The 70,644-nt window shown below is 52.5% G+C and overlaps 1 protein-coding gene across 1 annotated transcript; it reads left to right on the forward strand.

Moving 5' to 3' along the window:
- Positions 1 to 19,705: 19,705 nt before the first annotated feature.
- Positions 19,706 to 38,146, forward strand: Ngfr (nerve growth factor receptor). The gene is made up of 6 exons (XM_052756764.1): positions 19,706 to 19,889; positions 26,133 to 26,274; positions 29,513 to 29,872; positions 33,356 to 33,608; positions 35,226 to 35,386; positions 35,985 to 38,146. Exons 1-6 carry the CDS (start codon positions 19,818 to 19,820, stop codon positions 36,287 to 36,289), a joined length of 1,293 nt encoding a protein of 430 aa, XP_052612724.1. The 5' UTR covers positions 19,706 to 19,817; the 3' UTR covers positions 36,290 to 38,146.
- The last annotated feature ends 32,498 nt before the right edge of the window (positions 38,147 to 70,644 follow it).

The following is a 70,644-nucleotide window of genomic DNA, read 5'->3' on the forward strand; positions in this document are numbered from 1 at the left end:
CTTAAGGCCATCCTGCATATCAGATAAATTACATTATGATTCATAACAGTAGCAAAATTACAGTTATGAAGTAGCAACGCAGATAATTTTATGGTTGGGCTCACCACACACGAGGAACTGTGTTAAACTGTGGAAGCTTGAGGAAGGTTGAGGACCACTGCTCTAACCATGTCACTGTCAAGGATCCCCCTGTCTCACCCACAGTGACAGCCCTCTGCAATCTCTTTTTTTTTTTTCAGTACTGAAATCGAACCCAGGCCCTCATGAATGCTAGATGAGTACTCTACCACTGTGCCACATCCCCAATCCTGTTATTACTATGTACATAATTGTTTTTGAGTCAGGGCCTCACTCTGTAGCCTGGACTACCCTGAACTCTCTGTGTAGACGAGGCTGGCCTTGAACTCACAGAGATCTGCCTGCTTCTGCCTCCAGAGTGCGGGGGATTAAAGGAGTGCTCCCACACCAGCCCTCTCACTACTTTTTATTCTGAGACAAGGTCTCACTAAGTTGTCCCTGTTAACCTTGAATTCACTATGTAGCCCAGGCTAGCCTTGGATTTCCAGTCCAATCTCAGTTTACCGATTAGCTGGGGTTACAGGCCAGAGTTACTGGGCTCAGTTTCTCTGAAATCTCTTCCGTGGTCTCCCACCAGCTCAGCCTAGCTAAGCAGCTCCAAGATCCTGACCCCACAGATACAATGCCAGAGGATGAACGGTTGAAATTCTTTAGCCTTCTAAATCTGGGTGCAATTTGTTCTCCAGTAATAGGTAACTAATAGACCCCAACCGTCCCTAATCCCTTTGACTTGGAGCACCTCAGCAGCTGTCCTACTGAATATGGGCCGTGGGTCCCCTGTCCCATCTTGTCACCCCACTCCATCCTATAGCCGGTCCTCATAGCTCTCCTCACCTGCGAAAGCTCTTCACATGTACCTTAACTTCATTCCCCAGGACCCCCTGGAGGGTCTGAGCTGCCCCAGCCTGTCTCATGGAATATGACTCTGGAAAACTTTAGTTTCAGCAGAAATTCTTCCAAAGCCCCAAGCACACAGTAGTCAGTAAATATTTATAAGTGGGGCATGTAGCTCAGTGGGCAGAATGCTTGTCTAGTATCCACAAAGCCCTGGGTTTGATTGCCCAGTACTGCATAAACCAGATACGGTGGCTCATGCTTATAACCCCAGTCTTCAGGAGATAAAAGAAGGAGGATTAGAAGCTCAAGGTCAACCTCTGCTACATAGTGAGTTCAAGACCAATCTGGTGTGCATGAGAATCTGTCTCAAAATAAGTAAACAAGGTACCCACCACCAGACCTGACGATCTAACTTTGATCCCGGGACCCATAGGGTAGAAGGCGAGAACTGATTCCCGTGGGCTGTCCTCGGACCTCCATGTACAGCCTGTGACGTGTGCACAGCCACACACACAATAAATAGAATGTGAAACGATTCATAAATAAACAAGCAAGTCTTATTTCTCCAAAGCTGTTTGCACCTTTACTAAAGTCTTGTGAGACGCCACGTAGTGAACGCCATGCCACACGCCAGGGACTGTGCCAAGCGGGCGCTTATTTAAATACCTTTCTGAAGTGGTTATTTTCTAGAAAACTGAGGTAGAGACTGGAAGCCAGCGCCTTCCCACTCGAGGATCCACACTGGCTCACTTTTCCGCCCACACCTCATCCATCACCATGACCGTCTATTTAGTATTCCCCAGGACTGGATCCAGAGCCCCCTACCCCCACCCTGCCCGGCCATCACCCTCAGCTCAGCCCACCAAGGCTCCTTTTTATTCCTTGTATCTGGCAGGTGTTCACTGCCTTACCTGAAGCCAACCCCTTCACCAACCTTCATGCAAATCCCCTGCCTCACACCCCCCTGCAGCCCAGCCCAACCCCAGGCTTCCCAGGGAACCCCTGCCTCTCTGTTCCTGGTCTAGGCTGGGTGCAGACTCTGCACCTGTCCCGACTATCTATCTGCTTCGACCTCAAGGCTTTGCCGAGGCCAGAGACTAAGTAAACTGCTCTCAGGTCACATGTAGCCCCAACAGCCAGGTATGACTGGGCTTCAATCACTTGATTTCTCTGAGTCTTCGTTTCCTTCTTCCTCCAATAGACGTTAAACCTCATTTTCTGGGCTGAGGATGTAGCTCAGTTGGTAGAGTATTACCTACCATGCAAAAAGCCCTGGGTTCAACCCCCCAGGACCACATAAACTGGGCCTTCTGGTGTTCATCTGTAAGCCTAGCACTTGGAAGGTGTAGGCAGGAAGATCAGGGATTCAAGGTTATCCTCGGCTAGATAATGAGTTTGAGGCCAGCCTGAGCTACATGAGATCCTCCCGGTTTGAGACAAGGACCCAGTGAGACAAGCACTTTATACACTGCATGTTTTGTATGGATACAGTGTTGGCTGACAGGCCCTTCTCACAGCTGCCCCTCCTCACTACACACTCTCATGCCCCTGCTGTGACACACAGGCTACACCAGTGCTCCCTAAACACCTCGTGACCTTGTTCATGCTGCCCAACCTTATCTAGAAGGTTTTCTCCTTTCCGTTCTGCTTGCCTGGCTCCTGTTCACCCATCAAAGCACACTCTGAGGGTCACCTGCTCCGTGAAGCTCTAGGCCTCTTCTCCCAGCAGAACTGTCTCTGCTTTCTGCACGGGTGCCTTTCCCACGGTCTCACTCTCCCGATGTCTACATAGAACGCCTGCCTCCCGCCCTGGGCTGTCTTATCCACCTCTGTATGCACGTATATAACAGGTACCCAAGAAACGCACATGGCTTTCCATCCTCGATATTCTCATCCTTGACAATTGGCTGATTCTCCTTGTTGTCCCCAAGCAGGTTTTGGAGGTTCACTCCCTACCCCCACTCAAAAAACCTCTCCATCAATTACCTGCCCTCTGCAAAAAAAAAAAAAAAAAAAAAAAAAAGGAATCAAAATGAGGCATGACTGTGGTCTGGCACTCGGCCCCTCTCCCAGGGTCTGGGAAAGACAAGAAAGGCGTGTGGGGGGGATGCAGGCGGGGGAGGCTCCAGCACCCTGCCCCACCCCCACCCCCAGGAAATTGGCTTTGGCTCCACTGTGGTGGTGGTGGGAGGTGTCAGTGTTCGGGTTTTCTGGCATTTCATTTGTGCCTTGGAAGTTGGCTTGGGCTGTCAGGGGATCCGGGGAGGGGGCCTGGATGGTGGCAGGGGGTGTCTCTATGAGTAGTCCCTGACATCTCATTGGCTTTCTCCCTTCGCCCAGGGCAAGATCAAACATCAAAAGCACGGGCTGGTGCCTGGGTTGATGGAGCCTGGCAAGCCTCTTCCAGATGTGTGCAGCTGTTTCTCCCGGTTCCCATCCAGAGGCTTGGACTTGGAAACCCCTGTCAGCCATTCTGTGGGTCCCAGACACCCAGGTTTAGGACTGAGGGGGTTGGCATCCTCTTCTCCCATCCACAGTCACAGCTCTCCACTGATGGAGGCCCTCACATCCTCTCAGCCTCTCCTTTGTCCAAGGTTTCTTTTAAGACATCACCAGCTGGGAAGTCCTTCTCGCTGCACGTTCTACATCCTTCCTGCTGTAATAACAATTCTCCGGGGACTGCAGAAAGGTAGAAGAGAGACTCTCGGGCAGAGAGGAAGGAAAGAGAAATGCTTGGGACCATTTGACCTGGGAAATGTGGGAAGATAATGAAATACATGGTGCTCGAGTTAATGTGCAAATGGGAGCGCTCCACTTCCAGGCACTCGGCTGGCAGAGACCTCTCCGCCTCTTCGCCGCCCGAGTCCCTCTTCCCAAATGCTATAAGCTCCTAATAAGGATGTAATACAGTTGAATGTATTACAAATTGGATTGTTTATAGAAATTTACCCAGCTGCAGACAAGGGCTGGGAGGACCGACCCCGTGGGAAGATGGGAGAGCTGGAGATTGAAGGGGGGGGCGAAGAAGGAGGGTTGGGGTGAGAGAGAGAGGGAGAGAAGAGGGGAGGGGTGTCAGGACAGGAAATAGGAGGAAGGTGTTTGGAGGAGGGGAGGGGTAAGAAGAAGCAAGGGTAGACAGAAGGAAAAGGGAGAGGGGAGAGAGCATGCTGGTGGATGTAGGAAGGATGCTCTGAGAGAGGCATGGGACTATACTGCCCAGATAGGGTGGCCAGATGCAGGGGCCTGGCCTCCATGGCTTAGGGAGTGGGGACCACAGATCAAGGAGATGGTTGGAGAGGTAGCTGGAATTACTGCCACTGGGGAAGAGAGGGGCAGCCTTCCTGTGTGGCCTCAGGCTGGCTGTGGGCATGGAAGGGGATGGCTCTCCTGCATACCCTGGGGCTTATACCTTTTCAGGCTGCATCCTGCATAGTGAAGTAGGAAGCATGGCTCTGCCCTCCCATTGCCCAGGAGCAGTGTGTGAGCTGGAGCCTGGGGTCAGCCTTCAAGGGCCCTCAGTCTACAGTCTGTGGTCTATGGATGGGATCAGGAAGGAAACAGATGGTGCTGCTGAGCCACCTCCACAGGGTGGCAATGATGGCACGGGAACCAGTATCCTCCTCCTCCTCACCACACCCTTGAAGACTACCTCATGGGAGGATTTTGATGTTTACCTCCAAGATGGCAGGACTCTCCCAGGCCTGGCTCTTAATCCACAGAAGTCCTCTCTTTCCCCAGGAGCCCCACTCCTCAAGTTAGAGAGAGAGAGAGAGAGAGAGAGAGAGAGAGAGAGAGAGAGAGAGAGAGATGAAGAATGGCTCATTAGTCCCAAAGGGAGAGGTTACAGTGTCCTCATTCCCAGGCACAGGCAGGGGACAGTGGCAGAGTGACATCTGGCACAAGGAGCCTGGAGGAAGACAAGAGTCAAGAGTAGTCTCTGAGGATGAGCAGAGACCACCATGCCTGCTGCGCCAACACAAGGGATGATTCTGCAGGAAGGCTCATTGAATTGATCAAAGCAGTGGGCTATTTTTGCTGGTGGAGCTCTAGATGGATCTAGAATCTTCTAGGACCCTCTTCTCAACCATGAGGTCTACATCATATTATCTTCTTCTTGGATGTCTACTCCCTTACTCCAGCATGCACAAACATACATACAGACATTCATTCACTCAGTAAACACACGAAATTGGCACATGCCAGGCATTGGCTTAGGCACAGAGATTCACCAACATAGTGCCCATCACCAGAGAGCTCATGGCCTAAGGCAGTGGTTCTCAACCTGTGGGTCTAGACCCCTGAGGGGGGTTAAACTAAAGCCATCAAAAAGCACAGATGTTTACATTACAATTCATAACAGTAGCAAATTATAGTTATGAAGTAGCATAAGAATAATTTTATGGTTGGAGGTCACCACAACTTGAAGAACTGTATTAAAGGGTCACAGCATGAAGAAGGTTGAGCATCATTGGTCTAAAGGCAGAAGCAGGCGATGCCAAGACAAATAGGAACAGTCCCCAAGCCTGGTGTGTAGTAGACAGCCCGTGCCTGTATCAAATGAATGTGTGAACAGAGTTCTGGAGGCAGCCTGGGGGAACTCATCAAGTGGTCCCAGAGGACAAGCAAGGTTCAGGAGCCCGAGCTCCTTGAGGGCAGGAGTGTGCCTCTGTGGACCTCAGGCACCCAGTGCTGGGCCCAGCAGGGAGCAGGAGGAGCAAAGTGCCAGTGTGGCCAGTGAATACCGTGGTAGTTAAGAGCTATGGACTGTCAGTAGCAGAAAGGCAGAGAGAGAGAGAGAGAGAGAGAGAGAGAGAGAGGAGAGAGAGAGAGAGAGAGAGAGAGAGAGAGAGAGAGAGAGAGAGAGAGAGAGAGAGAGAGAGAGAGAGAGAGAGAGGGAGCGCTTATGGTTCAGTGTAACTGAAGCTTCCTGGGCAGAGTTAAGGTCACGGTCCAGGCAAAGCTAAAGTGCAGATGATAAATCCCACTCTTGGCTCTGCTTCCTCTCAGGTCGGCCGGCCGTGTTCATCGTGTTCATCATGCTGTCCCTAAGGAGGCTTACGGCATTCCAACTCTGCACCCTCAGCAGGAAGAAAGCCCAGCAGACTCCAAATGGGTGGACTTAATGGTATGTCTATCCCCTGACCATCCGATGGCAACACTTGGGCCACTCCTGGAGTGGGCAGAAAGGTAGAGGTAGAGTGGTAAGTATGTGGTCTCCATAAAAAAGTTAGGTTTCCCATAGGCCAAAAAGTGTCAGTGTGGTACCCGGCAACAGATTATATGAATGAGAACACACGAACTGAACCTGGAAGAAGTTCATGTTATATGCATGTGTACATACACACAGAGAGTCTGATTTCACGCTGTTTTATTGTTATTCCTGGCTGCCCATCCATGGCTGTCCCCATCTGTGTGTCTGGATCATCCTGGAAGGCCCAGAGGGCAGGGATAGTGTCTGCCACACTCCATCTGGGCACTGCCCATGCCTGTCCATTTAGACATTTAGTCAAGGCTGTTTGGGCTCTCTGTGGCTGCCTTCTCCTGCAAGTTTTTCCAGGCGGATCCCAGGCCACTGTGCAGTTCTGAGGGAGCGTGGAAGTGGGAGGAGCTGGGAACGTGAGGAGGAGCTGACAAGGGGCTCCACCCACCACCCCTCCCCTCGCTGGCACGAAGAAAGTCCTTTAAAGTCACTTGTCAACTGTAAACATTGCTATCTGACACTAAAAGAAGAACACGACCTCTTCCTCCCGGTCCTTGAACATGCGGCATGATGAGTTTAGACAGAGACGGCCATTCCACTTTCCCCAGCCTATCCTCTCCCTGGCTTCTCAGCGACGTTTTGTCATGGCTGTGTAGAGGGCCCCCTTCTTTTCTTCCCCCTCCCCACCCTCTACCAGGGCCAGTTAAGCTATTCCTAATCTAGCCCTTCCTGTATCCATTCGTTCATTCTCTGTATCACTGAGCACTCTGTCCCAGGCAGGAAAAGTGTCCTAAGGAACAGACAGAGACACTCTTGGGGGATTCAGCACCCAAGCAGAAAAGGAAGGGAAGCAGTAACCATGTCTGCGTGTTGCTGTCTGAGGTCCCAGGATTCCAGCAATGGAGAATTTCCTGGAGGACGTGACACCTCCCTAGTGTTTCTAGGGGCAGACAGGAGGGAGGAGGTGATCCGGAAGAGGGACAGGGTGAGTGGTGGGGCTGGAGAGTAGACTCCTGTGAACAGCCTTGGCTTCCGGTCACTTCTTTAGCTGAGTTATGTTTCACCTGGGCCTCGACATCATCCATTCTTACACAAGATGGCTTCAGCTCATTCATTCCTGTCTACTGCCCTCAGTGGCACAAAGCTGGATGCCCAGGGATCTTCGGAGACGATGGGGAGGGGGCAGTCATCAGCCCTTTTTTTCAGAGCAGAAAGAAGGGGTGAGAGAGGAAGAGTTGGTTTTCTTTAGTAGCAAAATTGGGTGCCTCTCCCCGAGACTGAGTTGGGTTGAGACTGAGGTCTACACCATTGGCCCCAGTGCTTGGGTGGCTTCATGCTACCGTTACTGGCCTGCTGGAGGAGACAGAGGGTCTCCAAGGAAATCAGGGATGGGACAAGGACCTCAAAAGGCAGAGGAAGGAGAGAAAAGCTGGGGGGGAAATGCCGTGTTTCCGAAACTGCCTGGCTGCAGTAATGAGAAGCAGAGAAGGGCTAATGGAGATCAGATTGCCCAGGGGCTGCCTCCAGGCAGCCCCTGCCTCAGCCCCATCCTGCTGAACTTCTCTCAGCTAAGCCCACGACAGGACACACATGGGAAATGGCCACCCTCCCCACCTGGGTCATCTGCAGCTGAGAAGGCAAGGTAGACTGGAGGCTGGAGTTGGAGTTGGCCCCCGGGGTCTACAGGGAGTCAGTCTCTCAGACCCTCAGAAATCTGTCCGTGCAGGAATACGGTGGCCTGAAAGGAGCTAGAATGGGTACTCACTGATACTGACCCCAGAGGGATTCCCTACTTGATGGACACCTACTCTGCCCTAGGGGACAAAGCCTTGTCTTGGGGAGCTCCCAGCTAGTGAGTGACCTACCCAGGTGACCAAACGAAGGTTCTCCTGGCTCCTGCTTGGGGCACAGTGAGGGCTGAGACAGAGGTGACAGTGCTGCTGTCAGGGGGACAGCGGGATGCCATGGCATGGCCCCCAGCTCTTGATGATAGCGATGACAACCACGTGCGTGCATTCGTGCGTACATGCGTACGTGCGTACGTGCGTGTGTGCGTGTGTGTGTTATGCAGGTGTGTGCATACTCACGTGTGTGTGTGTTATGCAGGTGTGTGTGCATGCTCACCTGTGTGTGTGCGTGTGTGTATTATGTAGGTGTGTGTGCATGCTCACGTGTGTGTGTGTGTGTGTGTGTGTGTGTGTGTGTTATGCAGGTGTGTGTGCATGCTCACCTGTGTGTGTGCGTGTGTGTGTTATGCAGGTGTGTGTGCATGCTCACGTGTGTGTGTGTGTGTGTGTGTGTGCATGTGGAGGCCTGAAGTTGACAGGAGATATCAGATGTCTTCCTCCGTCGCTTCCCACTTCATTGAGCCCCGGTCTTTCACCAGTCCCAGCCAGTCTGGCTAACCAGCCCGCCTGGGATCCCTGGTCTCTGTCTCCTGAGGGGAGCTGCCATCTGCCCTGCTTCAGGCAGTCTGAGATAGAAACCCCAGTCCTCACGCATGTAGGACCAAGTACTTATCTGCTGAGCCATTTCCCCAGGTAACCTCCTCCTCCCCTCCTCTTCCTCTTCCTCCTGCTCCTCTTCTTCCTCCTCCTCTTCCTCCTTCTCCTCTTCCTCCTCCTCCTCCTCCCCTCCTCTTCCTCTTCCTCCTCCTCCTCCTTCTCCTCTTCCTCCTCTTCCTCCTCCTCCTCCCCTCCTCTTCCTCTTCCTCCTGCTCCTCTTCTTCCTCCTCCTCCTCCCCTCCTCTTCCTCTTCCTCCTCCTCCTCCTTCTCCTCTTCCTCCTCCTCCTCCTCCTCCCTTCCTCTTCCTCATCTTCCTCCTCCTCCTCCTCTTCCTCCTCCCTTCCTCTTCCTCCTCCTCCTCCTCCTCCTCCTCCTCCCTTCCTCTTCCTCATCTTCCTCCTCCTCCTCCTCCTCCTCCTCCTCCTCTTCCTCCTCTTCCTCCTCCTCCTCGTCCCCATTTCAGATTGGCCCTGAACTTGCTCTGTAGCCTCATTCACAGCTAGTCTCTCAAAGGACACCCACAACCATGGAGGTCCTGGAGGGGAAGTAGCGAGATAGAATTCAGGGTAGACTGTTCTAGGGCGGCCACTGGGCCGGGTGGCAAGGTGAGACTAGAAACACCCCTCCCCCTTCCCTGTCACTCTTCTTTCCCTGATGCCCCTTCCACCCCCCCTCCCCACATTTAACCTAGAGCTTGCTTTCTCTATCCCCCTCCCCCTCCTCTATCGATCAGTCTCCCCAGCTCCAGCCAGCACGAAGGCCTTGGACGGTACTCACAGTCTTGCTTTAAAATTTATTGCCCAGTAAACGAGGCGGCAGATGGAAGTCTCAGCCACCCCACCCCCACCCCCCACGTCTCCTCATCCCAGCAAAAGCCAATCTCCATGAGAATGTCGTCCATCAAATGCACCAATATGTGGTTATTTATAGGCTCCCCCCCTTCCAAGAAAGCAAGCTGATTTTTCCTCCCCCCCCCCCACTTCTCTGGGCTCTTGGCTCTCAGGAGCAGTGAGGGGGATGGCTTATCGGAGGTCGATATTTTAAAAAGCTGCACAATGAGGTTCCTGTCCCTCGGATTCTAGGGTAGGGGGCGTAGAAGTGTCTTGATTGGAAATGAATTAATTAGAAGCGAGGCTCTTCGAGTCTCCGAGTTGGGTTATTTATAGTGTTCGGTTAATTTTGATAATTAACACTGGGGAGGAATAGCGAGTTCCGGGCACCACGGTGCCCGCCAATAGAGACCCACTTCCCGCTTCACCACTACTGTGCCAGGCGCTGCTCTGTGTGGAGCCTGGCAAAATCGGCTGCTGCCTGCTGAGGAGTCCCTGGGTTCTCCAAAAGTGGAACAACCAAATGAGGGAAGGCCGAGGGCGGGGGCCACTTGGGGACTCGGGCTATCAGAGGTCCCTGTCTCAGGTGACTGACTGGTCCACCTCCTACCAGGCCAATGCAGGTGCAGGGAAGGGAGGCTGCAGGTCAGATCTAAACATAGGTCCTTCCCCTTCCTCCAAGACAGAGAGCTGGAACAATGCAGGCGACAGGAACCAGTCAAGGCCAGGGAAGGACCACCAGCTACTCTCTCTAGGGGAAGCAGGAGGTTTTGACTTGGGTCAGAAAGGGCCTTCCAAGGGGGAGAGAGTATCTCATCACCTGCCAGGGACAGGACTTGAAGAGTCTGTCCCGGTGTGTCTGACTGGCTCCGTCTCTGCCCATTGCTCCTTCATCCTCAGGCTGTCCACAAACGGATTCCTCACACTTCTAGATGGGGTTCCCTTTCCTACACCCCCTGTTCCATGTTCAAGTTTCCAATGGTTCCCCCTCTGCTAGGAACACCTAAGCTCCCTCCCTGCTCAGGGTCCAGCTGCCTCTTCTGAGCTCTGCTGAGTTGGTGGCCTTGCTCTCTTGGTGGCCCCTAAGTTTGGCTGGGGGAACTGCCGAATGTAGCAGGCCAAGATTGACATGGAAAGATGCCAGGCTGGATTCTGAAGGGTCTGAGCACCCCTCTATGGAGTGTGGTCCCTTCCCCAGAGGGGATAGGAACTGCTTTCTTGCCTGGGAGCTAGGTGATGAGTGGAACTCAGGAACACCATCTTGACTCACCAAAGCAGGGACAAGGGCAGGCTCCCCATCCCAAGAGGGGCCACGTGGGACCACCCGGTGCAGGACCAGGAAACGGTGGGAGGCCTCTGCCTTGCATAGCGCCGAGGCGATCAGAACATGGAGAGCAACTTCAAACGCTATCATCCTGTCTTCTACTCTCCCAGGGAAGCTCCACTTCAGGGCCTGCCAAGGGTTGAAGCCAGACCGGAAACAGGATCTGTGACCAAGGGCCGCAGGCGATGCTGTTCCAGCGGCCTGTGCCAGCTCCCTGCCCCCGCCTTCCCTCCTCCCCCTGCGGATGTTCTCAGGTGTCCCTACAACATCCCTTCCCACCTCTCCTTTCTCCCTCTTCTCATGGAGCTTCAGGTCCCCAAGAGAAAGAGGGAGGAGACGACAATGTGGGGCCTTCACCCCCCTGCTGGCTTCTGCCTTCCCCCTCCCGATTAACAAAGCCACTATGACTGCACACCAACTCCTTGCCATAGCTTCACCCACCTGCCTAGCAGGGCCCCCTCCCAGGCACCTGCCTCTCCCACACTGGCGTCCTAAATCTCCCGAGGGTCGCTGCCTCCCACTGCTTCTCCAGACACTTGTGTTCCCTCAGCTGCCATCTGCATGCTGGCATCCTGGGCCACCCCCTGTGCCTGTGTGGGGAGTTCGCCACTCATCCCCTTTCTTTCCTGAATTCTCTGTCAGACTCCAGTGTCTAGTCCCCTTCCCCACACTGGCAACTCCCCAGGAGTGCAGGTATATAAATAAAATTTCTTCTCTTTCCTACTCCAGCTTGTACAGGCTCCAGGATGTTGACTTACTCAGCTACCACCTGTGTTATTTCAATGTCTCATGTCCAGTGGTCTCCAGGCTGTACTTGCTGTGCAGGGCCTGGGGACACATGACAGCTCTAGGCTAGTCCCCTGACCTCATGCCATGGAGGGCCAGCCTCAGACACCTGAGTGTTTTTCTTTCACTTCTCAGCCCAGTGGCCTTTGGGGAGCTGCTCCTTCGTCTCCCAGCTTCCTCTGAACTGAAAGCACATTTTTAATTAAAGTGGAAAAGGAGCTGAAAATCTGTTCGCATTTAATCATGTTGACGACCTTTTTGCTTAAGAGTTTCCAGCTGAGTGGGGGAGCCCCGGGGATGGGCTGTGAAGGCATTTCTGAGCTGAGCCTAGGTCTGGAGGGGAGGGCTAGGGAGGAACACACTTGCTCAGCCAGGTGGCTGGGCTCTGAGTGTCAACTCAGCACTTCCTCATCTGCTGGCTCCTCCAGGCCCCCCCCCCCACTTCCGGGGCACCTAGCAGACTGGACAAGAACCTGGCTTCATGGTGCAGGAGCAAAGACAGTGTGGGAAGGGCTTCTGCTTGTTACAAGTAGAAAAGTAGGCCTGGAGGGGTGCGGCTGTGACCTCTAGGTCACACAGGGAACTGGGCGAGGGCTCCTCACAGACTGCTAAACCTCTCCCTTCTCTGTAACCGGCCCACTGAAAGATTTGGAACATGCCATGGATGTCACTGGGCCTCAGTTTCCCAGCTGTACCTCTGGGCTGGCTCTTCACTTGCCCAAAATCTGTCTACCAGCTTAAAATGTATAACTGAACACCATGTCCCCATCCCAGGTATACACTGTTGTTTGGTGGAGGGAAACTCCTGAGATGGGAAGATCTCCAAGGCTATAGCTGTGGCCCTGCCCAGTAGAGGGGGCAGCAGCAGCAGCAGGAAGTTCCTCTCCACTGTCTGGACCGTCTAGGTGCTCCCAAGGACCTGGAGACTGTGTCTCTCCGCAGAATAAGAGACCCGTGACTCCTCCGAGCCAGGCTGCCTTCTCCTCTTCTCAGGAAGGTGGTCGGTTGCTGCATGCGGAGAGAGATTCTCCGGGAAGATCTGGTGCCTCTGGTTTTCTGTCCTCAAAGGCCCCCTCCCTTCGCCCCCTTCTTGGGATCTGTGGATCTGAACAGAGCCCACCTCCTAATGGAAGGAGCTGAGAGGAAATCCTTCTACAACAGCCTCCTTCCTGGCCATCAGAGGGAGTCCTCTCTCTGTAGGCAACAGGCACAGCAGACATGACTTTGTCCAGACTCTACATCAGTGCCCTTTGCCCTCTGCTGCTGGAAACCAACCCAGACAATTGCACTTGACCCCACTTCCCAGACTATCCCAGGCCGAGCAAAGCGGAGTGAAGATAAGCTTGGGCCTGGCACGTCTCCTCCTCCACTAATTCCCGTGGGAAATTCCCTGAAGCCAGAGGCCCGTCACAGCTCTGGGTCTTATCTGCAGCAGGAAGGACCCTGGGCCCAGTCCCCAGTGTTGAAATGTCATCTTACCCCTCATCCGGTTTCTAGCTAGAAGCCACCATCAATAGCGGCATCAAATACGAGACTAATTGACATCTTTCCGGCCCCCCTGACTTTGAAAGCACATTCGCCCACACTGTTCCCTTGACTACTCATTCTGATCCTATACCTCCCATTACAGATGCGGGCACTGAAACTCAGAGCAAGGAAAGGATGGGCTCGCCACTACACATCAAGTCCAGACTGGCACTTGGGCCTTTGATGGTTCATTGTCTTTTTCTACATACTGACTCCATGATGTTCTAGCTATGGAATAGCTTGACTCCATTGTCCTTTAGACCATCTTGCCTGGCCTTGGACATAGGGTAGCCAGAGAAAACCGAATCCAACAGGCCATTGTGGCACACACCTGTCATCGCAGCTCGTGGGCCGTAACAGTGTGTAGGGGGGAGATCAGGAGTTCAATGTCATCTTGGCTACAAACTGAGTTTAACCCTGCTTAAAAACAAAACAAAGCAAACAAAGAACCGAGTCTAGGCTGGAGTTCAGTTGGGTAAGTACCTGCCTAGCATGCCCAAAGCCCTGGGTTCCACCTTCCAATACCCTGTAAATTGGACATGATGCCTCAGGCCTATAGTCTTAGCCCTTGAGAGATAGAGGATCAGTTACGGAACAAGTTCAGGGCCAGCCTAAGACTCGTGAGACACTGTCTCAACAAAGGGCTGGAGCGGTTAAGAGCACTTGCTGGTTTTGTTTTTGCAAAGGACTTGGGTTCGTTTTCCAGTACCTATATGGCAGCTCACAACTGTCTTTAACTCCAGTTCCAGGGGACTCTGTACCCTCTTCTGACCTCTTTAGGCACCAGGCATGCACGTACACATACATATATGCAAACACTCAGGCATATAAGAATTTTTTTTTAAATAGGAAAATAAATGTGAAAAAACAGCTACAAGAAAAATCCAGTTTCTAATTGTGGGGCAGCTCGGAGGCCCCTGGGAGCCCAAAGGATCATGGTGGGAAGTTGAGAGGAACCTCCTAGAGGAAGGTTGTGCTCAGAGAGGAGAGAGCCTGGACCACTGAAGTCAGGGAGGAACCGGCTACTCTGAGCCCCTGAGCTCCAACATTTGTCCCACATGCCTTTACTGTAGAGCCCGGACACCCTTCATCCCCCTCACGATAGGGCCTTTCGCCATGACACGGAGTCTGAGGAAAACATGTTCCTCTTACCTGTGTCTGAATGAACTGATCAAGTCTTGTGGCTCCTTGGCCGATGTATGGGGACGGCCCAGATCTTCACAGGAAAAGTGATCTGTCTGGAAGCCTTTGCCCGATGCAACCCAACCATCCTGTTAAAGGAAGAGAGCTTCAGGTGGTGCTCCTGGGGCAGACCTTGTATCAGGCTCACAGGTAGGAAAAGCGGGTGAACGTGGGTTCTATGTGGTTCCAACAGAGCAGAGCTCAGGCGGGGAGACAGCCTTAGTCTCCATACCTGGATGGACAGTGGAGAAGAGAGGGCATTGTGAAAAAGGTCCATTATGATGCTCAAGTTAGTCTAACTGGACTCCAAAATCGCTGCCTCTTCCCACTTCCCTTACGACCGACTCAGCTCCAGAATCAAGACTCAATCACCCCAAACCAATCTCTGGGCCCCACTGTCCCCTCATCCAATAGGCTCCACCTTTATGTCTCAGAGTCAGTATAGAGACAATCAGGCTTCAAAGCCACCAAGCCAACTCCTTGTGGGGGAGCAAGTTTCACTTACCTTGGCTGGCTGCCTGCCAGGGGCAGATGGGATACAGCTGGAAAGACCTAGCATTTCCTCTTTCCTCTCCCCTGGACCACCTCCTGCCACCCCATCTCTGGTTGGACATGGGACTGAGGAGTTAGAAGTAATTCTCTTGGGGCAAGAAAGGTGGGAGTTGGCAGAGTTCAGCCCTCCTCTCTGGCATGGAATGCCATCCCACTTAGCCTCTAAGCCTGTCTTGGGCTGTGTACACCAAGAAGGAGCCAGGGACCTAGAGACAGGACTCAGTCCCTCTGAGATAGAGGTCCTTCCTCCCCAGCGCCCCCAGCAGCTGTCTAGAGGGTAAAGGCTGAGGAGCTGGGATGGAGGGGAGGTGTAACCTGGGATCAGGATGTTAATGGGGAGGGGTGTGAATGTGTGGTGCTCCCAGTGGAGCAGAACCTGGGAGCTATGATGCCACTACTTCCTCCTGAGGCAAGTGTTCACCTCCTCAATCACTCTACCTGTAAAGTGATTCCAGCACGGCCTTCCCGAGATAGCAATGGGAACACGGGAGATAGTCGTGTGCATCTCCTGGCCTACAGAAAGGTTCTAGGAGCGGGCATTCTCATTGTCTGCTAGGAAGGGGTTTGCAGCGTCAGGCTGGCTCACGTTACAGCCAGGAATATGGGCACGTGGAGCTGTCAGTGCCCATAAAGGTGCTGAGTCCTTTGCAACTGCAAAGGTATGAAGGCCCTTGGAGAGGTCTAGGTGAGTGGACAAACAGAATGGGAAGAGAGGGAGAGGACTTCCCAACCCCTCCACTTCCAGCTCCATGCTGAGCTGCGCTTATTATTATTATTTACCCTTTTACATTGGAGTTGCTGTAGTCCAGGAAGCCAGAGAGAGAGAGAGAGAGAGAGAGAGAGAGAGAGAGAGAGAGAGAGAGATCTTCTCTATGTGCAGCTTTATTACAGGAGACAGTTCTAGAAGATCCTTCAGGAAAATTATTGCCCCCTGGTGCTGCCAAGCTGGCCCTCCCTATGCCCATCTCTCAGTGACTAGGGAAAAGAGGGCTGAGAAGAAAGCACATCTTGTCAAGTCTGGGAGAGGACCACTAAGTTGTTGGAAACTACTCAGTTTGGGGCCAGGAGTCGCAGTCACAAAGGAGTTTGGCTCAGGCAGGCAATGGCTCTAAGGGGTAAGTAGAGGTGGTTGTGGTGATAATGCTCATGACGGCACTAGAGTTTGTAGAGGTGGTTATGATGATGGTTAGGGTCATGGTCATGATGAGTGTGGGTGGTGGTAGTCGTGGAGTACTGGACTTGGTAAAATTGTCTGCGACGGATGATGGTGACAATGGCTTATTGGTTACTTTTCTAATTACTGTGACAAAATACCCAGTAAAGCAAATTAAGAAGGATCATGATCAAGGCAGCTTCTGGAAGGAAGGGTTTATTGGGGGCTTACAGTTCCAGAGGGCTAGGAGTCCAAGATGATCTTGGTGGGGAGCATGGCAGCAGGCAGTTGGGCATGGCAAGAAGCCAGAGCAGTAGCTGAGAGCTCACATTTCAGATACACAAACAGGAAGCAGGGAGGACGCACGGATGCCCAAAGGCTTCTGAAGTCCTTAGCCCATCCTGGTGACACACCTCCTCTAACAAGGTCACACCTCTTAAACCTTCCCAAACAGCCACCAACTGAGGACCAAGTATTAAAACATCTGAGACTTGTGGGGACATCTCTTTCAAACCAGCACAGCACAGAAGCAGGAGCACAGGGCATGGGGGCGGGGGGGGGGGGGGGGCGGTCACATTGCATCAGCAGCCAGGAATGCAGGTGCTTCACCCTGCTTTCCTTTGAATTCAGTGTGGGACACCTGCCCGTGAGATGCTATCGCCTTTATGGGTGCTTCCTGCCTTCCTAGGTTAAAACTTTCTGGGAAAAACCATAAAAACACCCAGGGTGGTGCTCCGGTGCCTCTAAATCTAGTCAAGTTGACAATAAAGGTTATCGCCATAGTCAGGGTCATGATGATTTGGGGAGGTGTGAGGTGAGAAGATCATGGCATGCTAGGATTCACCGAGAGAGCTGTTATGGTATGAACGGTGGCGGTGATGGAGATGGTGGTGATTATGACAATGGTGGTCATAGTGATGTACTGGTTTGGGGGCAGGTATTTGTGGTCATGGGGATATGGGGATCTCAGCAAAGGAACATTCTGATCACAGCTGTACTAAAGCATCACATTACAAAATAACCCTCACATTAAATAACTAATACTCTATCTAGACCAGTGGTTCTCAACCTTCCTAATGCTTTGACCCTTTAATATAATTCCTTATGTTGTGGTGACCCCCCCAACCACAAAATTACTTTTGTTACTTCTTAACTGTAATTTTGCTACTCTTTCTGAATCATAATGTAAATATCTGATATTTCTGATAGACTTAAGTGACCCCTGTGAAAGGGTTGTTCCCCCCCCCCACACACACACAAAGGGTCGAGATCCACAGGTTGAGAACCGCTGATCTAGTCCGGCAGTTCCACGGTAGGTCTTGTCCTCTGCTGAATCTCCAGTACCCAGGAGTGTGGGTGGGCAGTAGCAAGTGCTCCATAGCGAGTGTTCCAAAGCGAGCACTCCACAAACACACACTGAGTGAACAAGAGAGGACTGGGCCCCTCCTGTGATGAACACCACTCTGTTTGATTCTTGTTATCTTCCTTCAAAGCCCCATCTTAGAGATGAGAAAGTGAAGGCCGGGAGAGAGGGTGTAGCCTTTCTAAGGTAATGCTGGCGGAGGCAATGGAGCAGGAGGCAGCCCTTCTCACCCAGTTCTACCTGACTCCCAACACCACACTCCTTCTGCACCCTTCCCAGCCGCTCTCCTTGCCGGCAGGCACTCAGCAATACATCCCAGGCCTGCGCTTCAGCTTAATCATAGAAATACTGCTAATAATAGTAACGATTGCTGTTTGTAATTGTTGGAGTAAGGCTTAAATGATCAAGACCATGGAAATTATTAATAACCCAGGCCCAGGCATGGTGGTATGGGTCATATTAAATTGTGTTGAGATGGATAACCTTGGCAATAATAGTAACTGGGATCATAAATTAATAACGGGAGTATTTAAATTAATGCCACACTGTCAATAGGCTGGTAGTAAGCAGCTCAATGCTTCTAGAAGTACTAATGCTTCTCTTTCCTGCCTCCCATGAATTCAGTGGAGAGCAAGGCAGATCTGTAAAAGCCTTGGGGGAGGGGACATCTTAGAAGTGATCTCTGTCCAGGAGGAAGGGGCGAGTCCTCAGGGACTTCTGAGGTCCTGCTTGCCGCCTAGACTCTTACATCTAGCCATGGTGGTTCATGAACGTGAATGTTCAAAGCCACAATGATGCCTACCCATCTTTCCTGGGGACTGTCTGCTGAACTTCATTGGTTATGCAGGATTGTTTTGTTTTCCTCTGCAGTGAATGAATTAAGTTTAAAGTGACCTAGGAAATGTTTATAAATGCTCTTGGTCTGTCCCTTGTTTCTATTATTTGGGACCATATTTTCGAAGAGGAAACTGGAGTACAGACACGGCTAACATCTGGTGCTGGGATAGGCTTTGCAGACTTGTCCCCTCTACAGCTCTGAACCAGGGCCTTGGCTGTCTGGGAACCCGAAAAGGGCGGGGTGATGTTTCTCTTGAAAGACTGACTGCACATTCTCTGGTGTACAAATGATTTGATGGGCCAGGTTTCCAGACATGACAAGTTTGATCCTCAGAACGCCTACACAGTACAAGGATGAAATGAGTCTGTGAATGTGGAGTCCATTTAACCACGTTCCCACTGAATCCCCTCTACAGAGCATTACTGAACACCTACGGTAGCAGAGGAGACACTACTGTTCCCATCTTAGGAAGCTCAGAAGCTCAGGTAACTGTGTTTGTGCATGGTTTGTACACTCAGGAATGTATGCGCTTTTGAGTGCTCAATACCGGTGAGGGCTTGTTTGAGTGTGATTGTGCACTGCACACTTGTGAATGTGTGGGGGTGTGTATGTGAATGTCACATCATGTGTGCGTAGATGTATGTCTGATCTGTATTAGGGACCCTTGTAGGATGAGTAGGATTATACAAATGCCTGAGGATGGTATGGGCAAATGTGAGTGTATGAGCACATGTGCAGGTGAACTTGTGGGTGCATCTGTGTACTCCTGGGTTTTATGGGCACACCTGTGACTCCTTCAAGCTCATGGTTTTGAAAGACTGGAGATAAAGTTCAGTGATAGGATGCCTGGTTGGCATGTGTGAGGTCCTAGGTGTGTTGGAAGAATTCCCGTGAGTGTGTGTGTGTGTGTGTGTGTGTGTGTGTGTGTGTGTGTGTGTGTGAGAGAGAGAGAGAGAGAGAGAGAGAGAGAGAGAGAGAGAGAGAGAGAGAGAGAGAGATAGATCCCGAATTATGATACTGGGATGGATTCCACCTTGAATGTCCCAATAAACACCTTGCTCCACAAGTGGGAAGCAGTAGAGGGGACCGGATGGAATAAGGTGTAGACCTAATCTAAAAAGGAGGGCAGCAGCATTCTCGGAATGAGGGATGGGTAGGGAACTAGGAAGAGAGAGGCCGAAGAAGATGTTTTAGAGAGTGAGCTCTGAGGCAGGCCTCATCAGTAGGAGAGCAATGGCCCCCCGCTGGATCCACAGCATCCCATATTAATGCTCCGCATAACCGGCAGCGCACTGAGTACGTGGGACAGACAGCCCGCAGAGAAGCTGCAGCCGGGCACACGGGCGCGGTCTCCCGCACGCCTCCCTTGGCTGCTCCGGACTCCCCACCCCGAAACGGCCGGGCGGCCGGGCGGGCGCGGTTCCGGAGGGGTGGGGGGAAGCTGGGCGGGCTGGGCGGGGAGGAGGCGGGGCTGCTGCACTGCCTTTACCCAGCTGCTCCCGCCCGCCGGCATCTAGAGCGAGTGGAGCCTCCGCCAGCTCCGGCGGGCAGCAGGCGCTGGAGCGCAGCGCAGCTCAGCGCAGCCCATCGGCCCGCAGAGCGGACTGAGCTAGAAGCCGAGCGCTGTGGCCGGAGGCGAGCGATGAGGGCAGGTGCTGCCTGCAGCGCCATGGACCGGTCACGCCTGCTGCTGCTGCTGCTTCTGCTTCTAGGGGTAAGTGGTAGCGGGAGGGACGCCTGTTAACCTTTTCCAGGAGCCGAACCCCAAGGGGATCCGAGTGCCACCACCCAGGAAACAGAATAGGACGTCTAGGTCCCAGATGCTGGGAACGGGTGGCGGAGGAGCTGCGATGCCATGGCCCACAGGGGCGCTTCTAAGCTTTTGGGACTTTCAGAGCGCAGAGGCGACCCGGTCCCAGGATAGAGATGCGGACAGGACTGTGACACCGATGCTGGTCTTTGGTGCTGCTGTTGCTGCAGCTGGTCTTTGGGTACTGCGGTGGGGACGGTGTAGGGTACTGGGAGGGGTTTCTCGGAAGGAGGTTTGGGAATTACGGGAGCCTGGGTTCTTTTGACGACGGCATGTGAATTCTGGGATCTCGAGAGGACTTTTCCCTTTAGCATCTTAGTCCTTGGGGAGTTGTAGGACAGAACCGAGGAGAGAAAGGAGGGGGATGAGAGCGGCGCTAGAGATGTGAGGGGCTAGCGATGGAACAATGGGGGAGGCGGCTGGAGGGACTGGAGGCAGAGGGGACCGGGCATGGACAATGGGGACCGGCCAGACAATGAGGGGGGAGGGGCGTCGAAGGGAGCGATTCGGGAGTGGCAGAGAGGTTGAAGAGCGAGAAGTGGGCTTCAAGGAGGGCAGAAAAGAAACTGCCACAAAAGAGGTAGAGAGATGGAAAGCGGTGCGTATCCTAAAGTGCTCGGGGCCCCGCCTGCCTACTCAAGGACAGTGGGATGAGGACAGCCCGGACACAGACGTTTCCCGCGTGGGTTCCAGCGCTTTCTCGCGGCCTCGCCCAGTCCGGGAATTGCATCTGGGCATCCCAGGCTGGGAAGCGAGCGCCCACTTCACTGGGACAAATCCGGGAGAGACAGAGCCAGCATCCCCCTACCCCATCTGACGCCTGCCGGGTCTAGGGATGCGGAGCGCTGGGACGCTCAAGGCGGTGACGGTTCCCGCAGAGCACAGCTCGGGGAATGCACCAACTCCAGGCGACCCGCAGGGGGCACTGCGGGGTGCGGGATTGCTGTTAGCAGCTGCGTGCGCGCCTGGGGCTGTGCACTGCGCCCCTTCTAAGTTAAGCAGCCCGCCCCCCCCCCCCCCGCCCCGGCTCTGCGCCCTTCGAGCTCCTTCCGGTCCAGAACTTAATAGGGTCATCATCCCGCCCACACCTGGCTAGGCTGAGACAGTAGCCGCTTGGATGCCTCGGATTCGGTCATCAGGTCTTGCTAAGAACCCGAGTACTCTGGGTATTTCTGATCAGATCTTAAGAAAGGTTGGCAATGAAAGTGGCATCCTCACTCTTCCCTCCACAGTTTTCTTCATCTGAGCACTGTGACCCCAAAGCTCCATCTTACTGATAAGGGAGGCAGAGACTTTTGAGTTTAAACAAGTTGGCCAAGATCTCACAAGCAAGTTGGGCCAGAGTCCTGTGGCTGGATGGACCCTCATCTCATTCCAGCTCTGTGCTCTCTCTACTCAAGGATGCAGCTTGGGGTGCGGGGTCAACTTCACAGCAGGGATGGGGTGACACCATCTTAAGGGATAGGCAGAGGTGGAATCGAGAGGATGGAGAACCTCTTGAAGGTCGGTTTCATCCTCAAAGCCCAAACCTGGTTCCTTGGAGCTGTCAGTACCTGAGGCTTCCTCCGGGGATTTGGGAGTGGCTGCAAGGGTGTTTGTTGACTAACGTCCCTGGTTAGAGATGCCTTGGGCGCTGTGTGGTTCCGATCCTGGAGAGATGAGGGCGTGGCCTCCGGACTTGGACAGGAGGATATCCCTAAGTTCAGAAAAGGCGCGCGAGGAGGCCTCAGCAAGGTGGACCTGGAACAGAACCTTCGGACCTGAGCCCCCGGGGCTCTGCTTTCCACCTCTGCCCCAGATTGTTCGGTATGAGTCAGTTCAGCGGTCCGAGCCTCTTCCTGCGCTGCTGAGAGAGTGCTGAAACCAGAGCGCATCCCGGCGAGTCTGCTGGCGGGCCGCGCCGGTAATGGAGGCACTTTGTCATTCAGACGTCTGTAACCGGAGCCTCCGGGCTGGCTAATGCTCCTAATAGGGCTGCAGCAGCGTAGGCAGCAAATGGGCAGCGTGAGCGTCGGGGCTGGAGCGGAGGGTGGATGGTGAGGCGGCTCCCGGAGGGAAAAAAGCCTCCACCCTACCTGGCCAGCCCAGCCTAGTTCCAGCACATGGCTTCCTCCCTAGTGGATAAGTTGGAAGAGAGGACATAATAGCGTTTGTGAAGTGCCTACTCCAGGACCTGCATTGTCCTAGGTACTTTTACGTTGTATACTCCTTAGGTTCCAGCAAGGGTAAATTAAATTTAGCTATTCCCATTTTACAGGTGAGAGGCTGATCCCCAGGAAACTTAGGCAGGACACCAGGCTCCCCAGTTAAAAAACAGAGATGGCCTGTAGGAAGATGGGAGTCAAGGCTCTGGTTTTTCCTCATGCGCAGTTCCTTTTCAGCTTCCCTTTACTTACAGATCATGAAAGGGGGTGTGTGGTCCTGAACTGCCACTGGCTGGGTGGGTTAGACCGTGCCCTGTGCCTCTGAACTGAGCCACTCCCCTGCTCCACGTGGGCAGAGCCCGAGCCTCTCCTCAAGTGGAGACAAGGCAGCTTCTTAAGGAATCAACAGCAGTCTCCTTCTCATGACTCAGTGACTGTCCAAAGGGGTGGGGTGTGGGGCTGGAAGCCAATGCCTATCCCTGGGTTTGAATCTAAGGCTCTCCAGTGTGGAAGACCTCTCCTACCCCATACGCCTGGGACCAGGTTTTTGTTCTCCGAGGAGCCTTCTCTGAAGTTGTTGTGAATGGTCAGGATTGAGCCCATGGAAGCATCCATAGAAATGCAAACACTGGTGTGATTTCTGTTCCGACCAAGCACTAAAAAGCCCTGCAATGACAGAAACAGATGGCAAACGTTCTGAAAGATGGAGAAGTCATGCTATCAACTTGGAAATGAATAAATGTAATAGATATAACTATCAGGCAAATGGGTCTGTCACTTTGATACATTGCTCAATTTGGATTGGATTTTGGAGCAATTAGCCTGAACTCTAGTCACACTTTCCTGCTTGGCGGATGGCTCCTTTTCTGTTTTGACTTTCCTGGGGTCAGCCACTCATACTCCCTAAGACACGCTACTTCCTCAATAACTACCATTGACTGGACTCCTACTGTACGCCAGACAGATCTGCATGCATTGCTTCATTCAGTTCTCACAGCAACCTAGTGCAGCAGTCTTACTTGGCCCAGTGTTTTAGATAGGAAACCTGAGATTTCGGAAGAATAAGATACTCAAAATCACAGACTGTTTTGCAGCAAATCTAGGATTTTATGATAGAGGACATAAACCAAGTGCAGATGTGGATGCTGATTATGTGGCCTCAACTTTAAATACAAGTCCTGAAAGGAGGGGGGGAGGCGTGGGGAGAGCAGGTTCTCCTGCAGAGATGTTTGCCCAAAGCCACTAAGTCTCCCATAAGGACCATACAGCTCCACCCCCCAACTTACACTCTCCAGCTCTCTGCTGACCTCGGTTTAGTGGGGCATGGTACATACCCCAGGTCCACAAAGGGAACACATACTGGAATAGAGAAGAGTCATTTGTTCGTTTGTTTGGTTGTTTGGTTGGTTGGTTGGTTGGTTTGGTTTTTCAAGACAGGGTTTCTCTGTAAGAACCCTGGCTACCCTGGAACTCACAGAGATCCCCCTGCCTCTGCCTCCCCAGTGCTGGGATTAAAGGCATAGGCTACCACGCCCACCCAGCTAAAAGGAGAGTTCTGAAAAACATTGACCCCATACTCACCCGTTCATTTAACACAGTGGTTGAAGCAGATGCTGTCGTGATTACCTACTGGTAGGAAACAGAGGCAGAGAGAAATTAAAAACCTGTCTGTCACTCTGGCCCTAACTGATGAAGGACTAAGATCAACCGGAGAAGTAGAATGGGCAGTGATTATGCCCAGATGTTTGACTCAGGTACTGTTCTTCTGTGTCAGCTCCTACTACACAGACAGACAGACAGACAGACAGACAGACACACACACACACACACACACACACACACACACACTTTTTTTTTCTCCTCCCCCCTCATCTCCATTTCTCTCTGTGTAGTCCTGGCTGGCTTTGAACTGGAGATCCTCTTTCCTTGGCACCCCCTTATGCAGGGATCACAGGCCTGTGTTCACCTGGCTCCCAGACAGCTTTTTTTTTTTTTTTATAAACCAAGTCCAGTGACATCATTTTAAAGACTGCATTAGATCTGACACATCATGATTCTAGGAGAGGGACTCTTCCGGTCACAGTTGTGACAGGGGAGCAAGAAGTGACAACTGATACCCTGACAGGAAGAGAAGGGACAGGGAAAACTATCAAAAAGCTGACAAAATGACAAGAAATGTGGTCATCTGGGACCAAGAACACGAGAGCACTGCTGCATTGCAGCCCTGGGTAACCGCTGGTGTTAACAGCCAGTTGCCCCGGTGATGGAGGAACTGCAGAGGCAGTGAGCAGGGTGCAGCCCCCAGGTCACCGAGAAAGACACCGGAGGACACCAGCACACTTTTTTGCCCCCGAGGACACAAAGTTAGCCTTGCAGTCTTCTAGGCAGCTGGAAGGCACATGGCAGCTTCCTGTTCTGAAATCACACAATTATGAACATTGGCTCTCCCTACCCTGTGCCAGGGAGGGCAGGAGATAGAAGGTCAACCTCATGTCCATAGCTCTCCCTCTAATCTGGAAGGGGTGGGGATGACAGGAACACTTCCTAGAGGAAGTGATATTTAAGTAGAGCCCTAAGTGATGAAAGGAAATGGGAACAGACCCTTCTGGAATCTCAGCTCCAGAGAAAAGCTCGCCTCAGGGCTCCTGGTCTGCAGATGTTGCCCGCCAGCGCCCACTCCTACTATTGGCACCTGGGAGGAGATGGTGGTAGCTTCCTGTGCTGCCAGCATTGTTCCTACTGGGTTCATGGAGACCACGTTGCCCCTAGGGTACCACCCAGTGTCCCCCAACTTCTATATTCCCTTTCCCATCAAACTCTGGTGAGACCACAGGGTTTTGTTGTTTTGTTTTGTTTTTTTTTAGTATCTTGGCAAAGATCTGTCCAGCATGGAAGCTGTAGAGGAATGCCCAAGCAACCTTGTAAAGCTCCCTGGTCTCACGACAAGAGCCCAAATTGCTCAGCATCAAATGGGGTGTGTGTGTGTGCAAGGTCTGGAGCCTGCAGAGAAGGCTTTGGAGTTTTATTAGACATTAAGATCGTTCTTTAAGGAGCAGAAACAAAGCGAGCCTCTGGCAGCCCCTCCCTCTGGGGAATCTGGTGCTAAGTCGTTCCATCCATGAGCAAAGAAGCTTTAGTGGCAGGAATTTGATTCCCCTTTGCCCGGTTCCAGCTCTGTTCCCAGGGGCCACATGGGAGGCGAGGGTAGGCGATGGAGTCAGGCTAGTGACGGGAAGTCAACTCTGGTGGAACAGAGTTGCTGGATGGTGAGAACAGCTACTGATAACAGGCATCCCTCCCTGTCTTGGCGCCAGACTTGCCCATCAGCCTGTCCTTTGCTCTGGCACCAAGCTGTCACTGTCTTTATCTGCAGAGAGGTGAACGCTCCCAAAGGAAAACCAGGGCAGGACAGAAACCTCCAGTACGGAGTCAAGATTTGAACCCAGGCCTCTGGCCTTCTGCTCTTGGACATAGACAACTCCCTTTTGATATTTAATATGAGGAACGAGACCTGGAGAAGGACCTTATTCCCCTTTGTTAGGAAAAGGCCCTGCCGCTGGGTAATCGCAGCCCTGCAGGTGTGAGGCTTAGGAAATGGAGTTTGGGCCGGGTTTCAGCTCCACTGGCCCCCTTGGCCAGGAGCCCTGTACAAGCTGCAACCTGTCCAGCCATTGTGAATGTCGGTCTCAGGCTGCCCTCCCCACATGGTGTATCCTCAGGGCTCCACGAGGGGCTGTAACCCCAAGGTGAACTTTGCAGAAGGTTAGCCACAGAGGCTGTGACCTCACACCCCAGCAGCAGTCAAGGGCACACTATCCACGCCCCCCCCCACACACACACAGCCTTCCTTCCTGCCAGTTTTGATCCTCCTAATGCCTCCCGGGTGAGCTCATCCCAGCCCAGGTGGTTCCAATAGAAGGTATTAAGAGGGAGGTGTTTGATCCCCTGGAAGATACCCCCCCCTTCTCCTGCCAGGCTGACCCTCTGATCTTCTTCCACCTAGGTGTCCCTTGAAGGTGCCAGGGGGACATGTTCTACAGGCTTGTACACCCATAGCGGAGAATGCTGCAAGGCCTGCAACTTGGGCGAAGGTGTGGCCCAGCCTTGTGGAGCCAACCAGACCGTGTGTGAACCCTGCCTGGATAGTGAGTACAGGGCAGCAAATGGGGGAAAGGTGTAGAACGTACAGAACAGACCTTGTAAGTGTTCCGCCTCCTGGCAGGTCCCCTGCTAACCTCTGTATGGTCACCAGAAGTGAGCAGGATATGATATAAGAGGCGGAGAGATGCTGATTATATGGGGGAGTGTGTGGGCAGAGGTGGGGGATCCCCAGAGGGGTCCCCCTTTCCAGCCCCCAAGCAGAGAGGCTGGTTGGTAGAAGAGTGTGGCCAGGCAAGGAGAAGCTGATGCTCAGGCCAGCTAAAAATACCTTCTGCACTGCAGGATCAATGGTTGCAGCCTACCCTCTGTGGGTTTGGGGGGAAGGGAAGGAGAATCAAACCTGACTGCCCAGGAAACTGACCTTGGGGGATCCTGGGAGGGTGTGGCTGCCCCTCCTCCAGGCCACTCTTCTGTAGCTTTCTGATGCCGGGAGGGACAGAGGCTGGAGCACAGGGATGTCCTTACTATGGGATGGCACCAGGTGGGAACAGCAGAGGGGAGCTACCCGGCATTTCCTTCAGAAGGAAGGAGTCCCGTCTTCCAGGAGTGGTGGAGAAGGGTCACAGCTCTGTTCCCACCCTCATGTGAGTTCTGTGTCCTGTGGGACCAGGAATCTTGGTCTCTGCTGCTAGGTACCTCATTGATCTGCTGCTGCCTCTGGTCCCCAGGGCAGAGCTGCTTCCCTGTCTGCTGCCAGTGGGATCTTGCATCTGCCTGGCACTCAGTCCCCCCTCGGAGGGCTGCTGGTAACAGAATACAGAGCCGGGGACTCTGAGACTACCTGTTAGTCTAGTCTTACCTTGGTATGCTCCCTCCCGAGTCTGTCCCATCTTCAGACAACCCCAACTCCTTAGTGTTCTTAAACACATGTATTTCTATCCCAGTGCTTGTGACTTCTGTAACCCCGTCTCCAGCAGTAGGACACCTGGGCTGGATGGGAAGGCTCTGCCCCCGCCCCCCTTGGAAGGTAGTACCTGACCGGCCTTGGCTTCACGGAGTCTATCCCAAGGCAGAGTCAACATCATTGCCTGGATGTAGATGCCGTAAGCCATGTTCTGTCTCCATCCTGTGCATCCTTTCTCAGCAGCTTGTGGGTTCGGAGCTCAAGGGAGGGCCATGTCAGGAATTAGGGAAGAGGAGGGCAACAGGAACTAAGGGCAGCTCAGAAAGGGCTGCAGCAGCCTTTCCACCTCATTCCCTTCCTCTTTCCTCCCCCTTGGGTTCCCCCTGCCACACTTCCCTCCAGCTGTGTTAACAGGCTGCTTTTACAAGCCTACTTTATGGGCTGGAGACCCCAGTGGACTTTCCCTCCACCCTCAAAAAAACGTTTCCACTAGGAAGCCTGTTAAGCTCCTGCCTTCATGCTCTGCCAAAAAAGACCACAGTTTTCACACCATCCAAAACCTAATCCCAGGAGCCTTCCGGCTAATTTCTGCATTTTTCCCAGGAGCCAGCTTGCTCTTTCCATCCACTGTGACTAGCCTCCACCCCACCCCCACATAAGCACCCTCTCATTTGGAGAGGTCAGATGTCCTGCTAGACAGGTGCTTTCTGCTTTCTGTATCTCAACGACCAAAGACCACCGTCCTTACCTCTGCTCATCAGAACTCTGTGGGGGTGGGGATATTACTTCCTTATTTAGTTTTGAGACAGTTCTTACTGTATAGCCCAGGCTAACCTTAAAAAATCACCATGTAGGCCGGGCGGTGGTGGCGCACGCCTTTAATCCCAGCACTCGGGAGGCAGAGCCAGGTGGATCTCTGTGAGTTCGAGGCCAGCCTGGGCTACCAAGTGAGTTCCAGGAAAAGGCGCAAAGCTACACAGAGAAACCCTGTCTCGAAAAAAACCAAAAAAAAAAAAAAAAAAAAAAAATCACCATGTAGAGCAGACTGGCCTTGAATTCACGAACCTCCCGTGAACTGCCATACCTGGCTATTATTTTCTATTTCACGGAGAAAGGAAAATTCTCTGAAAGGTTAAGTCACAGACCTAATAAGTGATGGAGGTGAGTTTGGAAGCCAGATCTGCCTCATCCCTAGGACAAGAAAACCGGGTACCTCTGGAGGAACCGACTAGAAATGCAAGTGTTTCGGCGTCTTCTGGCCCCTTCTGTTTTCTCTCTCCTGTCTCCACTCTGCCCGGTCAACTCTTCTCCATCCTTTGCCTCACCACCGCACCCACACCTGACAGGATATGATCCCGATGCCTTTAGATGGTGTCAACATGGGATCCCACTGCAGGTCCCATTCTCCACCCCTATACTCTCTACCTTCACCTCCACGTGCCAAGCCCTCCCTCATTCCCTGGTCCTCAGCTTCTTCAACACCCTGAGCAAAGACAGCTCCTCCTGTCCTCATGATGGCACAAAGTTCTCTCCCTGGGATGGAAGGGACTGAGGGCTGAGTCCACCCCTTCCCTGATAGCTTCTCAGGAGGCAAGGAACAACCCCCCCCATACACACACACACACACACACACACACACACACACACACACACACACGCAGAGCCTACTCTGAATTTCCAGAGTTCATATGCCCTACTTCACAGTGAGTCCAGAGTGAGTTTGGGAACTGTCCCTTTATACTGCCAGGGAACCGTACATGCAAGGCCCTGATGCTTTCGAGCTCCTATCTTTCTTGCTGTCCCTGAACTGTCTTGCTCAGAGCACTGGCCCTGGTCTTAAGAGCCATGCTGCTAGCAGTTAGTATGATAAGGCTATTGGTCAGAAACCCTGCTGTCACTCCTAGTTCCTCCCATTTTGACCCTGCCACCCACCCCCACCCCCATGGGAAGAGGGCCCGAAGGACAGCTCAGGGGCTCGTGGGTGCACAGCTTCCCTCTGGCCTGTGCGGGAGGCTGGATAGGACCCACATTCACATTATTCTTTAATCATGCTGGGAACTAGGTACCGGGCTGGGAACTCTAAGGCTTGCCCAGGAATCTACCTGAACAGCTGGGACCTCAGGAGCCCTCAAGCTCTTCTGGAGTGGGGATCCTGGTCTCCTTCCCAGTAGGCTGCCACACCAGCTTCCACAGGCTGAGGGTGAGGGACTGCAGAAAAGGGAGTGGAGGTCAGTAAGAAAGCGAAGCTGAGACAGGGTAATAGCTCTAGCTGGGGCTGGGGAAGGAGGGACTCCAGCCCTGTATTCAAGTGACGCAAACACCTTCCAAGTGACTAAGTTCTGAGGCTGATGCTTCCGCTTCTGTGCCTTTGTCCTCAGGTGTGACGTTCTCTGATGTGGTGAGCGCCACCGAGCCGTGCAAGCCGTGCACCGAGTGCCTGGGCCTGCAGAGCATGTCCGCTCCCTGCGTGGAGGCAGATGATGCAGTGTGCCGATGCGCCTACGGCTACTACCAGGACGAGGAGACCGGCCGCTGCGAGGCGTGCAGCGTGTGCGAGGTGGGCTCGGGACTCGTGTTCTCCTGCCAGGACAAACAGAACACAGTGTGTGAAGAGTGCCCAGAGGGCACGTACTCAGACGAAGCCAACCATGTGGACCCGTGCCTGCCCTGCACGGTGTGCGAGGACACGGAGCGTCAGTTACGCGAGTGCACGCCCTGGGCCGACGCTGAGTGCGAGGGTGAGCGCGGTTCCCCGCAGGGCGGTGTAGGGGTGCAGGGCTGGATTGGTGAGGAAGGGCGCCCTCTAGGGGGTCATAAGGGTCCCGGCGGGCCTTCATCCCGCAAGCACCCTCTTTGAGCCTTAGTTCCCTCTTGATATAGGCCCAGAGGTGGCGATTCCAGATTCGACCTCACCGCAAAAACCTTTTCACTAAGTCCTTCTTTGGACTGACGTTGGGAAAGCCTGGCTTACTGTTCACTGGAAGAAGTCTTCCTAACTCCTCTCCCAGAGATTCCATGCACAACAAACGGTACCTGAAAAGGAGCTATAGATGCCAGAGCCTGAAGCAGGCCTCCTTAGCATGAGGCAGGTTTTCTGAACTGGAGTCGGGCTGGGGACCTACAGGAGTAAGGACCCTGCAGCTCTGAGGCCAGATGCAGGTGACAATGATGCCTGTAGCAATCCCAAATCAGATCAGCTCTGCGTGACATCAGGGAGGTTGCGCTTGGCTCTGGACCCGGTTTTGACGGCCATAGGGTTCTTGGGGTAGATAACACATTCCTCTCGTGGTGTCTGGGGAGGAGGTGGAAACATTGTGGCAGTTTAGTAAGATGGAGTTGGCTGCTGTAAATGGCCAGGTAATGAGAGAAGTAGTTTTGTGGAACAAAAGAGGAGTGGTACAGAAGGGCTGGGGGTGGGTAGGATAAGGTGGGACACGCCTGGAGGGCTCTTGTCTGCTGGGGGCTGTCCGAGCTGGGTGGGCCTGCTTTATCCAGATAGCTCACCTGAAGGAGATAGGGGGATCCTGGGAGAGGAGGAGGCACCTGGGAGCCAGGGCACAGCCATCATGGTCACTGGTGGGTAGTGTTCATCTCAGAGGGGACTGGGAGGGAAGTGGGCGGTGCTTTTCCATTCTGTCCATCAGTCGGTGGCCACGCCCATGGACCTGTTGTTCTATGAACTCTAACCTCAGGTTGTGCTCACACGGAGCAGGCCAGAGTGCCGTCTTCAGGGAGTCCCTAGTTTTCCTGGAGAGGGATGGCCTTTGGCACTGGTCCAGTGAGGGGAGCCCCACAACCCAGCCCCTAGTTCCTGGAGGGAGAAGACAGCCCCAGCTTTGGAGATTCTGATGGAGGCGGCACGGTTTCTGCCTTCCATCAGCCTCTAGCTGAGTAGAAGATACAGGTCCCCTGTCCTTGCCAGGGGGTAGGGGGGGCCCAGGTCCTGACAACCAGCCAGAGCCTCCCCATACCCAGACTTAAGCTTGCTCAAGTAACAGAGTGGAGAAGGCTGGTAAGCCGCACTGAGGACCTAAATATGTTTGCAGTGTTCTTTATTGAATAGGTGGAGAGGGATGCGGTGGGGCATAGGCCCTGGGTGGCTCTGGTGGAGATTTTCATGGGCCCCAGAAGCTAGGCTGAGCCGGGAGAGAGCTTCAACAGCCAGGCAGCAGGCGAGTGGGCAGCACAGTTCTGTGGGCAGGTCTGAGTCAGCCTGGGGTACAGGGTCAGGGGTGTGATGAGTAAAGGAAGGGTCTAGTTGGAAAAGGAGAAGACCTCGCTGTTTAGGGAGTTATCCCTTCCAGATGCCACCCTACTTTCCCAGACATCTTGGCAGAAGGCACCCTGGAGGAATGTTTATCCCTGTATTCTTCTTTCTGTTCCAACCTCCGAAGGGTTAAATGTTAGCCCGGAGGCCAAGCATCCCTTTCAGGAAGTGGAATTTGATTCTTGCGTTGGCAACCCCACTCTAGTCCAATGTAGCATACTTTCCTGCATATACATTTCAGGTGTCAACATGGTGACTCACCCAGCCTTGGGGCAGATGCCCAGCCCCCTTACCACATTGATGTTTCAGAGGGGTCACCTGCTCCCTCTTCCTCCTGATAGCTCCCATTCCGGAAATGGCTGTCAGGACCTGCCAAGGGCTTAGCGGGTCGGAATGCTAGGGGACAGGGCCACATCTGGATCTCGTCTCCACCCCCATCAGAGAGGCTGGAGAGGGTGAGGGAAGGTGTCCTGGACACTCGACACTGTTTTCAGCCTTTCTCCGAGGCTCCTTCATTTCTATACCCCTCATCCACCCACGTCAGCATCAGGGTCAGGGCTGTCAATCTGAACTGAGTCATATCTACATCCCCGGGGCTCAGGCTGTACCCCCAACTGGTCCTGTTACCCTAGTTCATCACAAGAAGGCTCTAGGATCCAACACCCAGACAGGACTGTCTCTTCCACTTCCCATGCCCCCCCCTTCCAGCCCTGTCCAGTACTGGGATGGGGGAAGGGTGGGACTGGGCAGCAGATGGCAACCTTCTCCCTACTGCCAGCCAGATGGATTCCAGACTCACATCTGGGGGCCTTACCCCTCAGAAGGTGCTGAAAATGGGGCCTTTGAAGCATTTCTGTCTCGAGCCGGGGAGGCCCAGAGGACTAGTGGGCAACTTCAGCTCCAGCTTGGGTGGGCACAATGTAGCCTGGGCGGGACAGAGCTGGGTAGCAAGGTGTCCTCCCCTTAACCCCGCTAGTATGCCTGCCCCAAGCGTGGGAAGTGAGAATGGACAGGACAGGCTGCTTTGCCCAGACAAGTATCCCCCAGGCCACCATCCAGAACCCACAACCCCTAGCACTGCCTTTGGCTGGGTGGCAGAATGGAAAATCCCACCCACCAGTGCCAGGAGGGGCCGGGGCCTCTGCCAGGAAGGCTGGCAGTGCCCGAACGGCATGAGCAGGCCTAGATGGGTGGCCAAGCCCAGAATTGCTCCTTCTGAGGCAGTAGGCAGTGCCTACTTTACAGATCCTCCCTCCACCAGCTGTCTGCTTCCTGCCAACAAGGGTGCCAGCTGTCTGACCCAGTCTTCTCTAGGTGCCAGGGCCAGGCTGTTTGGGGGTCAGGCAGCACATGAAACAACATGCTGGCCACTGGACAAGGACTGGCTGGGAGGAGGCAAGCCAGTTATACTGTCCACCTCTGGTGCCAGCCTGGAGCATCTGAGACAGGAAAGAAGGCTGAGTGCCACCTGCATCTCTGATCAGAGCAGCATCTGATCAGGTACCTAAGTGCCACATCCTTCCAGAGGGCCCTGGTCACCAGGCCAGCGAAATTACATCCCTCCAAGCAACTGAGGCATTGCTCCAGCTTGAAACATCTCAACAGCTCAGGCTTCTTGGTGTGTTTGCCTCGTGCCTGGCTGCTGGACAGAGACTAGAATTCTGGTTCCGCAGCCCAAGCCAAAAAGTTTCTTAGAGACCATTTCTTTTCAGAGAGCCCATTCTCTGGCTGGGGAAAGCAAGGTTCCATACTGACATAAGTCTCTGGTCATGCAGCTCTTGCTCTTCTCCACTCACATGACTCGTGTGCACAGTCCCAGCTCCCAACCCCATGCATAACAGCCTGGCCCCGTGTGCCTGGGACCAGGGATTGGAGGCTCATAATAAGGCACTGGAGTGTCCGAGCTAAGGGGAAGGCCTGGGTAGGTCCTAACTTCTGTGGTCCTGTTCCCCAGAGATCCCTGGCCGATGGATCACAAGGTCTACCCCCGCAGAGGGCTCGGACAGCACGGCCCCCAGCACCCAGGAGCCTGAGGCACCTCCAGATCAAGACCTCGTAGCCAGCACAGTGGCAGATATGGTGACCACTGTGATGGGCAGCTCCCAGCCTGTAGTGACCCGAGGCACCACGGACAACCTCATTCCTGTCTACTGCTCCATCTTGGCTGCGGTGGTTGTTGGCCTCGTGGCCTATATTGCTTTCAAGAGGTAAGAGGGGACACAGTGAGGATGGAGGAGACATTTGCTCCCACTGCGGCCTGAAAGCACACATACTCTTTGAATTCAACCCTAAACCCATCCTCACTCACCATTTCGCGCCTGACCCTTGGGTGTGGTAGGTTGGGGTGGTGACATTAGAGAGTTCCCTTTCCTGTCCCGGCTCCAGCTCCTCCCCACTCCCAGGCTGCTCCCCCATTTCTTACCTCCTGCCACCTCTGGCTGCTTGCATCCTTACCCCCAACCCCACTCATCCCACCGTTTCCTGGGTATACATGTGTCTTCCTAAATCACCCTGGCTTTCATGTCACCCTCAAATTCCCATGTCACCCTTGGGCTCCTGTGGTACCCACATCAAGGAATGCAAGGCATAGAAAAACTCCCAGAAGGCATTTTCAACTTTAAATGGTTGTCCCATTCTCTTTTGTATTTTGTTTTTAAATCATCAAAGTAATACATGCTTTTTAAAAGCAAATGCAAACAAGACCAAATTTGTTTGGTGGTGCGGGGGATGGAGCCCAGATCTTTGAACGTGCCAAGCAAGCTTACTACCACTGAGCAATCGCCCCAGTCCCAAGACCAAGATCTTCCAAAGCAAGAAGGAAAAGCCTCGCTTTATCTCCTCAAATCCTACCCATCATGTGGGAAATCTCTTCAGGATAACACTTTCCCAGCTGTTTATACTGTATTTTTTTAATACAAACACTCACACATGAATTTTTTATAATTATATGTAGACATGGAGAGATTCCCCAATGACTCAGTGGAAACACACCGTTCACCTACAATGCACTTTCCCTTCCTAATCCCCCTCGGGAGAGCTTTCCTCAGAACTCAGATTGTCTGATCATTTACAGCCTCTCATTCAACAACATGCCTGGACCGTAATGTAGTTAGCCAGTCCTCTCCTGATGGATATTTGGTTTATTTTCAGTTTTTTTTTTGTTGTTGTTGCTTATAATTGCCAAGGAAATCTGTGTGTGTGTGTGTGTGTGTGTGTGTGTGTGTGTGTGTGTGTGTGTGTGTGTATCTGCTGCTCACATGTGGGATTATTTTAGAAGGGTAGATTGGGAAAAGTGGAATTTCTAGGAAGTCATTTATTTATTTATGTACTGTTTGTTCTGCGAACATTTACTGAATGCTTACCAAGTTCTTCTACGCCTATAAAGTATTCAGTGTGTGTGTGTGTGTGTGCAGAAAAGAGCATCATATCACTTCTCAGCCTTTTAGATAAAAAGCATGTAAGGCAGTGATTCTCAACCTGTGGGTTGTGACCCCTTGGGGTTGACCAACCCGTTCACAGGGGTCACCTAAGACCATCCACATATCAGATATTTACAATGATGATTCATAACAATAGCAAAAGTACAGTTATGAAGTAGCCACAGAAATAATGTTATGGTTGTGAGGGCCACCACAGTGTGAGGAACTGTATTAAAGGGTCGCCACCTTAGGAAGGTTGAGAACCACTGACGTAAAAACTAAGTTCCTTTGATACTTTGGAGGGCACCTGCCATGGCCCTGGCCTGGACCATGGGCACAGTTATGTTGGCCTCACTGGCTGATACAACCCCTCACCCGGAGACCTGGCCTGTCCCTGGCTTCCAGGTGGAACAGCTGTAAACAGAACAAACAAGGAGCCAACAGCCGGCCAGTGAACCAGACGCCCCCACCGGAGGGAGAGAAACTCCACAGCGACAGTGGCATCTCTGTGGACAGCCAGAGCCTGCACGACCAGCAGACCCACACACAGACTGCCTCAGGCCAGCGTGAGTGGGAAAGCAAAGGACTGGGGGTTTAGCTATGATTAGACTACAGAAGGGACTAACTGGGTAACTGGGCAGGAGAGGCTGCTGGGTGGGGTGGGGGACTTGGGAAGGGAAATGTTTTCCCCTGGGATGACTTGGGGGAATGGAGGCTTTTACAAGTTGGAGCATCCAGACTCATCAGGCTAATTGTCCCCCCTGGGGGTTAATTACTGCCCAAAGTAGCTGCAATTAGCCTCCTGCGCTGGACTTCTAGGAAACAAGTGGTTAAGTGTGTACCCTAATTAGCAGCCCCTCGCCGGGCTCTAGGACACTTGCTGCACTTGTCTGGAGCTGAAGAGCCCTGTGCCCTCCTCTGCCTTGATGATTGCTGGGGTGGGGGCGGGGAATGGGACGCTAGTGGAAAAGATGATGCCCGGAGCTGAGGGTGAGGAAGAGACAGTGAGTCAGCAAGGCCCAGGTCCCTCCCACCCAGGCCCTACCTAGGACCTCATCTTGACCATTCCTCTGCTTCTAACTTGCCACCTTGGTCCAACCTTCTACGTGCACTGGAGGAAAGAGGGCCCAGGGTTAGGGACTGACCTGCTCTTGTCCTCTGCAGCCCTCAAGGGTGACGGCAACCTCTACAGCAGCCTGCCCCTGACCAAGCGCGAGGAGGTGGAGAAACTGCTCAAAGGCTCTGCAGGGGACACCTGGCGACATCTGGCAGGCGAGCTGGGCTACCAGCCTGAGCATATAGACTCCTTCACCCACGAGACCTGCCCAGTCCGAGCCCTGATGGCCAGCTGGGGTGCCCAGGACAGCGCGACGCTCGATGCCCTTTTAGCCGCTCTGCGCCGCATCCAAAGGGCTGACATTGTGGAGAGCCTGTGCAGCAGCGAGTCGACGGCCACATCCCCAGTGTGAGCTCACAGACCAGGAGCCCCTGTCCTGCCCCACATTCCAACAACTGATGCTCTAGCCAGCCCCCACAGAGATGTCCCCTTTCCCCTGGGGTGGCCCAACAGTCAGAGCCGAGCTCCTCTGTGCAGGGTGAGCCCTGCTCCCCAAACCATAGCCCTGTTGCTGTCCCTGAGGGAGCCCTTGCTTCTGACCAAACTTCCTCTCTGGTGAGAGACGGGACCACCCCAAGCCTGTCCTGCCCCATTACCGTCTCAGGCCATTTCTCCCTTTCCCGCCCCTTAGCTGTGTCAGATCTGGGGGTTTGACACCAGAGACAGTAATAGGGGCACCCCAGAGACTCAGGCAGCACTGAAGAACCAGAGTCATGGACTCCACACTGTGAACTGGAGAACAGGGGCACTGTGGTAGGCTAGACCTTCCTTAGTCCCTCCCTCCTCCACTCTGGCCAAAGATAAAGAGGATTACAGGCCCCTCCGAGCTGAAAGCAGGTTTGAAAGCCCGTCCACACTCCCCTCTTACACACAGGCTAGAGAGGCAGGGGCTGGCTCAGCCCACCCAGCAACAGGGAGAGCAAATGGCGGCTGACAGCCTCCTCTCTGAATGAGGGCATCAGGTGTGCTTGATGGCAGGATGGAGCGACTTTCAGAGACATGTCCGGAAGCCAAGTCTGTCCCACCCTCTACCACTTCCAGGCCCCTACCCAAGCCATTGGCCCATCCTAATGGAGTCAGGCTAGGGCTTTGGTGTTGCCTTCCTCTGTCTCTGTCAGGTTTACCCACATGGCATTTGCAGGGTGGTGCATCTGTTAGTGTCCTCATTCTCGGTATAGGCCTGGAGCCAACGTTGGCCCCTAGAATCAGCCCTAGAGGTCAGGGACCAAGGACTCCCACCCCACCATCCCAATACCACACACACACACACACACACACACACACACACACACACACACACACACCCCATAAGATATCTTGCCTTTTCCATTCTCTTTTTGGGCTGAGACTAGATCCTGCTGGGGGGGGTCGCTGCCAGAAAAGCATCGCGGGGAACGGAGCTGAGCTTCATGGGGGCTGCCTTCCTCGCCCCCGGGTTTGGCAGGCCAAGGACTGCTGTGTCTGACCTGGCGTCTGTCTTCCAAGGGCCTGCGCGTGGAGGAATGCTCTCACTCCTCCCCTGCTCTCACTCCTCCCCTGCTCGAAGCCTGAGTTTGGCTGTACCCAGAAGGCTACAGTGAAGAAAAGCTGGTGGGAAAACGCAGCAAGAAAAAAAAAAAACCAAAAACCAAAAAAACAAAAAAAACAAACCAGATGCTGGCCCGTGGCCTGTGGCAGGTTTCTCCTAAGTTTCAAGGCCTCTGCAAAGGACTGATTTCCTGAGCACCGCCAGGAAGGGACATGAGGTCTCAGTGGTATTTTCACCCCCTCCCTGGCCTGTTCTGTTTTGCTTGCTGTTGGAATGAGTGGGCTCCCCCTCTATTTAGCATGAAGGAGCCCCAGGCAGGGTATGCACAGACTGACCACCACCCCTCCCCACCCAGGGTCCTCCAAACCCTGAAAAGAGACTAGCAACATTGTACACGGGTGGCGTTTTATGGACCTCAATCCAGGCACTTGGGGAGTGGGATATTCTTTGTGTATTTATTTTCTTCCCCAGAAGGTGGGGAGCAGTGGGGAGTTTAGCATGTGTTTGGTTCTGGGGTCTCTCCAGCCTTACTTTGGGTCAAGACGGAACCTCTGACCCTCCAGCTGGCAGCTTCCAGCTCCAGACCCCCTTCACTGCCCCGTCACCTTCCCCTTGCATCCTGTATAAGCATTTCTTGGGCCTTCCCGAAACCTACACATAAAACATAAATGATGGACATTAAAGAGCAAAAAAACAAAAGGAAAGAAAAATGGTGCCAGGAGAATTTTTTTTCTGGAAACACCCATGTTTTGTTGGTCGGGATTGAATGTGTAGATCAGGGTCCCTTCCCCCAAACTCTCAGCCCTTATAATTTCCAGTGTTCTAAGTTCCTGTCCACTTTTCTGTAAGTTTTGACAAGAATCCAGCAACTTCACATGTGCAGTCATGAGGTGGGTGGGAGAAAAGAGTGGGGGCCCTTTGCTCCCAGATCTCAGAGAGGGAAAGTTAAAAAAAAAAAAAACACCATGCAGGAAGCTGGCCAGCTGTGAACTTGACCAGATGTCAGAAGTGAAACTGACCACAGGGGAGCCAGAGGCTTGCTAGGAGGGCCAGGTCATGACCCCACAGCTCCCAGCCACCCACATGGCCTGTATACAAGCATACTCATACACAAGATCACACAGAACCTCTGTCCAGATGGCCCAGCAGGAGACTGGCTGGCCTGGCTAGGAGTCAGGCAAGCCCCTCCCTGGAGACTCTGTGGACAGATCCTAGCCAGGGCTCTTGCCTGCCTGGCCTGGGAGCCTTTAGGACTCCTGGCTTCAGGCTGTGCCCCTTGTGAGGCTGGTGAGGTAGGTGGTCAGAACTGCCCATCCCTTCCTGGTCCATTGTACAGGTCCTCTAGCAGGAGTGGCTTGGGGCCACCCTGGAAAGCAGAAGAAGGATTTGTTCTTCTAGGAAGAACAGCAAGCACACCTTCCAGATTTCCAGGCCAGGGAGCAGGGCCAGCGGGGCCCAGCCAAGAGTCGGACATCAGGGAGACCGGAGCATCCTTGTCTCTCCCCCACACTGACGGGATGGACAAGGAGGACGACATGGCGGTGGAGAGGAGAGACACAGATGGAGAGGAGAGATGATCTCTGCACTCGCAAAGCCTGGCAGTCATGGGGAAGACAGACCCTGTGTGACGGAGAAGAAGGGCTCAGGCTGGGGGGCCATCTTCCTACTATGGACCGACTATCCATAGTAGGAATGGGTTCCTATAATAACGAGAGAAGTATATCTGCTCCCTTAAGGGACTCTCCATTCTGATGAAAGAAATACCATCTTCACCCTAAAGGTGTCTCTGGTGGAAAAATCGAGATTCTGTCTTGTGGGAATAAGGAGGGACACAAGTCCCCTCCTCAGGGACTGCTTTCTTCAGAGAGCTGCAGCAGACAGCCCTGGCTGGCACAGAAAGTGTAACTGGGGACCTCAGCCAGCCAGCCCCAGAGAGGTCAGGGAAGGGACGTGGAAGCTGGCCCTTAGGGGTGCGTGAGGTAGGAGGCCTGGGAGGAGAAAGAACAGAGCCCAGCCTGGAGAAACAGGGAGCCTCAAGCCCAGAAAAGGAAGGGAGGAAAAGCAAGAGGGGGTAGGGGGGTAGGAGGGAGGGCCAGACAGGGGCCAGGGCTCCTGAGAGTCTGTTGAAGGGTCTGGATAGTATTCTTAGGACTCTGGAAGGATTGCAAACCCTCCCCATCCCTTCCAACACTGAGGGGGAAGGCTTGGTGTAACCTTTGCCCTTGGTATAACCTCTCCACCCCCTGTCTCCACCTCAAGGGTTAAATCTCTACAATCAGCTTCCTTATGTTTACTGCCCTCCCATGGGGCTGTGTGAACACCACCCCCCAAGTCCCCCAGACTCACTGCTTTGATCCAACAGTTGACCTTACTCTCTGTGTGCCTCCCAAACCGCCTCAGAATTCTAAAAAGTTTATAATTTCTTTTAGCCACAGGGCCTCTGTGTATACTGTCCTATCTAGAATATTCTTTACCAAGTTACCTCAGTCTAAAGAATCTTTAGGGAAGGCCAACTGGTTCCCTGGGTCCAAATTAGTTTTTCTGTCTCTCTGTCTCTGTCTATCTGTCTGCCTGTCTGCCTATCTGTCTGCCTCTCTCTCTCTCACACATTGTGTGTGTGTGTGTGTGTGTGTGTGTGTGTGTGTGTGTGTGTGTGTGTTGTTTGTTTAATCTGTTTTGTTTTTGACAGGGTTTTCTATAACCCAGACTAATCTGAACCTCCATATATAACCAAGACTAGCCTTCAACTCCTGATCCTCCTGCCTCCACACCCCAAGACTGGGATTACAGGCGTGTGCCATCACACTTAGCTCCAAATCAAGTTTCTTGGTTCCAGCTTCAGAAAACCCCACGGTCCCTCCTCTTCTTTACACTGCTTAAAAGACCTCTTTGTAATCAGGCACCCGTCTGAGTGATTATCCGATTACTGTAAATCCCAGGAAACCAGAGCCGGGCTCTGGTCTTGCTCACTGTCCCATGCTTAGTACTTCCCCGGTACAGAGCTGACGCCCTGTTTGATTGCACTGAGCTAGTGATGAGCTCATGCCATCCGCTACCCAGTGACACGTGTAGACGGCCTTACCACCTCTGTAGTGGGCACCTTCCACAAATAAAAGAAACAGCTGCCTCTACCAGTGGATTAGCCCAATAGATATAGAATATTATTTCAACATGTGATCACTACTTAAAATTGTTCATGAGATACTTTAAATACTTTTTTCATCCCACTAAGTTGTCTCAATCCTACATGGTTTTTGCTTTTCTTTTTTGTGGGTTTTTTTTTTTTTTTTTTTTTTTTTTGAGACACGGTTTCTCTACACAGTCCTGGCTGTCCAGAAACTTGTAGACCAGGCTAGCCGATCTTCCTGACTCCGCCTATCAAGTGCTGGGATTAAAGGCGTACGCCACCACACCCAGCTCCTATGTGTCTATATTCTTTCTCCACATCTAATTTTAGACCAGCCACATGTCAAACGTCAATCGTCACAAATGGCTAGTGGCCGCTGCACGAGGCCACCACCCACCGCAGCCCAGGGCTCAGCTGTAGAGAGTTGGACCTCCAGAGTAGGGACTCACTCCAAGTCCTCAGGGGTTCCAGAGGAAAAATGGAACCCCTTAGCTTCTGCGCGTGTCCTCAGCATCCTTGGACCTAGCCTGTAGTATTCACTACAGACTTCTGACATGCCTCCCGACACTCCCGACGCATCCTTTCTCTAAACTCAGACCCGAGAGTCTGTCTGTCTCATTCTGTCTCATTCCTTCATCTTTGACGGCCCAGGTGTCCCACCCCTTCCTCTCATGCCTCCCTCCCCTCCTTCAGCCAATGGGTAAAGAGAGACAAGATTTGAAACATATATAAGGCCTCTGCATCCAGCAGAGAGAGCCATGGGGGACCCTGGGCCTGTGGTAGAGCTCCAGGGGAAGAAGGGGCTGGGCCAGAGCTGGGGTCAATAGAAGCCATTTTCCATGGTGCTCCAGCCGAGGGTCTGCGGACCATATGGCTGGAAGCAGCAGTTCCTCTGATAATGTAAAGCAGACCCACTTCAGCTCTGTGGCAGCTGGTGGGCAGAAGGCTAGGCCCCCGGGGCTTGGGAGACAGAAAAGAAGAGGCAAGAAGGACTCTTTCAACCTCCTATCCCTTTTGGTTCCCTGCTCCAGCCTTCTTGTCCTCCCTCTGACCCTTCCCAGCCACACCAGACACCCCTCTGCTCTCCTGCCTGCTAGGCCTGTGCTCAGGATCCAGCTCCAAGCCCAGCTCCTCAAAGTGGGCAGGCATTCCCAGCACATGCCCTGGAGTGCTCCCGTACATTGCCCCAACTCAGGCCCTTATCATCAGCTCCAGGTGCAGGTTGAGAACTCCCAGGCCCAGGAAGTAATCCCCATTTCCCAGCATGCTCCACCTAAGCATTGACCTCTTCCAGTCCTACAGCCTTGTAGGAGATGAAGCTAGGGACATTTCCCAAAGGTGCCATCACAGAACACACTGGAATATTCTGGTTCTCATCCCTCATGTTTCCCGGGGCATTCAACGGTACCCCCTTCAGACCACATCCCAGCATTTCCCAGACCTGGTGGTACTCCTTCCCAGCAATCCCTGCCCACCTGCCACTCCCTCATCACTGGTTCGAATGTTTCCAGCAACATTCCCAAAGGGTTCATGAAGAAGTGAGTTTGGGTCACCTCCCCAAGCTCGGATTACTCCTTTAGGGGAAAAAAAAAATCTAGGCATGTGCTCCCTTACCCCATAGCCTAATGACTCAGAATATAAGGGTCCCTCAGAGTCATCCAGTAAGAGCCTGAAGCCCCACCTTGCAAACCCTTGGCCTGGGGCTCAGTGTCCACGCCCAGAGACCTAGCCCTACCCCAGGGCTAAGGCTTCCATTAGCAGTCCAGATGGTTCTCATTCTACTCCCCCAGACCTTGGATGTCAGCACTGTACTCAGGATGTGCAGGCCAGGGGCACAGGGCAACTCAGGTGCCATTCATCAGTGCTAGGACAGAGGGCCATGCCATGACCTCGTGGGGTCCCCAGACGGAGCCCAGAAGGCAGCATTAAGGAGCTTTCTTCTCCTCAACCCTGGACGTAATAGCCAGGAGTCTTTGTGTTGCAACAGGAAGCAAGCCCAACCAACTCAATTTGGCAATTTACAGTCCATCATCAGAAATGAAAAGGCCAGGATAGGACATCCCAGAACCCGATTTCTCCAACTCCGTCTCCTGCTCCCCTTCCCTTTTGTGCTGACAAGAAAGCCAAAAAGCCTCATGACCAAGGACCTAGGGATAGAGAGTACTTTGGTCCTAGTAATCCCCACCAAGGTCCCCAGGGGTCTTTGGTTCTGATTGGCCTATCCCTGTGAGCCGCGAAGGAAATCACAAACGGGCTAAGGTGAAAGCTGAGTGCTCCATCCCTGGGGCAAGAATGTCATCTCAACCTGAAGCGAGGGACTGACAAGTGTGGCAGGAGTGTAGATTGTGGAATGGAAGAGCCGGGGAAAGAACATAAAGACCAGAACGAGCTGAAGCCAAGGCGGGGGAAAGGAGTGGGAGGCTGACTTGGACTCCCAGAGACACTCACGAGAACAAGGGGAGGACAGAGCCAAGGCCAGTGGTGATTTGGTGGCAGTGTGAGGAATTTAGACTGAGTGGGGAGCTACTGAGGTCTCCTGAGCAAGAAAACGTTCCAGAAGGAGGAAGGATACAAAAGGGGGAAGGGAGGTAGAAAAAGAATTCAGGCAGCATTAAGAAGAGGGGATACAGGGCCAGGGAGATGGTTCAGTAAGGCAAAGTGTCTGCCACCAAGGTCGATGACGTGAATTTGATCCCTGGGACCTCCACAGTAGAAGGAAAGAACTGATTCCTGTAAGTTGGGTTCTGACCTCCACTCACACATCATGGCACATGAGTGCACACACGTGCACACATATATGATTGCATAGATAAAATAACGAAATAAAAATTTAACCAGGCATGGTAGTTCACACCTTTAATCCCAGCACTTGGGAGGTAGAGGCAGGCAGATCTCTGTGAGTTCGAGGCCAGCCTGGTGTGTACAGTAAGCTTCAGGACAGCTAGAGCTACAGAGTGAGATCCTGTCTCAAAAGACCAACAAAAAAATTAAAGAAGAAAAATGCATAAGGCCCTGGATTCAATCTCCAGTACTGGCGGGGGAAGGGGGCGGGGGGAGTGAGATTTGATGAGATAAAGTAAAAACCAGGTATAGCATAGTGGCAATTCCTATTAGTCCAGTACTCAGGCTGGTGCAAGAGGACCCAATGCCAGCCTGGGCTACAAACGAGAGACCCTGTCTCAAAAGAAACCAAGAGGAACTAAGCTAGCCTTGGCATCAGAGCAGCAAGGCAGCAGGGGGTCAGAATGAGAAAGGGCACCAGCCTAGGCCACTGTGTGGCTGACAGAGCTGTTCATGGAGACAGGAGAGGTGGGAGGCAGGGCAGACTTTCAGAGCCTTGAGGTGATGAAATGTCAGGGCTCAGGGAGTTTCCAGCCTATTCTAGAGGAATACCTTTGAGTCATCTGTTTTTGTTTTTGTTTTTTTGTTTTTTGTTTTTCAAGACAGGGTTTCTCTGTGTGCCCCTGACTGGCCTGGAACTCACAGAGGAGTATTAAGGTAGCATTAGGAGGGAATACAGGACCAGTGAGATGATTCAGTAAGGCAAGGTGCCTGCCACCAAGGTCAAAGACGTGAACTTGATCGCTGGGACCTCCACAGTAGAAGGAAAGAACTGATTCCTGTAAGTTGGGTTCTGACCTCCACTTGCACATCATGGCACATGCATGCACACATGTGCACTGCCTCCCAAGTCCTGGGACTAAAGGCATAGGCCACCGCCGCCCAACCCCTGTGGAAAGAGGTCTGTGGTGCAGAGGGTGTGAAGTGCTACGCTCTTCCTTAGCATGAGAGAAACCGGGAACAGTAAACTGGTCGGCTTTTCTCTTCAATGGAAGGGTTTTACACCTGTTTTCCACCCGGAATGCTGGGGTTGGATATAACTACTAACCTGGTGACCTTTTACTATCTGAGTGCCAGGCCTCACCTGGATCACCCATTGTTTTGTTTTGTTTTAAAGATTTATTTATTTATCATATTACAGTGTTCTGTCTCCATGTGCTCCAGAAGGGGGCACCAGGTCTCATTACAGATGGTTGTGAGCCACCATGTGGTTGCTGGGAATTGAACTCCGGACCTCTGGAAGAGCAGCCAGTGCTCTTAACCTCTGAGCTATCTCTCCAGCCCCCCCTTTTTTTTTTTTTGGTTTTTTCAAGACAGGGTTTCTCTGTGTAGTTTTGATGCCTGTCCTGGATCTCGCTCTGTAGACCAGGCTGGCCTTGAACTCACAGAGATTCACCTAGCTCTGCCTCCCAAGTACTGGGATGAAAGGCGTGTGCCACCACCGCCCAGCGAATCACCCATTCTTAAGAAAGAGGTCTCATGTACTTTGCAAAAAAGGTCTGCTCTTAGGCTCATTCCAGACCCTTCCTCCCTAGACCCTTATCCTCAGTACTGTTTCTCAGTCAACAGAACCCATTTTATGGAAGACGTCAAAGGCGCTTTGCAAAGGACTTTTGATGTAATCAAGTCTTAGCTTTGTTGTGATAATTATCACTAGGAAACTTTTTTTCCAAAATTGTAATGTGCTTAAATATGTCAAAAATAAACTGCTTGGGTCAGACTCTAGAAGTCTGAATCAACACCGGCTAACTAAGTCCTGTTGGACTGGATTTCTTTCTTGTCTCACAAGGATCTTTCCTCAGGTGGCCATAGCATTTGCAGGGACCCCCACACTGTAGGACAGGCCTGCTTAGGTGACCAGAGTGGAAGGGTGAGGCAGGCGGTCTGCAAGCCTTGGGCAGTGACTTGAGAGGTCTGGATCTTGCAGAATTGAGAAGTCCCAAGAAAGCCTCAAGTTTCTGGAAGGAGGTAACGGGGAACTCCAGGGCAAAGACCCTGGAGGGGGAGGCCTGGGGCAAGTCACTGGGTTGGCCCTGTCAAGGGTGCAGGAGAGGGTGGTGGCGGGTCAGAGGTCAGAGGGGAGCATGGTGGAGGAGACAGGCGGCTCCCCTGACAAGTCACCTGGAAGCTGTGCTGGGAAGGGTAGGAGAGAGACAGGCTTGCCCAGCAACAACAGGAAGTCCTGCGCGGGGGATGAGGGGAAGTGGGGTGCCCGGGGTTGGGACCCTGAAGATGTATATGGCTCGGCAGCCTTGAATTCTACCCTGTGGCAGCCCCCAGAAACTCCACAGTTTCCAAGGTCTCTCCACTCGGCCAGTAGAAGGAGTTGGCTAAGACCCCCAGGATCCCGCTCTGGATGCCTCACCACCCTGCCAGCACGAGCCAATGTCTGCCTCTCCAGGAGCTCCATGACGAGTCAACATGGAGACAGACACCGTCTATCTCAGTGAGATTGGATTCAGTCTCAAGTGCCACAGCCTAGATTTCCTGTCAAAATGCTGCCTCCTTGAGACTCGGAGAAGAAGCTGCCAAGGCTCTGTGAGCCAGAAAATGCTCACGGCATCCCTTCTGGGGTGTGTGTGTGTGTGTGTGTGTGTGTGTGTGTGTGTGTGCATGTGCGTGCATGTGTCTCTGTGTGTGTGTGTCTGTGTGTGTGTGTGTCTGTGTGTGTGTGCGCGCGCGTGTGTGTGTGTGTCTGTGTGTGTGTGCGTGTGTGTGTGTGTGTGTGTGTGTGTGTCTGTGTGTCTGGTAAGGATGAGTGTGGGGGTGGTGTGTGTGACTGCCTAGAAGCCAGTGCTGGAGGTCAAAAATCACAGTAGGTTCACATAGAAGCTGCCTCAGCAGCTCTGGGCACCCGGCTCCTCCTTCATAGGGCAGCACACGGGCTGGGCACGTGCCCAGAGAGTGCCACATGCCTGTCAGGCTGGGGCCTGCCACATGCCTCTCCAGAGAGGCTGCCAGAAGCCCCGCAGCTGGGTAAACCCAGAACAATGAGTCAGAGGAGGGTGGGGGCTGGAGGGAGACTCCCACCCAGGCCAGACTGCAGTACCTCACCTGTCCGGGGGCCTGGTTGGCTAAGAACAGAGGAGGGGGTAGTGGGAAAATCTCTTTGGCATACTGGCACTGAGGCTGTCCCAGGCAGCTCGAACAAGGATCAGTGCCCTCATCCAGGTAGTATTCCATCAACAAAGCCCTTCCGTGGAGACACAGGGGCAGCCGCACTCCAGGCGTGGTGGGTGATCTGCTTTTTAGCCTGACAGGATGAAGGGTATCCGTGGGACCTGTTTCCTGTACTCTGGACCAATCCAGAGTCTGGTCCCAAGTTGGGTCTGGAAAATCCAGGGGACCCTAGGGAACTGGGAGCTAATAAAAGTGCCTGTCGGGGACCCCTGGAAACTACTTCATGCTACCAGATGCCATTTGTCCTGTACTTACAAAGCATGGCCGCAATTGCCCTTCCATGTAATCACCTCGTTGGCCCTGCATGAGAAGCATGACTGGACCCACTTTACAGATAAGACCATGGAAAGCCAGGGATTTGTCCAAGGCCACATGAGAGTGAGTGGCAGAGACAATCCAGGAAGCCCACCCACTCCACAGTGCTCTGGACCCATGCTCCCAGCGGGCTGAGGTTGGAGGTGTAGGGCCTGGATGGGGATGGAGATAAAGGCTGGAGGTGAGGAGTGGGTCTAGAGATACAGGGAGACTGGAGCGGGAACCGCAGCTGAGGAGGTGGGATGGAGCCTAGAGATAAACCCACCTTCCTTCCTTATTACTAAAGGACCCCCTTCCATGTCGCTTGTCCCCTTCCAAAGAGTGACAGGGACAGCTGGAGCCTACCAGGGGAAGAAGAGAAAGGGGATCCCAGTTCAGAGCCTGGACTCTGAACCCTGATGCCGCCACCAGGGCCCCCTCCCCTCTGTTCCCAGCCCCTCACCCCAGCTGCAGCAGGCTGAGGCTGCTGGGCACCTGGCACAGAGCCATCCAGGCCAGCCCAGGGGGGCAGGGCCCGAAGATAGTGGGATCATGGTGCAGACCTGGTCCTGCTCTGGGCACCCTGGACCGCTCCCCCCATCTTCAGCTGCCTTACCACCCTGTCGATCCACAGTGGGTCCCAAGGGTCTGAGATTTTTTCTGAGAAGTTGGCTTTTTAAAAAAAAAATTATTTGTTTTTGTCTTTATGTGTATGAATGGTTTGCCTTTACGTATACCACGTGCTTACCTTGTGCCCTCAGATGCCAGAAAGAGGTGTCAGATCTCCCTGGAACTGGAGTTACAGAGAGTTGTGAGCTACCATGAGGGCGTCAGGCACCGAACCTGGGTTCTCTTCCAGACTAATGCAAGTGCTCCTAACCACGGAGCCGTTCCTCCAGCCGACGATTCGTGTGGTTTATTTTGTTTTGCTTTGTTTTATGACGGAGTCTCATCCTGTAGCCTAGGCTGGCCTAGAACTCACTGTGTAGCCCAGTCTGGTCTCTAATTCCTAAAGATCCTTCTCTCTCCACTCCTACCTCCCAGGTTCTGGGATTGCAGGCACGATCCATCTTGCCTGGCTAGAAACCCTGCCTTTTAAAGACCCTCCCTCCTCCCTCCCCTGGTCTCGGCTAGATCCCACCAGGTAGCTCCATAATGTTCCAAAAAGGAGCCTCCGGGCTGGAACATTCTCCCCGGCTTCTGCTGGTCATTTTGATTCTATCTCTTGGGTTATAAGAGGAAAGTGCGCTTCAGAGCTACACACTCCTGGACTCCAAGCCAGGGCCTGCCGCTTACTAGTTCTGGGGTCTGGGGGACACTGGTCCCAAATCCTATCTGAGTTCTTACTCCCTAAGCTGTAAAACGGGGATAATTAGTTACTAACTCGGCAATTTGCTGTGCTACTTAAAGTTAATATTGCATGCATGAGGCTGAATCTAGCACAAGCCTGTTAAATTATATTTATGAATATAATTATCTCAAATTATCCTTGACTCACTGTCTCTCCCACCCCGGCACTAGAGGTTCCCCCACAGGAACCTCACCCTGCCCTTCTAACCGGCCTTCCACCCTCCCCGCTGATGCCTGTCACGGCAGCCAGACTGGGTGATTTGTATCCCTCTCAGCCTGCCCACCCCCAGCACACCCTGCGTGTCCCTGCGTGAGGCCTTAACTGCAACCTGCTGCCCACAAGGGCTGCTCTCTGTGGGCATCAGCTGCATCCTTCTGCCTGTCTGCCTGGGTCTCAATGTCACATTGCCTCACTACTTTGCATAGGAAAGATTCCATTTAACTTTGGGTCCTTGCTTTATATCTTTTAAAAAATTATAAGCTGAGGCTGGAGAGATGGTTTAGTGGTTAAGAGCATGTATTGCTCCTCTAGTGGACCTGAGTTCAAATCCAACTGCCAGCACCCATGGCAGGTGACTCAGAACTGCCTGTAACTCTAGCTCCAGGCTAGAGATTCTGTGAGCACCGTGCATTCATGTGCACATATTTACACATAATTAAAAATATTTAAAAATGCAAACAGACGAAAGCCAGGTGCAGGGACGCACGCCTTTAACCCCAGCACTCAGGAGGATCTCTGTGCATTTGAAGCCAGCCTGGTCTACATAGTGAGTTCCAGGACAGCCAGTGCTCCATAGTGAGACCCTGTCTCAAAGTAAATAAATAAACACACCTTTTAAAAAAAATTATAAGCCGACTCATCTTTGAGACCCTCTTCACAGTCACTACTCGCCCCTACCCTACCCCCAGTCCCCTGAGTAAGTGCTCAGAACCCTGGGAATGCTGGGAGGCCCTCTTCCACCAAGAGTGAACCCAGCCTGTGCCTCCCCACCTACTTGGTCAGCTTCTACTCCAGCCTCACAGCCAAAAGGACCAGCATTGCCTTTCAGGGAAGACCCAGACCCCCAACTGTGCACAGAGACAGATAAAGTGAGGGAGCAGAGAGAAACCCAGTAACCGGGCCAGCCCCTTGACTTAATCCAGCCTGACACGTTTGGCAGGAGCTCCAGACAATTGTCCCTCAGGCTCCAGCAAGGCCAACAGCTTGCTCCTTCCCCCCATTCTTGGCTGACATGGAGAAGGAGAAGCCACCCACAGGCACCAATTTGTTAGGCAGACACAGCCTGGGCCTCCAAGGCAAGAGCTAGGAGAAGAGTATGAGGCAGGAAAAGTGAGAGGAAGATATCCTGACTGCTGAGCTGGGCTGCACCTGACACCCGTCTGTCTGCTGCAGCTCTCCCAACAAGCATCCTCCGATCCCCTTTAGAGTTTCAGTGATGCTCCTGCGTGTCTCGCCTGGGACACAAGCTCCTTGAGAATGGATGGACTCTTACTAATTAGCCTGTGTAGACAAACAACAATTTGCACAGTCACGCCAAATTTATACAACAGTGGTTCTCAACCTGTGGGTCACACCCCCTTTGGGATTCAAATGACCCTTTCACAGAGGTCACCTGACATCATCCTGAATATCAGATATTTACATTACAATCCATAACAGTAGCAAACTTACAGTTATGAAGTAGCAATGAAAATAATTTTATGGTTGGGGGTTACTCCAACATGAGGAACTGTATTAAAGGGTCACAGCATTAGGAAGGTTGAGAACCACTGGTACACAAGGAAATGGCTCAAAGAAGCTTCTCCCAAGACCACACTATGGCTTCACAGTAGAGGTAGGGCCGCCTTTGAGACCTTGGGACTCCGCACACAGTCAGCTTTCCATATCTGTGGTTTCTGCAGCCATAGATTCAACTAACAATGGGCTGAAAGCCGGAACACAAAAAATTGTGGGTCAGCAAAATGGCTCAGTGAATAAAAGTATGTGTGGACTCAGGTCCAGTCCCTGGAACCTACATTTAATTAAAAACAAACTAATAAAACTGGATTCTGCGTGGTTTGAATCTATAATTCTAGCAGTCCTACAGCAAGGCGGGAGACAGAGACGGGAGAACCCTCTGGAAACTCACATGAGGGCAGTGTAGCAGCAGCAGCCAGAGAGACCCTGCCTCAAAAACAAAAGGAAAGGAAAGAACCAACTTCCGGAAGTGTGACCTCCACACTTGCCAAGTGTCATGAGTACACACACACACACATACACACAAACACACACACTACAAAAACAAAAACAAAAACAAACCTCTTTTAAAGCTGGGCTGTGGTGGTGCACACCTTTAATCCCAGCACTCAGGAGGCAGGGGCAAGTGGATCTCTGTGAGTTCGAGGCCAGCCTGGTCTACAGTGCGAGTTCTAGGACAGCCAAGGCTATACAAGGAAACCCTGTCTCGAAAAACCAAAATGTAAAAAACTTCTTAAAAATTGCATCTGTATTAAACAAGTACATAATTTCTTGTCATTATTCTCCCCAGGTATATGCAAATACTCTATCTTTTCATTGAAAGACTGTGAACACTTGTGGGTTCTGTATCTGGAGGGGTCCTGAAACCAGTCCCCTGGAGACACCAAGGGACCACAGGACTCTGGGTTTTTCTCACAATCCCCATGGTGGGGTGGGGGGGTCGGGGCGTCGGGGTAGAGGGGTGTCTTAGAGGCAAGATACTATGACCTAGATTTCCAAAGCTGGGTTGCCCTCAGAAGAAGGGAGCAGGCTCCTTCCTCTCAACGTGTGCACTCCTGTTCTGTAGTCACCCCAGAAACCTCCTTCTGGCTTTAATGCAGAACCCCACATCTCCCTGGTCCTACAGAAACGTCCAGGTCAGGAGGTGCAAAGCAACAGAGCCTGGAGGAGTCTACAGCTCCCCTCCCAAGTTCTACCCCTCCCCACACTGGGAGATGTCCGCATAGACACAAAGCCCTGCTGATCCTGTTTGCTGGCTTTGGATACCTCCTGTATACAGCAGATAAAGATTGCTTGGGGCAACTTTAAAAACTACGCTTCCCCATATTGATGGGAAAGACCTGTATTTTGTCTCTGATCTGCTTCCAGCCTGGTGGTGGAAAAAGGTCACCCAAAGGGGAGAGATGGACAAAAGGTTGCAGGCTTACTTCAGTGCAGGCAGAGGCTGAGGGACAGACGTGTATGGTGATGTAAGGTGATGTGTATGGGCCATACTGTGGGTGGAGAGAAGAAGGCCTGGACTGTGGGGAGAGACTGTGGAGTTGGGGAAGAGTGTTCATGGGCGGAGAGGCCTGAGGGAGAAGGGAGGTTTGCGTGGGTGGAGGATGGAGGCTGTGTGCCAGGCATAACAGAGACAGCCAGGGACTGGGGTGGGGGTGAGGACCCTGGCGCTAAAACCTCAGATTCTGGACCAGGCTACAGCAGAGAAACCTTAGCCCATGGGCCCTCCCCCTTCCCAATCCCCTGGTGCTAAAAAGCCCACGACATTTATGACTTCAGGAGGGTAAAGAGCCTGAGAAAAGAATCGCAGACCATATGGATTTGTTTCCTAGGTTTTGTGTTCTTTTTTTTTTTTTTTTTTTTTCAAATACGTCTAATTAGGCCAGGAAAAGCCATCGGCCTCTGCCTGTCTTGAGGTCCCTGGATTCAATTACTGCATGGCCTCCATCAATGGGGCTGCGTTGGGGCCCTCCCTGCCCCCTCCACGCGTGGAGGTCAGGGGTGAGTCCTGAGAATGGCGGCCCTAGGGAAAAGTGGAAGAATGGGATACAGGATGAGGAGCTGGTGGGAGATCAGGTCCCTTTATTCGTTTCTGATGAGCACGTGGTGAAAGCCCTTAGTGGCTATCCCTGGCCCCTGGCTGCTGGCTCCAGGCAAGCTGAGGTCTTGGGACCCGACCTCCTTGGATTCCCCTCCTCTCTCTGCCAAGAAAAACTTTTCAGAAGGAAATCGAACTGTTGACCAAGTTAAAAGATGGAGTCAAGGTGTTTTCAAGCCCTTTCTTCCACAGCGCAACACGTTTTCTGTAATAAACCGAAGCAGTCCGTGGAAAAGCCCCCGCCTCTTCCCACCTGTGCTGAGTTCCACTCTGAGAACTGGACCACCCCCCACCCTGGTCTATAAACGCCCTCGACTTCCCTCACCCTATAAACACCTCTGAGCCTGCCCCTCTCAAACTTCTGTCCCCTCACCCTTCCTCCCTGGCAAACCTCAGATTCCAACAAAGGGGAGGAGCACCCCTTTGTCACTGGAGCCCACGGTGCTCCCCTGCCCTCCATCTGGTGCTCTCCTGCCACACCAGCTGACCTTCTTCTTTGTAAGATCCAGTTGTGGCCTCTAGATGGACGTGAAATCACCCCTCCATCTGCCCCTTTGTGCACAAGGAGTCACGTGGCGGAGTCCTCCATGGCCCTCCCACAGTAACTGGTCCACTACGAAGCACCCCTTATTCCCCACACCAATTGCTCCCTAGGCCTCCTCCTCTCCCCCAGACCTGATTTCCTCTTGGCCTGTAGCTGCTGCCTCTGCCTTTATATGCATGCCCAGCTTGCCAGGAGAACCCTGCTCTAAATGCATTACCCTTCTCCAAACCAATGACAGAGGTTCCTCCCTCTGAGCTCTGTGGTTGGCTTTTCATTCATTCATTCATTCACTCACTCATTTATTTTATGTTCATTGGTGTTTGCCTGCATGTATGTCTGTGTGAAGGTGTCAGATTCCCTGGAACTGGAGTCACAGACAGGTGTGAGCTGCCATGTGGGTGCTGGGAATTGAACCCGGGACCTCTGGAAGAGCATCCAGTGTGCTTCACTGCTGAGCCATCTCTCCAATCCTTAGCTTTTTATTTTTTATAATCTTTATTTTATTTTTACACAAGTATTAGGGCCTCAGGGAACCTGGGCAGAAAGTACAGGGAGTTTCCATGTACTGTCTACCCCTTGAAGATATGACTTCCTTCAGGATCAGCATCTTGCCCCGGGTCACCTTTCTCACAGTCCACAAGCTTAGAGGGATGCATCCAGATCACTGTGTTGCTTGCCAGCTGAGCAAACCAGAGAAACGATTCCACCCAAGCCTAGCCAGGCCAATGGGCTTGTTGAAAGGACCTGCAAGAGCAGGGGACCCCCTGAAGCTCACTGTTCAACTTGCAGGCACCTCCACAAGGCCCAAATCCGTACACTCAACACAGGGTGCTCCAGACTCCCAAGGGCCTGCAGGGGCATACCAGACCCAGGCCCCAGTGTCTCCCAGGGCTGGTCTGCTGGGTCAGAAGATAGAACGTCAAATATCTCCCAGTACGCAAGAGCAGATGAAGTTGTAGCCTGGGGGACCTGACTGACTAATGCTACTTCAGACCAGGAAAAGAAGAACAGAAAGGAAGGTGACCCAACAGCCCAGGCATGTAAGGGTCAGAGGAAGCTGGAGATGTCCGTGGGCCCAAGGTTTAGGACAGATACGAGCTGGAAATCCAACACCTGTTGCTTGAGAGATAAACAGTTGATAGCAGCCAGGCTGGATGATAGACGACTATAATCCTGGAGCTGACACACACGGATGGACTTTTAAGGCCTGATCTGGCTACAGAGTGAGTTCAAGGCCAGCCTCCTTAACTTAGCAAACAGTATTCACATGATCAAATGCTGCTACTTACTTTTTATTAAAAGATATGTCTGTTTAGTCATTTGGGTACCTAACTATATGTATGTGGGTCACATTTGTGCAGCACCCCCAGGGGGTGAGAAGAGAGCTTTGGATCCCTAGAATTGGCGTCACAGGTGGTTGTGAGCTGTCCAACTTGGGTGCTGGGAACCACATCCAAATCCACATTTCCTGCAAGAGCAGTAAGTGTTCTTAACCAGTGAACCATCTTTCCAGCCCCCTGATTGGATCAACTTTTGAACAAATCACAGAAGGTAAATATCAGTGGCTTGGTGTCAAAACTACAGCTCCCAGTAGCCAGGAGATCAGAAAAAAGGGACATGGGGAACAGTGACTTCACCTCAGCAGTGAAGAATCAGGAGCCACCATCAGAGCTGAGCCTGGTGACACAGGTCTGTGATCCCAGCTAGGGAGAAGGCTAAAGCTGGAGGATCACAAGTTCAGAGCCTGTCTGGGGTACATAGAACATTCAAGGACGGCCTAAGCAGCTTTGTGAGGTCTTGTTTCAAAATAAAAAGTAAAAAGAGAGCTTGGGCTAGAACTCAGTTTTAGTACTTGCCTAGCCTGCATAAAACAAAACACACAAAAAGATAGCATCCACGATAGGCTGAACAGGAACTGGAGGCTCTTATGTGAGACTTGATATTACAAGCAGAGTTCTGAGCATTCTCGCTCAGTCTCTGTGTGGACATGCATGTTTTCTTTTCTTTTAGAAAAACACTTAGGAATGGAATGGTTGTGTCATAGGTTAGCTCTGTGTTTAGCTTGTAAGAAACTGTCCTCCAGAATGGTTGTACCATTTTATGTCCTTCCTGCATGGTGCATGGGGGTCCCAGCTCCTGCACACCCTTGCCAACACTCAGTGCAGTGCATCTCTATTTTAGCCATTGAAACTAGTGCGTCAACGGTGGTATCTCGGTGCAGATTTACCATACGTTTCCCTGTGACTAATGCTGGTAAGCATCTTTACCTGAACCAGTTTGCCATCTGCACATCTGCCTTAGCAAAACATTGACTCAGATCTCCGGCTCACTTACGCTTTCAGCACAAAGAATTAAACCCTGGGCCCCAAGCATGCAAAGCAACTCCTCCAAGCCTGGGCTACATCTCCAGCAGATTCTTGCCTGCTTTTCATTTCTTTTCTTCATTAAAAATACTGTTTTTTTTTCTGAGCCAGGCATAGTGGTGCATGTCTACGTCAGCACTTGGAAGGCTGAGGAGGCAGAAGTTCAGTTACTCTTAGATGCACAAGGAGTTTGAAGCCAGCCTGGGTTACGTGAGACCCTATCTGAAAACAAAACAAAGCCTTACTTTTCTGTCTCAATTTTTACCTTCCCTTCTATCTTTGTTAGAATATGATTAACAAAAACTGTATGTATTTACAGTGTATAACAATGATATGTAGAAAAATTATAAAATTACTAAATCAACTAACACACAGCACATTTCCTTTTAGTTTGTTGAATTTTCAGAGTTCTTCATATAAATTTATGGATATAAGTCCTACATGTGTGCAGTACTGCTGTCTATAGCTTCTTTGTTATTTTTTTAATTTAATTTTAAAAAATTCTCCTGCAACTCACTCTGTAGACCATGCTGGCCTCAAATTCACAGAGATCTGCCTGCCTCTGCCTCCGAGTGCTGGGATCAAGGGTGTGGACCACCACCACCCAGCATTTTCTTGGTTTTTGAAACAGGGTCTCTTTAAAGTTTTTTTTTTTTTAATTTTTCAAAAATGTATTAGGTTTTTTTTTTTAATGTGTTTTGTTTGTTTGGTTGGTTTGGTTTGGTTTTTCGAGACAGAGCTTCTCTGTGTAACAGTCCTGGTTGTCCTGGAACTCACTTTGTAGATTAGGCTGGCCTCTGAACTCAAAAAGATCCACCTGCCTCTGCCTCCCAAGTGCTGGGATTAAAGGCATGTGCCACCACCACACGGCTTTTCATGTATTTTTATGAGTGTTTTGCCTGCATGTCTGTATTCATGTGTAGCCCATGCATGTGATGCCCTCAGAGGCCAGAAGAAGTTGTCAGATCTCCTAGGACTGGAGTTACAGACAGCTGGGAGGGAGTCACCAAGTGGGGCCTGGGAATTGAACCTGGGCCCTCAGTGGTCTTAACTGCTGAGTTATCTCTCCAACCCCTAGACAACCCCCAGTCCCAGACATTTTTGACCTTTGGTTGTTCGAATCTACAGATGTGGAACCACAGATACAGACAGCAGACCATATACACATAGTGCATTTGGAATTTTACACTAGATATATTATAGTGGGTATCTGTTTCAGCTTTGACCTTGAAGCACTATTTAGACAAAGGGGAGATGTAGTGGGTAGCTGTTCCAGCGGGGGTTCTCTGGAGAACTCTGACTCGGTCTGCCATCCAGCATCCAGGATCATGAGAAGCCAAGAGGGCTGGCACGGACAGACGGACGGATCTCGGGTCTTAAGGGCTCCCATCTCGGCCATGCCCCAGGGGCAGGTCATAGGTAGGTGTGGCAGTTACCGGCTGCCTCACTGAAGCAGTGTTTCAAGGTCAAAGCTGGAACAGCTACCCACTACAATATGTCTGCTCTATTTTTTGTTTTGTTTTGATTTGATTTCATTTTCATGCTTTTCAGTCTTTCTAGGTAACACAGGCTGACTTGAAATTCACTTTGTAGCCTAGGCTAGCCTTAATGTTATGATCCTCTGGCATCTAGCTCTTGAGTGATGGGATTACAGGTGTGTACCACCAAGCCTAGACGATCATTTGATTACATCACTGTGGATTTAGAGATGTTTTATTTTATACTGTGGGGTATGATTTATCATAATACTGCTTAAATTTTTCACAAGAAGATTTCATACATCTCGGGCTATTCTTTGAACACATTACGTAGCCAAGGATGACCTTGAACTTCTGATCTTCCTGCCTCTACCTCCTGAGTGCTGGAATGTGCCTTCACATGCAATTTATATAGTGCTGGGAATCCAAGCCAGGGTCTTCATGCATGCTAGGTGAGCAGTCTACCAGATGAACAGCATCCCCACCCCAACACTGCTTAATTTTATTACTTAAATTTTCCACTATTAGACTGGGGTGTGGTGGTGCATGCCTATAATACCAATCCTTGAGAGCAAGAGGTAGGAAGACCACAGATGTGAAGCTGGCCTGGGCTAGAGTGACATCCTGTCTCAAAAAGTCAAGAGAGGGAGAAACAACACCCATGATTACCCGTGAGAAGTGTCTTTAGAAGCTCTCTCAGGTAGCTCCCGTGGCCTCTCAGTATGGCTGTGGGGCGTTGGTCTGTCTGATTCGAGCACGTGCTTACCTCTGGCACTTCTGAAACTCCAGGGTCGTCTTGTGTTTCCTGCTGAAGTCCTTAAGTCGGCCATTTCTCTAAGGGCTCCGGGTTCCTCTGGCTGAATTCATTATTAGAAAAAGAGATGTAGGCATGAAGTATGTTCATATCCCACAGGATATGATGGCTCCTAGGCCTTAGCTGACAGAGTAAGAAAATGCATGTGTGTATGCTAGTGCATGCAACATAGAGATGTATGTTGTAAATATGCCTGTGTGTGATCTGCATGTAATCCACGGATCATTCCACTACCTCCTTCCTCCCACGCTGCATGGTTAGAAACCTGGCTCCTGCTGTTTGCCAACCCCTTACCTATTTAGCTCCAGTATGTGGCGGGGGGGGGGGGGGGGGGGGGGGGGGGGGGGGGCAGTATCAGAACGTTAGCCCACACCCCATGGCAAATGACTTCGTCAGCTAAAGTGCAGCACTTATGGACAAGCTCCTGCCTCCGTTTCACAGACACTGCTCATTTCCTGAGCCATGTGGATCCGCATCTTTCCTCTCATCCTCTGCAGCTCGGATTTGTGACAGTTGGACCGAATCGTCACATTCTGGTTCTCCCTCGTGCTCTCCAAGCTTCTATATTTAGAGATATCCATTCTGACCAGGCGGTGGTGGCCCGCACCTTTAATCTCAGAACTCCAGAGGCAGAGGCAGGCAGATCTCCGTGAGTTCGAGGCCAGCCTGGAGTGCTGGGATTACAGGTGTGCGCCACGACCGCCCGGCTTGCTTCCAGTTTTTAACAGCAGTTTAAAGTTGCTAAAAACATGTGCACCGAGGACATAAGTTTTCTAATCAGATGAGTAAATGTTAGTGTGATTTTAGGGTCCTGGGGAGACATGAACAAGCATCTACCCACCCCACACTGGGCACCATCAACAAATGATAGAAACAGTTCCATCCAAGGCTGGGCTGGTGAACCCAGGAGTGCACTGGCCTTACTTTCAGAAGCAAGATTAAAGAGCTGCTTCTGGGAGGTCGGGTGAGGAAAACAGCTGTGTCTCCAAATGCTCCATGCTGCAGAGATGGAGTCCCCTCTTCAGTTAGCGTCCTATCTCTACACTTTATCACTTCCCCAGACCATGCGGAACTACGGCAGTCAGAGGTAGAGTCGCACACAGCTGGGGTGGGGGGTTGTGCTCAGGTGGAGGGGAGTGGCTGGGACCTTGAGTGACTAACCGCTCTTGCAGGCCCTTTCTGCATGAGTGCACCAACAGGCCTGACCTTGCTCAGATGCTCTTACAGTAATCACAGCTGTTCAAATTAATGGTAATAATGGGGGGGTGGTGGTGGAGGAGGCTGGAGAGATGGCTCAGTGGTTCAGAGCACTGGCTGGAGGACCCAGGTTCAATTCCCAGCACCCATATGATAGCTCACAAGTGTCTGTAACTCCAGTTCCAGGGGATCTGGCACCCTGAAACAGACATGCGTGCAGGCAAAGCATCAACACACATAAAATAAAATAAATCTTAAAAAAACCAACAAGAGAGTAATAATGGCTGCTGAGCTGAGGGCAACGGCCCTCAACAGTTCCATATGTTAGATTTGGATAGCTACCAACTGTCTTCCGAAGTGTTTTTACCACTTTTCATTCTGATCAGCAGTGAATGAGCGTTCATTCTCCTGTTCTGTGTCCTCACTGGTACTGGATATGGCCACTGCTTTCAGTTGCGGCCCTTCTGGTAGGCGGGTAGTGGCATCTCATTTGTTCAAATTTCCACGCCCCTGACACACCCTGCTGAGTGCTGTAACAATTCTTTCTCTGTCCCACCGGCCAGCTCTCAAATAATGACACAGAGACTTCTCATTAATTATGAAAGCCCGGCCTATAGCTTAGGCTTGTCCCACTAACTCTTGTAACTTAAATTAACCCATTTCTACATTTTGCCTCATGGCTTTTTACTTCTATTCCATCTTGCACCTCCTGTTTCCTCTCCGTGTCCTCTGACATCTCTCTCGCGCCTAGATTCATCTTCTCTTCCTCTCTCTCTGCCTGGAAGTCCCGCCTAACCTCTTCCTGCCTAGCTATTGACCATTCAGTTATTTATTAAACCAATCAGAAGGCTCCTTGGCAAAGACACATCTTCACAGTGTACAAAATGATTATTCCACAACCAAGTGCTTCTCATGGTTATTTACCGTCTCTGCTGCTTCTCTAGGGTGTCCCATTCAGATCTTTCGCTTATTTTTTTCCCTGTCTTTGTGCATGTATATGTATGCGTGTTTGCGTGTGGAGGGCATGGGTCCAATGCCCTGGGCTGAAGCTGCAAACCCGGGATGCCCTGCTCTTCCAGCGTTAGGTCTCATAGTTGATTAAGACCTTCGGCAGGTCTCCTGGCTCAACGTGAGTCTCTCTTTAGACCACAGGGAAAGGAAGGCAGGGGACGGGAAGAACAGATGTTCTGAAGAGGAAAGGGCCTGTGCAAGGTGTAGAGATGGGGTTAGGGACCTCAGGGGAGGGACCATGCCAAGGTTAGAAGATGAGAAGAGGAGCTGGCGGATCAGTGAAGAGCTGAGGAATGGAAATCAAGGAGGCCCAAGGAGCCACCCCAGAACATAAGCTGGTCCACCATAAGTGCGGGCTGACCTGGGACACCGGCTCTGAACTGCTTGCAAACCTGCCTGATCTGCCAGCCTGGCACAAAAGATTAAGGAGAGCGAGGCATGGTTCAGCCCATGCTTATAACCCAGGCTTGGGAGGCTGAAGCAGGAGGTTTGAGAATTCCAAGCTAGCCTGAGCTGCAAAGCAAGACCTCGTCTCAAAACAAACTAACAACAGTAAAACCCCAACCAGCAAGCAAAGACCCAAACAAAGATGAATGAGAAGAGGCAAAGGAGGTGGAGTGGGAGAGCTGACTGGTGCTTGGTCCGAGGGATGGTGCCTGAGACCTCCCCACCCCAGGAGCATCAGAAGAGGAAGATGAATGTGTTTCCCTTGGCCACACCCTCAGCGGACTAAGGGAGCCTCTGCAATGTAGGGTCTCAGCCATTGGGTCTGTCAGGTGTCCAGAGCCATGCAGGATGCCAGTACCTGGTGGGTGCATTGTTGTGCTCCTTGAGATTCTGAAGGGTATCTGGGTGTGGTAGTGCAATCCTTTAGTCCCAGTACTCGGGAGGCAGAGGCAGGTGGATCTCTGAGTTCAAGGCCAGCCTAGTCTACAGAGTGAGTTCCAAGACAGCCAGGGCTACACAGAGAGACCTTGTCTTGAAAAACCCCAAAAGAAACAAAACCAAACCAAATGAACAAACAAAGCAAAAGATTCTTGGGGTCGGGAGAATACAGGCAAACCTGGGATCCATTGGCAACTTGCTGAGTGGGGGGGTCAGAAGGGAGCATCCTCTGAGCCCTAGGGGATTGTGTTACAATAGGTGGTCCAGGTTTACCCTGTGCCTTTCCCATAGGGCCACCAGGAAAGTGGAGAGCAAATACATGGGTTCTCTCTCTGAGAATTTCCCAGTGGGGACCTGGGAGGAAGGCCGGCCGGCCGGGCTGGTGGAGGAGGGGAGGGATCAGGTAGGCAGTCAGAAGTGAGCTTGGGAGGGGTAGGTGTCTGTCGGCACTTTAAAGGCTCTGGTCTCTGAGGCTCCTTCCCATCCCAGATCTTATCTCGGGGTGCCTGTCCCTGGATGGAGCCTGGCCCTGAAGCGCCCAGTACCCCGGGGGAAAGAAGAGTCGCAGATCAAAGGGCAGGCGCCCCGGACCAGGGAACCTGAGATACTTTCTTTGTCTGCATCCTGGAGATCCCTGGCCTAGACAGGATGGATGGAGCCCTGGGCCAGGGGCTGGGAGGGGAGGGGTCCGCACAGAAACCAAATCCCATGCATTCACTTTGGACAATGGAAGGTGTTGGAGAGGGGTCAGTCTTCTTGCCAGCTGCTCTAGCTGGAGGCTTCCGGCCAGGTCTTGGGACACCTGGGGCAGGCAAATCCGAGAGGAAGGGCTGGTTTACACCTCTATTCACTGAAAACCCAGGGCCACTCACCAAGTCTGCCTTTTAGTTGATTCTCAGTTACGTATACTTGGGGAGGCTGGGGATAAGAGTAGATTATAAAATACACACACACACACACACACACACACACACACACACACACACACACACACACCCCACACCACCCAGCTCCATTCTCAGACACTGTGACCATCCCGGTCCCCTTAGAGAAGCTGGCAGGCCATTTGGGTGTAACCCTATCCCCTACTCTGGGCTCCCCCACATCTGGACTCCCCTAGCTGCTGAGCTACCCTGGTGGCTGTGAACTCTTCCTCCACAGCTGGCCTGGAGGCAAGAAGCAGAGACGAGCTGGAGGGGGCAGCTGCTGTCTGGACTGTCTAAGTTTCCGGTGGCGCCAACCCTGTAAGGGGGGCTGGTGAGGACAGGGGTGCATGTGTTATTTGGGGCCTTGCAGTTGGCTCTGGGATCGGGGTGTGTGTTTGGAACAGGTTTAGCATTGTCCCCATGTTGCCCTGGAGTCTGGGAATCCCAGACCCTGTGCTCCCCAAGTCACCACTAAGACCGGCTGGTTTCTGTGTGAGTTAACTGGGTTAAGACCACGCTGGACCTTGTGTTGGGGAAAGTGGAGAAGGGATGGGTAAAACTGGGAGGAGGGGGCATGGGCAGACCCAAGTTCAGCCTCCTGTTCTCTTTGGCCACACTGTGACTCTGCCATCCATCCCCATGATTGGCGTTCTGGGACTGCCATTTTTTTTTTTTTTTTTTTTTTTTTTTTTTTTTTTTTTTTTTTTTTTTTTGGTTTTTTCGAGACAGGGTTTCTCTGTGTAGCTTTGCGCCTCTCCTGGAACTCACTTGGTAGCCCAGGCTGGCCTCGAACTCACAGAGATCCGCCTGGCTCTGCCTCCCGAGTGCTGGGATTAAAGGCGTGCGCCACCACCGCCCGGCTCATTTTTTTTTTTTTAAGGTTTCCCTGTGTCCACTGCTGAGTAAGCAATCCCACAATCCCACAGCTCAAAACGACACCTGTGTGACATGACAATCCCCACGGGTAGACAGTCTGAGGTCTCTGTTCAGAGTACAGGTGTGGCGTTCAGGGTCCCCTTCCAAGGTTGTGTGGTCATTGGTACACTTTGGTTCTTGTGGTTTGCTCAGTGACTACCAGCCTGGAGCTGCCGTTAGTGCCTAGAGACTGAGGCCATTCCTGTCCCTGGCCCTGAGGCATCTCTAGGCTCCCTCAGGTAGGAAAAGTTATTTCTTCAGGTCGAGCAGGAGCACCTCTGAGCTCAGGGAGGACCTCTGTTTCTCTTCTTCACCTGATGAAGTCAGGCCCACCCAGAGTTACCTCCTCTGATGAATTAAATCCACTGACTTTGGACCCTGTCCCACCACCACAAACATCACCTGGGACACATTTCATTGCTGGAAGCAAGTCACAGGCCCTGTCACATCAAGGGGGAGGGGACTGCATGAACAGGTGACCCAGTGGTGGCTCACCTTACATACCTATGCTATGCCATTCCAACAAGGCCATTGTCACCTCTGGATGGCTCTTTCCATAGACTTCTGCCCTCTTGGACTGTGAGACTGGCTGATGTTATGACCCCACCCTGCCCCAGGAGGAGGCTGAATCTGAACCATCTCCTTCAGCTCTGATTCCATAAAGGGTACTGTGGCACTGTACAGGTAGCTGAGGTCTGGCCCCTGAGCTCTGGGACCTCCATTCTTATGGGGGAGGCCAGTTCCACATGCCCAAGTCACTTTTAGGCTCAGGGTGTAGTTTAGCGGGAGAGTGTTTGCCTGGTGTACAAGAGGCCGTAGGTTCAATCCCCAGCAACACACACAGACGTAACAGCACTTTGAGTTTGGTGGGGGTTGGGAGGGGGGAGAGCTCTTCTGGCAAAAGGACAAATTAAGCATCATACATCGGGGACACAGAGTGTAGGATCACACTGGGGAGCAGGGAGGGCTATCGGGAAGGTGTGGACATTTGACCCGGAAGGACACGGTCATATCTCATCTCCGACACTTCCCAAGAATCCTACCCAAATGCTCCTTCTTCTACAGCAACCTAGACACTGTGTGGCAGGGGGAACGTTATGCTGAGTCAGGAGAGAGGGGACCTGAGCATCTTAGAGACCATCCAGGGATGGATCGTCAGCTACAGATGGGCTGGGCACTAGAAGGGAACGTGGGATCTTGTAAACATGAAGAACTGGGGATTGAACTCAGTTAACAAACGCCAGAGGCCTACACAGAAGGAGTCAGCCTGGATGAGGTGGTGCCCCGTGGGTGGCACTCCTGGAGATCTTTCCCAGCTCGGCCACACAGCGGTCAGTCTGGAGGCCACGTCTTTGTCCTTTATTCTTATTTTCTTTCTCCAACAAGGACCCCAGCATCTTCCCACAATCCATCATTTTGAAAGAAGAGTAATTACTGGTCCTCCTGCCCAGTAGCTAGCAGGACAACTGTGTGTCTCCAGACTGCAGAGTTCCTGGGTGGTTCAACTCGCAGTAGGGAACTCAGAAGCCCGGGGGCCTTGTCTCACTGCCTCAATGCCCAGATGTCCTCACACCCCCACAGCGCCAGACAGCCCCAGACAGCCTCGCAGCTGGGCTGGCTCGCTGAGGAAGAAGGGCGAAGACGGGACATCTCAGACAGACAAGCAGACTGGTAGGGGGTGGCTTAACTCTCTCTCTCCCAGGATGGACCCAAGGAGACCCCTGTAATAACTGTCATTCCCCTGCCTCCACTGAACCACCCCCGCAGATTGTCTAAACAGGGACTGTCCTCTTTGCTCCAGGTTCATTCATTTATTCTCACAGAATCGTAAGACACAGACTTCACCCCCAGGTTCATTCATTCATTCCTACAGAATCATAAGACACAGTCTTCACCCCCAGGTTCATTCATTCATTCATTCCTACAGAATCATAAGACACAGACTTCACCCCCAGGTTCATTCATTCATTCATTCCTAGAGAATCATAAGACACAGACTTCACCCCCAGGTTCATTCATTCATTCATTCCTACAGAATCATAAGACACAGTCTTCACCCCCAGGTTCATTCATTCATTCCTACAGAATCATAAGACACAGTCTTCACCCCCAGGTTCATTCATTCATTCATTCCTACAGAATCATAAGACACAGACTTCACCCCCAGGTTCATTAATTCATTCATTCCTACAGAATCATAAGACACAGACTTCACCCCCAGGTTCATTCATTCATTCCTACAGAATCATAAGACACAGACTTCACCCCCAGGTTCATTCATTCATTCATTCCTACAGAATCCTAAGACACAGACTTCGCCCCAGAGAACCCGCATTTGGAGGTTGTTGTCTGGCTAATGTTTTCCCCTCTGATTCCCCTCAACTCTGAAACAGAGAAACAGGAATGGATATGGTTGGAACCAGAGCAGGATACATAGCTGTGGCAGGGTGTGGAGGACACTCCAGAGGTGGCCCAGTTCCCGTCACAGCTCCCCACTCATGCCCATGCCCCTGGACAGGGTGTGAGGCGTCTGTCTGCTTTCTTATAAAATGACAATGAGCACACAGCTACCAACAAGGTGTCCTGGGAGCACAGTCCTGGGGGTGACTGACACCTGCAGACACGCAGAAACTGCCCTGGAGCGCTGCCAGCTGCGGTTGTGACCACGGGGCCACTCGGGTTTGTAACCGGCTCAGCCATCTGGAGCTCATGCTGAACACACAAGCAAATCACCAACAACTCTGTCCTGATGTGACAAGTGATAGGAGGACATCAAAAAGGGACTGGACCGAGGGGGAGGCCGGGCAGGGAAGGCTGGGCTGGGGGTGTCTGTCCCAGTGCTGGATGCAAGGCGCTGGTCCAGGACCGTGCCATCTACGAATGCTGAGAGATGCCCAGGGTGACAGGAGCTCAGAGCAGGGGCTTGCACGTCCCAGGCAGGCAAGGGAGAAGAGGCATGGGGCTACTGGAAAGGTCTGAGTCTGGGATTGGGGGCGGGGCAGGGGGTAAGAATGTGCATCGGACTGGGAGAGAAGAGCTGGGAATGCCAAGCACGGAACTGGGGTGCCCTCAAGAGCAACGGGAAGCCATGGAAGGAGTGAGGGCCAGAAGGGAAGGTTTAGATGTGAGTTTGGAGAGAAGGAATTGGAAGGGCTGGAGAAGAGGTGGGGAGTCCTGGAAGGATGAGCCCCGGCGGCGGGTGACCAGCGACCGAGCAGCTGAAGACAATGAAACTGTTTCCTCCCTGGAGCTGGACTGTGGTTCTCAGACCACACTGTTCAGTTCCACACGTTTCATGAGTGTCTGCCCCAGGCCAGGCTCCACACACACACTGAGTTCAAGAGGCAGCCTAGACCTCACCAGATGAGAGTCTCAGGGATCTCAGTCTCCTGGAGACAGACCAACACTGACCAGAAGTGATGGCTATGGAAGAGTGGGCAGGGCTGTCCCCCTTGGGGTCCCTGAGGGCAGGAGCCACACTTCCCTTGCACAGTGGTGTCGCCTGAGGCCAGAGCCGGGCACATTCCATGAAGCTGAGCCCCTGAGAAGAAGGGACAACTCTCTGCTGCTGTTGGGGATGAAGTCTTCCTCAGGCTCTGCTTCTCACCAGCCCCCAAGGGGCCAGGACAGAAGCAAGCAGCCCTGTAGTCCCCAGACACTTACCAGCCTCCTGTGTATCCTTCCAGGAGCCTATGGCTCTGGACAGTGGCCAGGGACTTCATCTCAGAAGTGTCTCTCTGGGAGTGGCTACCCAACTGAGGGTCCCTGAAGCTCTTGCTATCCTCTCCCAATTCCAGCTCTAACTGTCTGTTGGCCCAGCCCCTCAACTCCCCCAGCTGCAAATGCCACAGTGACTGCTGAGTGGGACCAGCGAGGGCACTGAGCTGAAGCCAGAAGTTCACTCTCGCCTTGGAGAGGGGACCTGTGAGCAGGAACAGGCTAGGGACCAGAAAACATACAGGAGCGAGCCCTAGCCGGGAGACTGGGGGCTCAGGCTCTGCTCTCGACCTGTGGGCCACTGACAAGCTATGTCTGTTCTATCAGCCTCAGTTTCCCCATGCTGTGATGGGCATGGATGGGGTAGTCATTACAGCCTCTAATGGCCTTCACGTTTTTCTTAAATTTCAACAGGGCCTTTGGTCAGGCCCAAGGCAAATCGGGATGTCTGTCCACTGTCCCAGACCAAAGGACAGTACTGAACCCTGCCTTTAAGAGGCTCCTGTGTGACAGTGGAGACAGCCATTGCTCTTGGGAACTCTAGTCTGAGGGAGTACACAGCTCCTGCTTGCTTCCGGGGGGCCTCAAGGGAGGAAAGAGTTGCAGCCTCTGCCTCAGGGAAGAGAAATACCACACGAAGAAATGGATCCCCAACTTTAGAGGCAGCTGGACCCCCAGCTGTGTGTGAATGGGAAACTGGATCGACAGCATGGGGAGCACCGCCTATGGGGCTTGGAAACCATGCCGCTCCGCCCCCTCCCCAGTCCTTCTGTAGGCGCTAGCGTGGGAACGCGGAAGGAGGGCCCTGCTGGAACTGGAGCCCACGTGCGGGTAGCTGGCTCTTCAAAAGCTGCACCCTGGGGCCTGGAGGCTGGGCATCAAGGTCAGGGACCTGGGGCTGGTGAGCCCGCTCCACGGATGGTGTAGACAGTGGGTGAGGGCTGGCGTGTGCGCTGCCCGTGCCGTGCGTGTGCTGGAGTCAAGCAGCGTCCTCCTTGGCACAGGCACAGCCACTCCAGGGCACAGCTGTAGCCCGATGGCTCTGTGATGAGCCATCTCAGGTCCTCTGTAGACAGGGAGGCAGGGAGGGCGGGAATGTTCTCCACCTCCGTGGTCTGTGCTCTGAAAGCCCCAAGGAACCCTGCGAGCCCATCTCGGGGGGCCCTGTCTACCCTTGATCCCTCACCCTGGCGCCCCAACAACTGGGCCTGACTAGTGAATGCACGCTTGGCCAGCTGTCACTGTGACATCCATTCTCCCCGGTAGTCTGGGAGCTCCTTGCCCCTCTTCCCACCCTCCCCGACCGCCACCTCACAGCTGGGAACCAGGCTTAGCAGCAACTGGAATCCTCCCGTGGGATCTCGTGGAAGACCATGGGTCTTAGGAGGTTTTGAGCCTGAGCCCACAGACTTTCCACTCCTCTGGCCCCCAGGGCTCCAGGAAGGTTCCGAGGGCCCTGGCCCCTGCTGGGAAAGGGAAAGCCTGCTTATTTACGTATCACTTACATCTAATTTGCATGTGTTTCCTAATTGGCCGTTTCTAGGCAACCCTAGAATTGTAAATTCCGAGGATGCTGAACCTTTTCCCAGGGCTTGCTTCTCTACGTTCCACCTTGACCAGAAGGCCTCCTAAGATACTGGCCCCTCACACACCTGGAGTCTCACGCCTCCATTTATACCGTTTACAGAGTGCGCATGCACACGTACAGTGTGCCCAGGTTTGTGCACATGGGAAAACAGAGTCCTGGGCACCCACCTTTACACTCATTATGCCCCGTGGAGATTTCACTTGTTCTGCGATCACATGTCTCCACACACACTTTTGTCTACGCCCAAAACCAGATATGGACCCAGAGTGTCTCTAGTGCATTTTACGCACACACAAGTGAGCAGTGCGTGAGCACATACATCGCAGAACCCCACAGACTGGTTGAGATGGTCTAAGCTGCAGGCCCTTCCCACCCCAACTGAGCAGTCCAGGCAGTGGCCATCCTGTGTGACAACCAATTCGATGGTTGCTACAGTGGCTTAGCCACCAGAGGGTCCCCAGAATTCCAGTCGGAGTGGCTGTCCTTGAGCCAGAGGCTCGCTTGCCTCCAGCCTGTACTTTCAATTAAAACTCCATTGCTACCCTCTCCTCAAGCCCCCTTCAAATCCCCCAACACAACTCCCCAACTTCGTGTTGTGACAAAATGCCAGAGACAGGCTAACTTACAGAGAAAAGAGGTTTGTGTTCTGAAGGGTCCTCTTGGCTAGGTTACATGGACAATGGCAGAGGAGATCATCTTGCTAGACAGGGAGTGACAGGCTAGAAGCAAGGCTGAGGCCGGAGACTTTTTTTTTTTTTTTTGACAGGGTCTCACTGTTTAGCCCTGGATAGCCTGAAACTTGCTATATAGATCAGGCTGGCCTTGAACTCAGAGATTTGCCTGTCGCTGCCTCTCTAGTGTTGGAATTAAATGTGACTTTTTTGTTAGTAGCTGGGCAGCGGTGGCACACGCCTTTAATCCCAGCACTTGGGAGACAGAGGCAGGGGGATCTCTGTGAGTTCCAGCCAGCCTGGTCTGCAGAGCGAGTTCCAGGACAGCCAAGGCTGTTACACAGAGAAACCCTGTCTCAAAAAAAAAAAGAAAAGAAAAGAAAAGAAAAGAAAAAGAAAAATACCGTTTGTACGTGTGTTTGTGAGCGCACAACGGGAGGGCACATGGCACATGGCACATCATGCTCCTGAGGGTCAGGGGACGACCCTGACTTCGTGGAGATGGTTCTCTCCTTCCACCGTTATGGGGGTTCTGGGGCTTGAACTCGGATCATTAGGCTTGTGCAACAAGAGCCTTTGCCCACTGAAGCATCTTGCTGGCCCCTGCGCTTGGGATTCTTACTTTATTTAGTAATTTATATGCATGCATGTGGAGGTTTACCTAAAGACCTCCCAACAGATTCCACTTCTCAAGGATTCCCCTGCTTCTCCCATCGCCATGTAGGGACCAGAACCAACACAACATCAAACTGGGGAGCAACCCACATCCAAACCATAGCAGGGGCTTGCCTTCTGCTGAGAGCTCCCCCTTCATCCGCCGTGAACTCTTGTACCTCTATACCTCATGTTCTTCCCTCTTCCTAAATGATTTCCTTTTGTGTCTCCCTGGAAAACTCCTACACATCCTTCAAATCCCACTTCAGTGGGTCGACTCTCTCCCAGCCTTACCCACAAAGCTCAGTGTTGCTCACTGCAGGCATAAGAGGACAGTGGGAGTCCCCTGCCCTTTCCCAGGGCTCACAGGCCTCCATTAATAAAGACGAGCACAGTTTCTTGGAATCTGTACTTACATGGCAAACACTTGGTTTACACTACACTGCGCTTATTTCTGGAGAAGAGCCTGGGCACCTGAGCCAGACGACGCTGCACCCGCTGCCGCCGGCCCCCCCCCCCGCCCCGCCCCGCGCCTCTGCCATGTGTCTTTGAGTATCACAGCCTCTCTAGGCCTTGGTTCCCTGCCCATGGGCAGGGGGTGGGTGGATTAAGAGGATTCAGTGAGCGTTTGAACATTTGTGACCTGAATTCTAGTGTCACCGAGTGATAAAGATTGGTCTGCTTCTGAGGATGCTTGCTTTGTGCTCTGCCTCACCAGCTCAGGGGCGGTCTCTATCTACACGATGGGGTTAGAGACAGAGCTTGTAGCGAGGGTGTGAATCATAATCAGAGGAGCTTCCCTGATGTCACACAGACTCAGCTTTCACAGCTGCTCCATCATTTAATCCCATGGCTGTTGGAGATGCTGTTGGCCCATTCTGCAGGCAGAGAAAGTGAGGCTCAGGAGATTTAGGGGCTTCCCTGCCACAGTTGCATAGTAAGCCAGTTTTTGTCAGGGTCCTAGCCACCATGCCCTCTCTCCTACCATCTAGGTCTGGGTCAGGATGGCCCTGGGCATGATCAGATGCCTAACTCAGGACTTCCTGGTAGGGTCTGTCTGCACAGGTCCATGCCACTCCCTACATCTCACGTTTCAGCAGCTCCTGACTGCATGGGGCGTCCTGAGATGTTGCCCATTGGCCTGATCCCCACAGCTGACAGAGACCTGCACACGGAGGGCAGAGCAAGGGGAGGTCTTGTGGGTGAGTCTTTGCACTGGTCCAGGGTACTGGTTGCTTAGCCCCTCCAACATGTTATGTGTATGAATATTGTGTGTGTGTGTGTGTGTGTGTGTGTGTGTGTGTGTGTGTGTATGTGTGTGCCTGGTACCCTTGGAGGGCAGAAGACATCAGATTTCCTCTAACTGGAGTTACAGACATTTGTGAGTTCTGGGAATTGAACCCTGGTCCTCTAGAGTTCCTGCTCTTAACCACTGAGCCATCCCTCCAGCTCCACCCCCACATCCACTTGGCTACAGACACTTTCTGCTCTACTTGCCACACAGCTAAGGATGCTGGACACTCTTCCTGGGAAGCTAGGCCTGGAACACCCTTCCCATCTTCCCCAGTGGTCTGGCCTCATGCCATGGATCCCCCAGACTCTGACTCTGGGCAACAGTTTAATGGAGCCCTCAGTTCTTGGCAGAAAGAGCTGTGAGGCGGCAGAAGTCCAGGCAGTCAGGGTCACATGTGTTTCCTTGATATCTGGGCATCAGCCAGAGGTCTCTTCTCCAAGCCACACAGCAAGGCTGAGACCTTAGACATGAGAGAGTGGAGTTCCAGGCTGCTC

The sequence above is a fragment of the Peromyscus californicus genome, unplaced genomic scaffold (assembly GCF_007827085.1).
Source record: "Peromyscus californicus insignis strain IS unplaced genomic scaffold, ASM782708v3 Scaffold_3__1_contigs__length_106647218, whole genome shotgun sequence".
NCBI lineage: Eukaryota > Metazoa > Chordata > Mammalia > Rodentia > Cricetidae > Peromyscus > Peromyscus californicus.

Bases quoted from the DNA above. Each gene is read 5' to 3' on its own strand.
- Ngfr (XM_052756764.1), top strand. From the start codon at position 19,818: ATGAGGGCAGGTGCTGCCTGCAGCGCCATGGACCGGTCACGCCTGCTG. The intron at 26,275-29,512 runs GTGAGTACAGGG...CTTTGTCCTCAG, and splicing joins GTGTGAACCCTGCCTGGATA to GTGTGACGTTCTCTGATGTG. The intron at 35,387-35,984 runs GTGAGTGGGAAA...TGTCCTCTGCAG, and splicing joins ACAGACTGCCTCAGGCCAGC to CCCTCAAGGGTGACGGCAAC.